We start from the raw sequence: 66,013 nt of genomic DNA, 5'->3' as shown, positions 1-66,013 counted from the left end.
CTCATTGAGCTCACTCCACCCCTCGCTTGGGATTTGGATCACCTCAAAGTGACAAAACAGCCTAATGAAGCAACCTTCTCCACAATGAGGTTCAGGTGGCCCAACCAGTTCCTGGTGTAACAGGGAGGCGCTGGGACAGAGGCCGGTGCTGTAAGGGCAAAGCAAGCCCTTATCTGAGGGTGGGTCTCTTTACCCCAACCTGATGCAATACATATCAGCAGAAGGCCTGGGGTAGAAGGGCTCCATGTCATCATGAACAATTTTCATGAACTCCGGAGACTAGTCACCTGGGTCCCCACAATGCCTCAATAGCCCAGCCCTAGAATCCTCCCCCTCTTTAACCTCAGGAAGCCTCCTCTGTTTGTATGGTGGTATCTCCCCCTTTCCAGAGCCGCCTGAGGAGACAATGGTTGGGGAGTCTCACTAAGTATAGATGACCATGTGGCAGTAGATGTCATGTACAGCTGGTGCTACTGGAGGGGACAAGTAAGAATGATTGAAGTGGGTGGAGTTCCTCTCAAAAAGTTTTCTGGAGGACACAAGTTTTTTATGTATAAGAAACTCTTACTAATAAACAGTGACTGGAGAAGCTCATTAACCACCATTCTGTCAGCAGAGGGTCAACTTCAGGAGTGGACGGAATGAAGAGTCACTCAAAGGAGAACAGATATTATGTAAATCAAGTTCATTTAGACATGCAAATGGAGAATCCAATTTTAGTTCTGGCATGGATACTCCAAAGCACAGATGCTCCAAACACCATCATCTGTTTGGCTCTAGAGTCTGATCTTTTGCAACATATTGACCTCCCGTTGTTTTTCTTTCCACTTAATGGCATTAATAATAATATTAGCCAATTTACCGAAGGCTTGCTATGTGGTAGGCCTTGTGCTAAATGCATGAGCTCATTGAAATATTACAGAGATTCTATGAGCTGGGTACTGTAATTACCCACATTCTGTAGGTGGGAGAACCACAACATTCGAGGTTAAATAACTTATCCAAGGTCACACAGCCAGTGTGTGGCAGGGCCGGCATCAGAACTCAGGGATTCCAGAGTCTGAGCTTGAATTGGTCTTTTGCTATACTGTGGGGAGTGTCCTACAAAGGGTCTATGCATGCCCCAAGAGCAAGGGGGAGACTGCAGTTAAGCCTCATTAGCCCCAGCTGCCAGATGTCCTTTGTGTTGTGCAGCCTGCACAGCCACAGGTGGCTGTTCCAAGCATATGTGCATTAATTCAATGGATTAAACTATACACATTTAGCAAATGAACACAAAGACCTAAGAGATTAATAGCACCCAACAACCATGCACCCATAATGAACCTGCAGCTGCCTCCGTTTCCAGATGCCTCTTCTGGTCTGAGCATCTTGCTCCTCCAAGTATGTGTTTCAAGACAGAGTTCCTGGTCCTCGTGTTTAAAGATAGATACTTTTGACATGATACTGGTAAACACTAGCCAACGATTTCAGGTGCTTAACCAAAGAAATTCTGTTCCTGTGCTGGAAGAAAAAAAAAAAATTAAACTTCTGTGTTGGACTTGTGACTGTTTCCATCTGGCAGTTTCCTGAGAGTTTCAAGCATAATGTCTCTATAAGATGCAAGTGCTGACCTTAGAAACTAGTGTCCCCTTTCCACATTCCATTCCCCCCACCCCACCCCCATCTACATTGCTTCAGTCTGTTTTTTTCCCCCAAGTGCCCAATGTCCAGTGGTTGAGTGAGTCGGGGGAGGTGGGGGAGGGTGTAGAGAGTTCTCAACAGGGGAAGGTCACAGCAGTTAGGGCAATAGGTGGGAAGGGAATTAACCCAGCATTTGGCTTTGCTTTGGATGCATTACCCAGGGTAATGGAGTTGGGCAGAGATACAGATTGGTTCCATAACACATTATCTCCAGGTATGGCTGATTTCCCCGTTTCCTCTGTGGGAATACCAGTAAACTCCTGTTTTCGCACAGGCCTGCCCCCACCCCCACCCCTAATCTGCCAGAACTTGAATGTGGATAGGAGGTGAAGCCCAGCCCTGATTGCTACATCACAGTCACACACGGGGCTGGAGCCAACCTCCGGGGTGTTGGGAGGGGATTTTGAAGGGATGGACTTTGAGTTCTCGGGGGCCTTAGTGAACAAGTGGGTAAAAAGCCTAGAGTCCCTGAAGAGAAGGGGAGCTGGGGCCTGGGTATTGAGAGAGGGTGTGGGGTACTAGGAGGTACAACCAGGGAACCCTGTCCCTTCGCTTCTTTCTTCCTCTGCCAACGTTGTCATCACACCCAAGAAAGAAGCCACATTGCCCAGCAGGTCTGGTTTCTTCCTTTGCCACCCACCGTGTGTGCCATTTGTTTAAACTTCTCTCCGGAAGACTTCCTGGATTGATCCCACATGATTCCAATCTCGCCTCCCATTTATTAATCCACAAATATTTATTGAGTGGCTACTTGAGCTCTTGGTGCTAGGATGGACAATATGGACAAGGTATCTGCCCTGTGCAGCTTATGTTCCAGGGGAGAAGACAGGTCACTATCTAATTTAAAAATAAACAAACAACTTCAGAGAATGACAGGTGCTGTATAGAAAACGGGGTGATATGATGCCTGGGAGGGGAAATTTAAATTGAGACCTGAAAAAAATAAACAAAAAGTAAATTAAAAATAAAATTTCAGGGGGAAAAAAAACAGAATTTAGTTGAAGCACTGCCCTTCAGAATATCTTAGGATCCAGAGGCAGGTAACAACAATGTCCCCTGAGGGCCTTTCCCAGCAAGAACCAGTTGACTTTGGAGAGGGAGGCCAGAGCCAAATGACAGCCGGGGTGAGCAGCTGGGATTTTGTTCTTAGACTAATGGAAAAGTTTATGGCTGTCATGGGAGAATGGATTATGAAGACACAAAAGAAAACTGGGGCTTCAGAAGGTTATCGTAGAGGGCCTGGCAGGAGAAAGGGGAGACTGCCTTTTACTGGAGGGTCCCTTCCTCCAGAGGACTGTAGCCTGCTTCACATGTTACTTGGAATTTGAAAGAACTAATTTCAGCCCCTTGGACCAAGAACATCCCAAGAGTCTGGAACCATCTTGGCCGCCTCTGCTTCTCCCTCAGTGTCTCAGAGACTGGCTTGAAGAGACCTGAGTTCTGACTGTTTCCCAATCCACCCCCAAGAAAGGGTGCTGTTAGGTGAGGATTGAGTCTCCTCTCTGGGACAGGCTGGCGTTCGCCCCCCTGTGGCTGGAAGCCGGTACTGCAAGGCCCTCCCTATCGAATGGAACAGTAAATGACTACCAACCAGTGGCCACAATTTAAATGAAAGGGGCACAAAGCAAAGGAGTAGTTGTGATTTTTCTCCCAGGCAGGTGAATTTGAACAGGTTGCCTTCCCTGAGTCAGTTTGAGTTTCTTTCATTTATTCATCAATTATTTGAGGCCCTGTGCTTAGGTTGGGGCAGCCCAGAGGGAAGACAGGTATTGTGCCCTTAGAGAACTTTCAATCTGGGAGGGATCACTTAGGCTGGCAGCGGGGTTCGTGTCTTCCTTTTACTCTGCTTAATGCAGGGATGTTCAGAGGATGCAGTGGAGGGGACTTCTTAATTGGGGCATGATGTATCAGCTCAATGGGACTCAGATTTTTAACTGCAGACTCTACAGCCCTGTCCCAAGGGCTAATCAGCTTGTGAGAAGCCTGGCCTCAGCCCACACCAGGCACTTCTGCCTCTTTCGTTGGTACAGTAATGGAGTAGAAGTTTTCTACATCCCTCCCTCTCTATCCTGGAAAATCGGTGGCTGTATGATAAGATAATGACTTTGACCCTGTCCCCACTGCATCTCCTTCTGCATTATGAATTCACATGGCCCAGGCATAGTCCCAGGCAGCCCTTGCTCTTATATCCTGCCTTGTGGAACTGTTGTAGGGACAAACGAGGCAGGGCACCGAAGATAGCAGGAAACAGTTTTATTTGGCTGCAACCAGGTTCAGAGGATACAGCCTTTGCTGTAATCAATCAATCCCCTGAACCCCAAGTTCAGGGAGTTTCAGAGTTTTATACCCAGCATGTAAGGGGAGGGGCTCAGAAGTTCACAGTCTGCAGAAGTTCACATAAAAGCAGCTTTTTCTTTCACTGTTCTGGGCATGTTAACTCTTCAAGGACAACACCTGAGAAGGGGAGAGCTTCTTCTCTTCTTTCTATCTTCCCCCTGCCAGCTGTAACCATGGAGCCCATTTGTAACTTATCTTAAAAATGTAGACATCTCTGTGAAGCCTCATCTCAAGGCCAGAGGCCTTTCTTGTTTGCACATTTCTTCAAAGTACTATACTGGATATGTTTGTGAAAACTAGTAAGGGGGTGTCCAGCATCTGGAGTGCTGGTATCTTCTCAGCCAGTGGCCATGTAAACAGGGTGACACGAAAATAGGAAGTTTATCTACATTGAACTCTTTTGCAGAGACTCTTTTGCTGACAGTCCTAAAATCAGCCATGGTGGAGATTTCTAGAGAGGCCCAGTTACGATTTTTCAGTTTAGAAAGGGGGTGCCACTTCAGAACTGGTCCTCTTATTTTGAACAACATCCTACTTCCTATTGAAAGGAAAGTGACCATGACACTCAGAGCGACCAAGAGATTTTTTTTTTTTTAAGTTGTAATTGGACACAATACCTTTATTTTTACATGGTGCCGAGGATCAAACCCAGGGCCTCGCACGTGCTAGGCAAGCACTCTACTGCTGAGCCCCAACCCCAGTCCCCCCAAGAGATCTTTATTGTGGTGGTGTCTGATCGACAGGGAAGGAAGGGAAAAAAGAAAGAGAGCAGGGAGAGAGAAGAAAAAGGTGGAGGGGAGCAAAGCAAGAGAAAGGGAGAAAGCTCGAGAGAGTTCCGGCAGGAGAAGGTCTTATATCCCTTTTGCTGTGCTGCTTAAGTCTAATAGGGTCTCCGGGTCTGCAAGCTGCCTTGTTGGTGTACAGTGATTGGATCACACAGTAGTTGCTAGAGTGTCATCTTCTGCCTTCAGGCAGACTGGGCAGGGGCTAGATGTGGGCTTCCATTGCACCAAACGGGTAGGATTGAGTGTTCTGGCTTGAGTGGGGTTGAGTGTTCAGACTTGAGGCAAACAAGCGATAAGGAACCAGACAGAGAGGGTCGAGTGTTCAGCCCACCCTGCAGCTCACATTTGTTCAGCCTGCTCCACAATTAACACCTGTGACTGCTTCAAATAAAGTAAGCATGGTATTCAGATATAGGTTGGTCAAAGTTTTTTTGTTTTGTTTTGTTTTGATAGATGGGGAAACAGGCGTGATGTAATCAGCTAGCTGCTTTGTATCAAGTCGGGACTAAAACCCAGGTCTTATCTCTCAGCACACCATGTGGGATACTACTCTCAGCAGGAAAGCAGATCATCTGACCCTAAATCATTCCCATCCTCCTAGATTCAGGCCATGATGTTGTGGTAAAGAATACAACTTGAGAAAGTCTCAGGGAAACCAGATTCGTGGTTTATTTTCACAGAGAAACCCAAGAGTAGAAAATTCCCCCTGCAAAATTGTCACGGTGATTTCATGTCACAAATGGAGCAAATGAAGAAAGCATCTGGTTTCTCCCATGAGGCTGGTGGTGACAGAGACACCACGGTGGAGTGGGAAGAAACAAGGAACAGGTGAGCCAGGTCTGGCCCAGAAGACGGGGGTCAGCACCCAGGCCGGGGCGGCTCAGGCTGGGACAGCTGGAGAGCAGCTCAGTCAGACTCCTTGCCGACAGGTGTGTATAGGTCTCAGTTGTGACTCAAAGTGGTTTTCTAGGGGGAAAAAAATATCAAATGATCCAATGTGATCCCCCTGAATCTGTTGAGGCTGATATGCTTTCCTCTGGCTCCGGGCTCAGCGGCTTCATTGCTGCCCTGCCTGTTCCGCCTGCAGCTCCCTCACGTTTAGCTCCTACCTAAAACAAATTTTGTGGCTCCACCAATAACAGCTTCCCCCCTGGAGCCTCACTTCGTCCCACCTGGGAACTTCTACCCACAGTTCCCGGGTCAGTTGTGACCCTGTTCCCTGTCCTTGCTGTGCAGTGCCCGCTCTCTCCAGCCCCTCATTCGGCACTCACAGGTGCTCTCCTGTGTCCTCAGTGAATTTCTTTCCACACCCCACAATGGCGTCTGCATCTCCTGAAGCTCCTTACAGCATCCACCCAGAGGAAACCTGACTTCAGGTAGCTGACTGAGGTTCCAGGAGTTGTCAAGACCCCAGCCTACCCCAGAGGTGACCCTGCCTCAGCTGGGAGGAGGCCACCTTGTGCTCGACACTTACCTACCAAAACTTCACCCACTGCAGCAGGCCAGGGCGCACCCGGGAAGCCTGAAGGATGAGGAGAGCGGCTGAGTGCACACTGCACTGTCCCCTCCACTCTCTCTGGCCTCAGGCCCCTTCTCTCTGGACCCTGATTCTCTCTGTCCCCCTACTCACCGAGGAAGAAATCGTGGCTCCTCCCTGGAAAGAGAAGATCAGAGGAGGTGACATGGGGCTACAGTGGCGTCTACACTGCTTTGTCCTCAGGAATCACCAAGAGCCCAATGGCAGGGGCAGGCACAAGCCAGGATTATCACCAAGGACCTTCAGTCTGACTGGACATTGAGTCTATGGTTTTGTTCCCACAGTGGACTTATCACCCTAGGTCTATACAGAGCCATGATGTCCCGAGGACACTAGGAAAGCACCATTCATATATGGCCCCTGAGGACACCATGACCACAGGAGGGACAAGGGCTTTATTGTTTGGAGATATGGAGAGAAAAATCCCTGACCTATTTTTCTTTGCCAGGCTAATTAGTATCTAGCATATTCTTTTCCTACTGTTGTAAGATTGCTTTCCTTGCAGCTAAGTGAAAAAAAACCTCTTAAGTATTTTTTTTTCTTTTATTTCCTTCAAGGCATGGAGGATTTGGTTTCCCACCAAGAGTTCCTGGGCTAGCTACCCCAAAGTGCCAGTCTGCTCTCCTACCCGCTCATACACACACACACACACACACACACACACACACACACACACACACACTCAAAAAAGAAGTTGACACAGAGCAAGCACTACAAAGAAAGAAAAGCCACCTGTGTGTTTGTCCTGGCGGGACATAATTTGTTAGAGCCACATTCTGTCTCCGAAAGGATCTTCAGATCCTTCCCAGTTTTCTCTGTTGCTCTAACTGCCCCCTTTGAACCTCCTCTGAGACCATAACTGTGAGGAATGCTGACCACTCCCTCTGCCCCCCACTTCCAAACTGCTCTCAGGGCACCTGAGTCTCCCTCATGAAGGGACGTGGAGGCCTGTTTGTCAAAGTGAACAGGTGGGCCCTACAGTGAATGCCCCTGCCTCTCCCCCCTGCAGAGACACCCCCACCATGAGAAATCAGGGCAGTGGCAAGTCTCACCTTAGCAGGGGTCTTGACCTGCCCGTAGTAGGCCGTGGGATATGCCTGCTGGTTGTAATTGTAGTTCTGTGGGAGCAAGAGCGGGCGGGGACAGGAGTGGGGTGTGGGAGGGAAGGAGAAGGATGAAGACTTTTTGCTCTGGAAGAAGCCCCCCAAGGCCCTGCCCCTGCTAGATGTTTCCTGAAGCCTGCTTTCTCCCCTCTGTGACGGGTTTCATAGACAGCTCCAGCCAGCCAGAGCCCAGCCCTCGCCCCACTGCACTCTCTAGCCCAAAGGGCCTGCCTCCTCCCTCCCTGGTACTTCTCCCAACTCCTCATGTGTGACTTGGGATGTGAGGGTCGGAGACCATGGAAGAAGTAGAGTCTAAATCAAGCCATCAGGGGACAGATGTCTTGCCTTGGAAGTTACGGCTGGCACCTCTTGCCTTCCTGAGCCAGGCTGAGGAAACTATTGGGTGGGGGAGTAAAAGAGAATTTCAGATGGGCCAGACTCAGGAATAGGGCTGAGAGGGACCAAGGGCCTTCCAGGGGAGTCTGAGGACAAAGACACCCACCTGATCAGCACCGCCAGCCCTCTTCTGTAATGTATACACGTCTGCATCCTGGGAGGGGGAAAGAAGCCACAGTAGCATCTCCATGGTCCTTCAGCCTTGCTGGGCTTCCAGGGCTCTCTCTTCCTGCTGCCTAAGCCCTGCCCTCCTCTGGGAGACCCATCTCACCCAACCCACCCCTCCATCCTAAGCCAGTGGCCCAGATAGATGTAGGACATAGATATCCACACTCAGGGCTGGGGAGTGATGGTGGAGAGTCAGGTTGGGCAATACCACACCACCCACACACTGGGAGCACTGGCAACTCTGGCCCGAGAATGCACTAGAATGGCAAGAATTGAGTCCACACAGGCTCCTCTGGGGCAGACCCAGATCCCTTAGCCACAGCCTACCAAAAAATTGTCTACACCAACCGCTGCTACTCCCTTATAGGCCCTTTAATCCCCACACCAATGCTCTTCCCTGCAAGGTCCTTGGAAGGACCAGTTATTATTTCTGAAGCTAAACAATTAGGTTAGCTCCTAGTCAAAAAAGGGGGGAACAATACCAGGAAGTCCTGTCTAACCTAATTCTGCCTCATTCACACCTGACCTGAATTCTTAACCCCACTCTTTGCTCTGTGACACTGAGGTCACAAACTGGTTGTCCATAGGCTTTCAGACATTTTTTGCTTGGGCTCATTTAAAAAAAAAAAAAAAGACTAGTTGCAAACAATTAAAAATCATATTTCTAGATTTTCTCAAAAATCAGATGACATAGCAACAGTGGCCCTACCTGCATGCATAACAACATTCAACCGAGGGCCCTAACCCACCTGTGGAGTCTCACATGCCTGGCCCAGGAGGACGACCTTTGCCTTGGGGCCCAAAGGTTCTAATTCCCAAAGGCCAATGGCCATGCAGAACCAAGGTGTGGAGTTCTACAGGCCCCAAAGATCCTGCTCATCCTCCCAAGATTCAGATATTCAGACATCCTGCACCTGCACACACTTGAACCTGATCTGATCCCCATACTCTCATTCTCCCTCCAGTTTTCCCTAGTCTTTCTCCCCCAGTGCCACTTTTTGGCACCGACAGTTGACCCCAGCCCCAGATCCCACCTCATGGTCTCCCTGCACCTGCTCACCCTGAAATACCCACCCAGCTGTGGCTCCCTCTGAGCCAGGCCAAGCCCAGCAGGATCAGCAGCAGGGCAGAGACAGTGGCTAGCTTCATGATTCTGTGCCTCTGGAGGCCTCAGCCTTGGAGCCTGGGCTTTTATCCCTGGGAGGCCCTCCCACCCTGCTCCTTCAGTGACGCAAGGCTTCTCTCCCACCCCACCCCCACTCAAGGTTGCACAAATTCAGGAGGGTGGGGAAGGAAGGAGGCACCCTCCCTCAGCAGGGAGGGGAAGAAACTGGGACAGCCACATCAGCATGCCACCTGCCAAAGGCCCCAAGCTCCTGAGGTCCCCTAGAGCTGAGCTTCCTCACCTTGAAAAGAGAACTTCTGCCCCCCTTACCTCAGTAATTTCTTTCCAGTTGAAGAAAGGAGTTCTCTGTTTGAAATTCTGGAGGGAGAAGGAGCCATGAGAGAGGCTTGGGGTGGGGTGGGGGGCAATACCCAGAGGGTGGGAAGTGGCAGCAAACGGGCAGATTTCCAGGTGGCCTTGGAATGGACTTGAGAGGCTGGGTGCAACTTCGTGAAGATAAGCTTGTAGGAGATTGTGGGTGGTCATTTTGAGATGGCATTGGTGACAAGATTTGGGTGAGATGACCCATCTCAAAAATGAAAAGAAAGGCAATTTGGGGACAAGTGGGCAGGAACTGGGGGTAACTGCCTTGAGGGAGGCATGGGGAAGGGCATGATGACGTGATCCCCAGTTCTTCAGAACGTGGGAATTCTCCTACCTCCCAGAGGCGGCGGAAGTAGAGGAGGGCTCGGGTGCTGGGGGACGGGACTCGGCCCTGTGGATGAAAGGTGGGGAGCAGGTTAGCAGGGTGCCCCACCCTGCTCACCTAAGCCCTGACTCGGGCTCTTGACCCTTCTCAGCCTTCAGAACCTCACTGTGACTAAGATTTGGAGGGGACTCTGGGAGTCTAAGGACACCAGAAACTTTTGGAAACGGAGGGAGAGAGAACTTAGATCTCTGAGCCATGAACCCACCTGCCCTCCCCTAACACAGAGCCTCTAGTCTCTCTCCCCACACCCCTCCCAGGTTTGGGGGTACAACATAATTGTAGATGAACCTCGGGACCAGGACCTGCCCCTACAACCCCTTCTCGCCTGCAGTGCCACCCCCTGGCATCTCACAAAGCTGTGGGTGTGCACCCCCCTCCCCAGCCCCAGACCACAGTGGAGACGGAAGAAAGCACCAGAGACCAGAGTGGGGGGCAGCTATGGTTTATTTCAAGGGTGAGGGTCTAGACTGGGGATGAGGGAGCGGTGTTTAGGAAGGGAGCGGGGGCTCCCATCCAGCTGGTAGCTCCTTGTCTGGAGGTCACGGGATGCGAAAGCTCCTCTGGTCCTGGGCAAAGAAATAGGTTCTAAGAGGGAGCTTGAGGAATACAAATTAGGGGGCATGGAGGGCCAAGGCAGGGTGGCATGGAGCATGTTCCAGAAATCTCTAGGGACCTTTTAGCCTGCCATTGTCAACTAGGCAAATCCAGATGGCCCAGCTTGGCCTGAGAACCCTCACGCCTCACCTGGAGCATTACATGGGGCTCCTCTGTCTTTACTGCTCACTCTGGGGACATCCTCAGCTCCCCTGTCCTCACTGTGAAGGAGGACCACGCTCCACACCTTCTCTGCCCTGTTGTCCCTCTTCCTACAGGACCTGCCTCTCCAGGAGACTGGCCCTTGCCATCCTGCCTAACTGTGATCATGGTCTCACTGCCCCGACAGATGGACAAAAATGCTTGGCAGTCTGTCCTGGTCCTGTGGGAAGTGTGATGTGTCCCCTGGCTCTCATTCAAACCAGAAATTTCCTGGAGCGGAGACCTTTTGCCCTCTCCTCTCTCACACTCTGCCTCATTCCCAAGAAAGAAAGCAGAGTCACCTTTCCCGGGTTTGGGTCATTCTACCTATCGCCACCCCTTTCTCTCAGAAAGACCACAAGTCCTGGGAAGGCAGGGGTCCGAGGCTTCACCCTTTTACACTAGGGCTCGGAACCTCATGCTCCCAGGCCAGTCAGTGGGGCAGCGTCACCCTGAAAATCAAGAGCCCAGGGCAAAAAGTAGCTGCTCCTCAGCCCCCACCTGTCATTTACTACCCAGGGAAAAGGAGACCTCGGGTCACCACATTTTTCAAGAGAGGACAGAAACCCAAATCATTAAATGAAGTCTCAACTTTTAAATGTTGGAAACTAATTTCTTTTTTTTTTTTTCATTTTGAACCAGGGATTGAACCCAGGAGCACTTAACCTCTGAGCCACATCCCCAGCCCTTATTTTATTTTTTAGTGAGACAGGGTCACCCTAAGTTGCTTAGGGTCCCGCTAGATTGCTGAGGCTGGCTTTGAACTTGCAATCCTCCTGCTTCAGGCTCCCAAGACACTGGAATTACACATGTGAGCCACTGAGCCCAGCCATTCTTTTATAATGGAGCTGAGAATCCAACCCAGGGCCTATGCAAGGCAGGCAAGCACTCTTCCACTGAGCCTCATCCCTAGCTCTCTAATTCACATTATTTAACACAATACAAAAGAGTGGCTCAAACAAATCACAGCTTCTGCCTGGGGAGTGTGTCTGGATTGTTCATTGCCCCTGCGTCCCCTCCCTTCCCGTCCAGCACCCCCACACTGCTATTCTGGTGTCAAATCGGCCTGGCCGGGAGGTTCCGCTCCAAGAGGGAGGGGTAGGAAGGAAGGAGAGAGAGGTTCTAGGTGCCAACTATCTTCTAAGGTTACATATGCACAGGACCCAGACTAACGCCTGTCACCCATCAGGCACTGGGCAGCTGTTTATTTCCTTTGCCTTTTTTCCTGTGTGTGTGTCAGTCCCACGTGGCCTTTTAGGGCTACTGGACTCCCATGCAATCTGTGCCTTATGATCAGGCCTACTTCCTTTTCCTTAACCTTCCTTTTCCTTAAACTTCCTTCCAGCTCTAGAGGGGAACCTGAGGTTCAGAACTGGGTCAGGTCTACATGTTGAGGCCTTAAAGAGGCTCATCCCATGCCTTCTTCCCGACTCCTAATAGTGTCCATATTCTCCCTGTCTTTTCATGTCTCTGCTGGCCCTCCCCAAGTTTTGTTGGTGGGTTGGGTTTGGGTTTTCGCCCTGCCTGAATACCTTCTTGGTGGCCATCATTTTTGTTCCCCTGGCTCAACAAGCAAAGGTTTCGCTTCTTCCCTATATTCCCCTCCCATTAAGATCAGGACTGAAAAAAAAAAAAAAGATCAGGACTGCAAGACCCGCCAGAACTTACCTTTTCTATGGCATCCCAGTTAATGAAACCCATTTTGGATTTAAAGTTCTGCAAAGAAAACAAAAGGAATATCCAAATCATGTCAGGATGTACTCGGCTCAGGGCTTCAGACCAGGAGAAGTCAAGGACTTCTGTTGACTGTTGGTACAGAAAGAGGATTTTACACTGTAGGACCAAGGGACGGGGCAGAGTGATCTTACAGAACTCACCTTCCAGAAAGTGTCGAAATTGAAGAGCCCAGGAGACGTCTGAGAGTTCTAAGGAACCAATGAGAAATGGGATGAGATCAAGAAGTCACTTTGTGAACAAGAGGCAGGGGCAGGAGATGAGGTGTCAAGAGGGGAGGCAAAGAGTGCTTGACAGCATGTTCCCAGCCCAAGGCGAAGGAGTGCCTCGGCTCACCACGGTATTGAGACCGCTGACAGCATCACCTCTTCCACTGTCCCCACTGGACCCTTGCCCCTGGGTGGGAGAAAGGGACTGCTCAGTGTAAGGCTCCCACATTCTGTTGGGCATGCATCTTCCCACCTGCGCAGGCCCAGTCTCCACCATTGCTCACAGTTCTCTGCTCCTCTCTGGAAACTGACCTGCTTTTCTTCATTACATGGTACCTAAAAGTCCCACCTCAAAAAGCCCTCCTAGGACGATTCTAGATAGCCCTACCCAGGCCGTGGAATCAGATTCACACTCTTGCCTCCACACTCTCCTATCCCAAAACACATCCAAAACAAGAGCAGCTAAGGTGTGGTTCCAGCATGCACCAATCTCTGTGCCTTATTCAGCCGTAATCCTATGCAGAAGCTGAGTCCATTTTGCAGACGAGGAAACTGAAATTCAAGAGGTGTCCAGCAGCTGGCCTCAGGATCTGTCTCCCTGTCTGGATTCTGTACTACCTTGGTCTGGTTATGATACAGAAAGCTCTATAAAAACTGTGGGAGGTAAGCGAGTCAGACTTCACTATCCCCTTTTCAATCAAAGATACCTCAGCTCAGAGAGGTTAACTGGCTTGCCTGAGGATGCAGAGTTGACACGTGAACCCCCATTTCTAACCCAAAGTTCAGCAACTTTCCACTTCTTCACACTGACCTCTTAAATATCATTTTAAACAATGACTCCTTGGCCATTCTTCTGTTACTTTAGTATGTTTTCTCCTTGCAAAAGTACTAAGGCTCTGATCCCAGTTGGGAGGAAGGGAGGGGATGAGTGAATGAAGGCGGGGGATGGAGATCCCCGACTGCCATTTTGGTCTCCCAGTGGTCAACCGACACAGTTTCAAAGCAGTTTACAAGAAGAAACTGACATTTTTGTTTCTTTCCCCGGGTCCTTGGCATTCTGACCCACGCCCCACCATTCCTTCTGCTAAAGCCAGCTCTGGCTGCCCCCTGGCTCACCTGATGATTGGACCCCCCAAGGAGGTGACTGCTCTCTCTGCTTTCCTAGGGGGACAGAACGTGGAGAAGTCAGTGGGGAGGAGAGGCAGAACAGCAGGGTGCAGGTCACAGATTTCAGGAATCAGGGGACTGAGACACGAGCATGACAGAAGACTTCCCAGGACCCCAAGAACGAGCTCTTTCTCTCCATGGAACTCCATCTTCCCTGGAAGATCCTGTTCAGCCTCCTCCCATGATGGACCAAGTCACTGCTCACTTATGGTGTTTATGGATAACATCACCCTCTCTGTTCATATTCGCTTCTGCAAGCTGCCCAGAATGCAACAGGGAGGGTCTCATTTCTCCCCTGGCTTCAAAGCAGGAACAAGGCAGGTTGTGGGACTGAATTGACTCAAACCGGAGGACCCCGGCTGGGCTAATGTCTGCACTGGGAAGAAAGGGGATGCCAGCTGGCAAGCCAGTGGGAGCCCAGGTGGCCCAGCAGAGCCCTTAGTCTCCTCCCAAATTAGAGGTAGGTTCCTCCATTGTCACTTCCTCGTTCCCAGAGCTAACACATAAACCGTAAACCCGGCTCTGCTCACATTGCTGCAGAGAGCTGACCTTCATTCACCCCGTTTACTAGGGACTCAGCCGCTACATTCAAGGCCGCCACCTCTCTACCCTGACGTTCCTGGAACGGCTGGGCCCTCCCTGTACTCCACTGAAGCCCCACAGGATGAGACAGTGAGATGCAGAGCCCTGTTCCAGATCCTGGGGCCATCTTCAAAAATATATGTGTTGACAATGCGATTCCTCTAAAAGTCCTTGGGAAGTTGTCAAAATAATTTTAAAATTAATTTGGAAGGATAAAGAGTTTAGGAGCAGGTAGAAAAACACTGGAAAAGGTCAGTGGTGGCAGGAGACTGGTGCTGATGGACAGTCACGGGCCATAAGCTACTGTAAGGAAAGCTGAGGGTTTCCCGCGCCAGGACGGACGAATCTATTCAGCACATCAGAACTCCCGGGAGCTCCCCCCAAAGTGAAGGTGTTTATTAATGGCATCTGAAATCAGCAGTGGAAATGATGTGACACTTGAGGCTGGAAATATCAGGTAGCTAGTGGTGGAAACATCAGTCACACTCATCCGTTTCCGCCCTTCTGCTGTGGCTTGCTTGCCCCTCAGGAAGGACCACCCAGCTCCAATCAGCGAACCTGTCTGGCTAGGCTGAGGGTGGGGCTAGAGCACTAGAGGCAAAGTAAAGTTCAGGGGGACTAAAGAGTTACACTGGGAAAAATGAAATCATATAAGTATTGATGATACTGGAAAAGAGTTGGCCTGTAAAGCCGTACACCAAGAGCAGAAACCACAGAGGAAAAGAGGGAGATTTTTGACTCTTGATGTCATTAAGACATTGGGGTATAAAAAACTAGAAAAAAAAAAAGAGTTACAAACTGAGGAAAAAAATTTTAAACATGTGAACCAATGCAAAGTTAGCACCCTGCCAGGCAGATTCGTGCACACCTGTAATCCCAGCGCCTCAGGAGGCTGAGGCAGGAAGGTCACAAGTTCAAGGTCTCCTTAGGGAGACCGTGTGTCAAAAGATAAAAAGGGCTTATCTTTTGTAGCTTTTTGTAGGATGTAGCTCAATGGTAGAGCACCCCTGATCTAATCTCCAGTACCCCAAGAAGGGTGGGGGCTGCTAGCATCCTAATACCTGAGGAGCTCTCAGAGAGCCAGTTTATCTGAGGGCCGCCCACAACCACCCCATCCTCTCCCTCCTGGCCTTGTTCCTCGCTGCCACCAATGCGTGGCCCCACAGGGCAGCATCCCGAGGAGCTGGTGAGAACTGCGGAAGCTCAGCCCCACCCGGACCTGTTGAGTCAGGACCCACCTTTGCACAAGGGCTCTAGGTGTGCGTACCTCACTCTGCTGACCCTAATGTCCAGATTCCCAGAACAACTAGGAGGAAATGTGTTCTCCAGGAAACTTCCCTGCCAGAGTTCACTGCATTCTGCTCCCTGGCCGGGGATGGGACAATGAAATGATTCTGTTTCTCAAACACGGGTTCACATGGCGTGCCCCAGGGCCCATCTGCGGTGTTCAGTGAGGTGTATCACAAAAGAGTCACCATGAACTCTGACCCTGGAGGCTCTTGGTATGATTAAGAATCTGCCTTCAGTGTCTTCCACCTAAACTGTCAGTCCCCCCCACCCCCCGAAGAAGGGAATAGGGCTGAGCCCAGTGGACGCCTGAGAGCTGGCACAGTGACAGGTTTGTCTCTCACCTGACTCCCAGATCCTCCGGCCTGTCGGGCTTCATTCCCTGGGTTGTCACACTGTGGGAGAAAGAGAAGACTTGTTGTCCCCTCCCAACCACCAGCCCCAAAATGGGGCTTTTAACTGGCCCTCCTCAGCCCACAAGGGATGACCCCTCTTGTTTTTCTCCCCACAGTCTGAGGGAGATTTGTGCCCAGGTGACCCCCTAGCCGCTGACCTCGGGCTTGTATCCACCACTGCCACCACTGCTGCTGCCTGAGGAAGGGCCCGAGTCGGATCCCTGCAAGGAAAAGCAGGGGTCACACGCTGGCTGACTGGGCCTGGCAGAGGGACCAGGGCGTTCCAGTCATTTTATGGATTTTTGAGAAACACCCTCCCGGGAGACTTCACCCTTCCTTCGGAACACGTGAGGACGTGTCCAGGGCTGTGGTGCAGAGATGGGCGCCTCCAGTACCCATCTCTCCCCAGTCTTTAGCCAGTTGGTCACTGAGGGAAGTTGTTCTGAGCACGGAGAAGACCAAGTGTGTATTTGGAAGCCGGAGATGATTTGGGGAGTCTGAGCTGTTGCCCTGCGCCCCCCACCAGCCACCAGGAGCCGCCATCCAGCCACCAGGGGGCAGGTGGGCTCCTTCGGCCCCAGCCCTTCCCCTTGGAACCCAGGAAGGAAATGGGACTTGGAGAGTCCTTACCTTGGACACTGAAAAGCTTTGATCCAATTCCCTGGAGTTTTCTGGCTGTCGTTCCTAGCCAGGGGAGAGGGAGAGACATAAGGGGCAGCAAGTTAAAGCAGCTCGCTATTTGGGTTTGTCACAATTTCTGACCTTGTCTGGCCTGACATCCTTCCCAAACCCCCAAGGAGCCTGTGCGGCCCCTCACCTAAGGCAGACCCCTCCTGGCCTCTCCTGCACCATGCGGGAGCCCCACCTGTGGCCACAGTTATTAGTGCCGTCTACACCACAGCCCTGTGCACGTCCTCACGTGTTCTGAGAGCTTCCCAAACAACTATGGTATTTTTCTGTGCCCACCTCTTTTCTTCCCTCCCCCACTGCCAACTCCACTCAGACTTGCCCAGTGGGCAAGGAATAGAGGTTAGACAGGAGGTAGGACTTCCCTGCTGTGGTAGGGTGGGAGGGAAGGAAGTAGAGTAGGTAGGAGTAGACAGGGCAGCTTTTGGGTAAATCGGACGTGCCTGAGTGAGGAGCCTTGTAGTTGGACTGGGAAGGTGGGGGAGCCCCAGGATGATGACTGCCCGTGATGCCACCCACCCCTGAGCTGTGGTGGCTTCTAGGGGACCCAGAGCCCATCTCCTCCGAAGGCACCACCAGGACCTCATCCCATCCCTGCCCTCAGACAAGGGGCAGAACTTACCCGGCTGGACCCAGAGCTGCTGCCACTGCCACTGTTGCCACTGCTGCTGCCACTGTGACTGCTGCCACCACTGCTGCTGCCACCATGGCTGCTGCCACCGCTGCTGCCACCATGGCTGCTGCCACCGCTGCTGCCGCCACCGTGGCTGCTGCCGCCACTGCCTGACTGTGAGCTGCTGCTTCCCTGAGGGGCAGGATGGAGGGTGGGGACAGGGACCATGATTTGTTCCTCCTCCGCTTGCCTCCAGCCAGGACAAGGGGAGCCGAATGTCCCCTCCCTCCACAGCGGCCGGTCCTCTTACCCCAGAGTTGCTAGAGCTTCCACCGGAGCCGGAGGGTGGGGGGTTGGTGCACTGCAGGAGGAAGGGGCCGACCTGGCTAAGTGTCCATCGCTCCTCTCCCAGCAGGCCCCACCCGCTGCCTGGGCTCGGCCTCCTTTCTTCTCCGCCCTCTCATTGCTCTCCCCAGCTCCTCCTGTACCCTCCTCTCCCCAGTCAATCTTCCCGCCACCCCAGCCCTCCCTTCCCCCTCTCCTTCCTTTCTGTCACTCCCCCTCTTTCTGTCACTTGCACCCAGATGCCCCCTCTGTCCCCAGACTCTCCTTCTTACCCCTGAATTTTGGCTGCTGCCTCTCACTGAACCATAGCCAGGCTGGGCCACTGCTCCCTGCAGGGAAGGGGAGACTGTGGGATCCGGAAGAACCAGGGAGGCTGGAAAGTGTGGACTCGGAGGAGGGCGGGGTGGGCGGCAGGGTGGGGTGGTCACTTTACCTGAGTATCGGTCCCAAAGCTTTGGGACCCTCCACTGCCTCCCTGGCCTGAGGACCCTCCCAGAGAGTTGGTTCCGAAGCTGCCTTCTGAGCCTCCAGGGTGTCCCTGGCCCCAGGGAGACCCTGGGCCTCCAAAATTGCCCTGATTATGGCCTAACATGCCATGGCCTCCAGATGTTCCCTGCAAAGACAGAACATCTGCACTCAGTGTGGCCATCTCTGACTCTGATGGGGGGAGGGAGGACCAAACAGCCGTAGATGGACAGGAGCCAGAAAAGGCAGGGACCAGGTTGAGAGGCTGCACAGCCGCAGAGGAAGGGTACATAATGTGCAAAAAACTGCCCAGAAGCCACAGATAAGAAACGCATTTGTCCCTTAGTCGCCCCAGGACCTCAGCCCACTGCCCACTCCCAGCCTCTCACCCAAGCCTCAGAGCCGCGGGCCGCATCCACTCCGTGGTGAATGGCGTTCTCCACCTGTCTGCCGGCCTCGTTCCCAGTGTTCTCCAGGGTCCGGGCGGCTTCCCCAAGCCTGTGGCTGACAGTGTCCCCCAGCTCCCTGGTTCTAGAGGCAACTTCTCCACCCCCTTGGCCAATGGCATCCTGGATTCCAGAGCTGGCTGCCTCCTTAGCTCCTTGGCCAATGGCCTCCCCAACTCCATTGCTAATAGCGTCTCCCAGCCCTTGCCCCGCGCTCTCCCCTCCACCCTGCAGTGGGCCAGCAGCCCCGCTGCCCAGGCACAGGGCCAGCAGGAGGCAGGCCAAGGACCCGTGTAACTTCATCTCTGTCCGGCTCCCTCTCTCTCTCCCCGGAGCGTCTCTGTCCCACCAATCTGTTTCTTGTCACCCCTTCCCTCCTCTGGCCCGAGCCCTCTGCCTTCCTCTTCCACTGCCTTCCTGTTCTCCCTCCCTCCAGGTTCACAGCCTTCTCTCCTTTCCCAGACACCCCTGCCTTCCCAGAGTCCTCCTCCCTGTCACTACTCCTTATACTGTAGGTTGGGAGAAGGTGACAGGGCTGGGCAGCCAGGGTTCCTCCCCCAGTGACTCAGGGGCCAGCCACCGATAGGCTAATGAGCCGTAATTGTGAGTCTGAGAGTCTGTCGAAACAGAGAGGGAGCCCGGGCACAGGGAGGGAGAACTGGAATGGGACGGATACAAGAGTGTTCCAGTTGCCCAACCCAGGAATTTGGGGCGCAGGGTGGGGACAGGGGCATCTAAGGAGATAGTTGTTGGTATCTCCTGGAGGCGTTGGAGGTAGGTGGGGGGCACCTGGGAGACAGTAATCCAGGCAGGACCCCAGCAAGGAGGGGAAGCCCCCTGGGAGGGCCCTGGCCTAGACACATGCAGGCCTAGGAGGAGAGGCAGGTGCCTTTTCTCGGCCCTTCTCAGTGTCAGCTGGCCTTCACTGCTCCCATCTCCCCCACCCCTACTGCCACCTAAAGGTGCCTTACACCTTCCAGCCCATGGAGAGACACCGGAAGCCATGGGGCCAAATTGGAGGTTCTGAGGTTCGAGAAGGAATGGCGGGCTCCTGAGAGTGGTCCTCAAGGATTTCAGTTGGTGTCCACGATGCTCTCAGCTGAGAGAGCTGGGTGTGGAGATGAGGAGCTGGGCGGGACAGTCACCCCCAGGGGAGAGTGGGAGGGAAGGTCCAAGGGAGGGAGCAGCTGACCCAGGCTTCCATCCTGTTTACCCCTGTGCCTGTGTGAGTTCATGGCCACCCAGGAGGGGAGGGACCGCATCAGCTCACCGCACCCACCCCTCATCCTCCCCTAGGAGCTGGTGCTGGTCAGGGAGCAGGGTTAGCACAAGGTCAGGAGCCATCGTGGCCCTTATCCTCAGTCCAGCCTGCATGAGGATCTTGGGAGTCCTCCCCAGGCCTCACCCCTGCTTGGCAAGTATGGCTGCCTCTCTGTTCCCAGGGGCCCCAGGTCCTCCCACTTGGCACGGTCTCGTATCACTGGGATTCATCACCCGGTTAGGAGGGGCCGGTTTCCATCTGCCTTTCTCAATGTCTCTCTGTCAGTCTCTCCCTTCCTCTCTTTCTCCACCCTGACACCCGCACCCGACTTGTAACATCCAACACTTCTTAGCATGTAAACACCTTCCCTGCCTGTCCTCAGCCCCCACCTCCCTGTTGTTCCATCTCTGACTCTGTAATGGTGATAATAGTGGTGATGGTGATAATAACAAAAATAACAATAATTGCAACTCCAGTTTATCAAAGGCTTTCTATGTGCCCAGCACCAGACTAAGCACATTCAGAATCATACAAATAGGTCGTACTATTATCCCATTTAAGGACCTAGACACTAGACTCAGAGAGGACGACACCCTGAGCCAGCCCAGACCTGCCTCACTCCTTGAGCCCCAGCCCCAGAGCCTTTTCTGTCATTTCAGTGTCTTATGCCACCCCCTGCTTGTCAAAACCTCCGGCTGTCCTCTGAATGGAGTTGAATTTATGAGATGCAGGAAGGAATCTGGCCCCCCAGGATTGGTGCTGGAAGCCCCAGCCCCTGGGCTTACTGCTTCCTTCGACCACAGATCAGGATCAAGGGCAGAGGACACTGACTGTCCGGACTCCCTCAGTGGACCCCACCTTCACAGTGCTGTACCCATGTCCCCTTCCTTCTCCATTCTTCATCAGTAATATATTGATACCAGTAATCTTTAGCTTACCTTCCCACTTAAGGATATTTTAAGAGGATGCTTTCATCAGCTATGCAAGTGGAAAGTCAGAATCACTTCTCCCCAGATAGAAATTCCAGAAAAACAGAGATGTAAACAATGGTATTGCACTACAGCAGGAAGTTCAACAGGTAGGAGAGGCACACCAGCGCAGAAATTGAGTCTTCCTCATTAACATAACCTGAAAACTGATTGAGAATAAGTTTCTTACTGTGTGATTCAGAATTATTCAAACTCACACTCACAAACCACCTAAATTCTCCCAAACCATCATATTCTTCCTTCTGAAAAAAAACTGCCCTTAGACATCCTGGACCTGAGGGATTTTGTTTGTTTGTTTGTTTGGTTGGTTGGTTGGTTTTTGGTTTGTTCAACTTAGTCTGAAGGCTTTTTATTCAATTCTGTTTTGAACCAAATGGAATTTTAGGTGTTTTCACACTCATGATGTCATTGAATCCTCACTATAACTTCCACAAATCAATGTCATTCCCATTTTACAAATGGGTTATCTGAGATCCAGAGTGGTTAAACACCACACAGAAGATCGTATGTGAGAAGATGTAGGAGGTCAAACCATGACCCAATCTGACACGCTCATGTCTTGTCTAAGAAACCTCTGGTTTCAGCTTTTCTCTCTCATTCACTACTTCATTGGTTCAACAAAGATTTATGAAGCAGTCACTCTGTGCCGGGCGTACTCTAGGCCCTGGGGGTATAGCTGGAACAAAATCAGCATCATTCTCCTTGAGAAGCTCCAGCTCGTGGTGGGTTAAGCTGGACAATAAGATTATCAGATTGTAATGATCACTGCACAGAAAAATACAGTGGTGGGGAGGGAATAGAGAAGACAGAGGAGTATTTTAAATAAGGTAGTCAGAGAAGGGCTGCTTCATGTAACAAATGAGCTGAGACCTGAACGAAGTGAGAGAACAAACCATGAATATTCAGGAATGAGAGTATTCCAAGCAGTGCAAAGGCCCTGAGACTGGAGTCTGCTTACTCTATTTGAGGACCACTGTGGCTGGAGCACAAGATGAATGGGTGGGGATGAGTTAAAATCAAAAGACACCAAAGGGCTAGATTCTGGGATTTGGGGGACCGCTGTGATCTTTTGTTTTTTTAAAGGTTAATGTGTGCATTACAGGAAACAGAAAACACAAGCAAAGAACAGAGTCATCCACAAGCAACTTAGTTAGATGCGTCCTGTGTGCACACAAGGGTCCCATTTTGTGTGACTGAGATCACAGTGTGTATCGTGCTTTTCCATACTGTTAGCACAAAAGGATCAGACCGGATGCAAACTTCATGGATCTTCAAAAGCCTTTACTCAGGAACAGAGTCACGCCTCTGATGGACCCACTTTCCTGGTGGAAAATGAGCCCCTGGCCAGGGGGAGCTGTGCTTACACAGGTTACACTGAGAGGTGACTTAATTAATGAACATGTCGGTTTGGGCACTCAGGAACTTGGGGTCTGTTTTACTGGGCAAGATGGGGGGGTCTAGGGTCAATGGTCAGTATCTGGAAAAGGATTTATTTGGGGAAGGATCAATGCTTTGGCCTCTTATCGCTTGGAAAGAATGTATTGGGAAAGGATCAAGGAAAGGATCAACTGCCTTCTCCCTCATCCCCTCTCCCCAGGCCACTATTTGGGGGTTTGTCATTTTCCATATCCAACACATACACCATGAATATCACCAAGTCAAAATCCCAGAGTCACATGAGGAGCTTTAATAACCAAGAATATACTATACCAACTCAACCTGTTAGAAAAATTGTGATCCTGCCTTTCTTGGGGGACAAAAACTGAAAACCAAAATGGCAACAAGCCTGTAGAGAGACATATTGGCAGAATTACAACTAAAATAATGATTCCCTTAATTCTCAATTTACAATGAGACAAAGCAACAGAGTACTCCAAACATGTTTCTGAGAGGGTTCATTTTGAGATTTCTACTATCAAAATATTAGCTAAAAAGCACATTCCCAGTGAATGCAAGTGCTCCTACAGTACAGAAGACGCACACACCAGTGGTCACAGCAAAATGTAAAGCCTTGGGCCTTTCCCTACATGCTCCTTCTGCCCCTCTGCTGCAGCCTAATCGACAGTCCTGATATTCACTGCCCAGGGCATCACAATTCCATGTCCAGGATGCATCTTTTCCATCAGGTATAACAAAAAGATGTAAAATTTACAAGTTGGCTAATTCACTGGCTCTACTTTTTATGATACACTGTCACCTCAGGACATCTAGAAAGCTTGGATGTTATGAAATGTAGTATGAACTTTGTGCACAATAAACACAAGTACTTGACCAAAAATGCACATATAGATCTATGGTTGTAATCTAAAACTGTCTTCAGATAAGGACTTTGACTTTTGACACAGGTGCTAAGAGTTCTTTGCGGGGACAGACTTGTAGAATAAGACCAGGAGGAGACGTCAGGAACAGAATGAAGGCTGGACTCAAGTATAGTGTGCAGATGAGGCCTTGGGTCTGGGGGATGCCTTGCTCCCTTCTGTGGGTCGGGGCCTCACACTGGCATCTGCAGCTTAGCTGCCTCCTGGGCGCCCGCCCTGAACCTCACGTTCACATCCAGCTGTATCACTCACTAGCTGTGATCTTTTTGTTTTTGTTTTCTTTTTCTAGAGTTTATTCTTACTTTCTGATCTTTCTTCTTCCTATTAATATGATTATTACACATATTAATGATAGAAATTAATAGGATTCATTGTGACCTTTCCATACATGTATATAATATGCTATTATTGTACCCACCCTTCCTACTTCTCACTCTAACCCACCTTTCCCCTCTCCTGAGTCCCCTTCCTCTTCCCTAATCGGCCCTTCATCTTTCATGTCGTCCTCCACCCTCCCTACATTCCCCAAATGAGAGAAAAGATGTGATACTTATCTTTCTGTCTGGCTTATATCACTTAATATAATGGTCTCTAGTTCCATCCATTTTCCTGCAAATTACATGATTTCATTCTTCTCTATGGCCGAATGAAATTCCATTGTATATACACTCCATCTTTTTAATCCATTCATTCTTTGATGGGCATCTAGGCTGATTCCATGAGTTGGCTATTGTGAATAGCGCCACGATAAACACAGGTATGCAGATCTCTCTTTAGCAGCTATTATGACGGGGGTGAGATAGAACCTCAATGTAGTTTTGATTTATTAGTCATGATCTTTATCCATCTTTATCCCTGGTCTGTCACACTGGGTGAACATGAGGATCAACTGGGTGAACATGAGGATTAACACATGTAACAGATTTTAGAAAAGGGTTTGGCAGACAGAAGAGCTCAATATGTATTCTTGGGATTGTTGGGGTGTTGGTATTACTGGATAATTTCTTGGTGATTGTTTAATTTTGACATTTACATATGCACACGTGTCCTGAACAGGCCAAAGGCAGAAATGGTTTTTATTTAAAAGAGGATTTATTTTGAAATAGCCCCTCTCCCTTGCTGAAGGTCACGGGGAAGCAGGCCACCTCACTAGCATTTACTAGCAGGGAAGCAGTCTTGAATTGGAGCCCTGCCATCACCACTGGCTGAGTGGCCTCAGGCAACTCTGTCCCTTCCCTGAGCCTATCTCCCATCATCCAGGAAGGGGGTGATGGTGGTGCCTGCCCCATGAGGTGGTTGTGGGGAAGGGATGAATCATGTCTGTAAGTGCTTAGCGCAGACCCAGTAAGCACCCAATAAAGACACTACGAGAGTCCCTCCCAAACTCCTCTCCCTGTTCTTCAACATCTGCAGAAACTGGCCCTTTCTGTTACCCCCACCCTTCTTGGCCAAGCAGCCCAGTTCTTGCTCACCCTTATTCCATGGCCTTTGCCAAGTCTGCTCAGGCCCAGTTGCTCAAATGCCAGGTATTTGTGCCGGCCTTGACCTCACCTCCTGAACCTCCTAGTCTAGTGGGGAGTGGATGTTGGACAAGTCATGTTTGTAATCCAATTACAAATTGTCGCAAGTGACTTGAAGGACAAGATCAGGGTACCCGTAGAGACAATGATAAGGGCAGGAGAAGTTTGGGATGGGTGGCCAAGGCAGCGGTGACCTGAGGATGAGGAGGAGCCAACCTGGGAGACCGAGAGGCATGGAGAACATTCCCCACAGAGGGACGGAAGTAAAGGCCTCCAGGCAGGAGAAGACCCTTGACCCTGTGTGTCTCCTTTACCCTTCAGAATCAGCCCAGAGCTCTCGCTTTCCAGGGACCATCATCAGCACATATAGTTTGTTTTGTGTCTCTTTGTCCTTCCAGGAATCCCCTCTAAACAGAGCCCGCTGGAAAGTGAGCATCAAAATCCAGCCAATGGAAGCTTTTACTTGATAAGAGAATGAATGGTACCCTTCAATATTGTCTTTGAAAATACAATCCCTGCCTCCAGGAAGGACTTCCCCAGTGCATAGGAAACAGTGCCGTAAAAGGAGACACTCAATAAATGCCTCATACGAATGAGTGGTTCTATTTATCAAAGTGCAGCCAACAGCTGTCTGCAATTTACTTTGAAATGCATCAAAAATATATTAATAACACAGTTAGATGCATAGATGTGTGGTCAAGCAAACATGATAAAAAGCTAATGGCAGAATTTAAGTGGCGAAAGCAAGTGTCCACTGTAAAATTCTTTCATCTTTTTGGTATGTTTGAAATATTTTCAAATAAAATATTGCAGGCCAGAGAAGAAACAGATGGAATAAAATGATATTTTGCCAACAAGGAAAAGGAGAGTGAATCTCAAGTGTCAGGAATATCACCTTTATTGTGCAAATGCAGGCCCCTCCCCTCCCTCTTGGGTCACTTAGTTAGTGCTCTGTCTTGGGTTTGTTTTCATAGTCTATGCATCTCCAGGAAGGCCAATTTCCCAAAGGCAAAAGCACTGGATCTTATTTTGGGCCGCCCACCACTGAGGGAATCTGGGAGCTGGAAGCAACATGGCGGTCCTTCCCTGCAGACGCCTCACTCCCCTTTATACAGCAGGAAACTGTGGCCTCTAGGGAGGCAGTGAGCTGCCTCCAGACACCTTTTGTGACTGGTAGAGTCCCTCCCTCAGATCATTAATGTGTCTCCTGCCTGAGCCTCTCGTCCCTCCCCTCTCCTTCCCCAAAGAGACCTTCCCACGTGCCTCTCTGTCCTCTTCCCTTACTCACTGGGTCCCCTCCCTACCGAAGCCCAAGAGAACAGCATCTGTGGCTGGGTGGCTGCTCTCCCTCCACTTACTGACCAGGTAACCTTGGCCGTGTTTCCCAACCTGTGCAAGCCTCCACGTGCCTCCTTATAAATTGGGGGCAGTGGCAGTACCTCTTACCTAACTGGGTGCTTGGGAGGATTCAGTGATGTCATTCATGCCAAGCTCTTTATTACACAATTAATACAAGCTATTATTGTTATTCCTTGGGTGCCACACTCCCCTGGGTGAGAACGCTACCCGCTTGGGCTCCACCTAGGCTCCTCCATTCTCTCTCGGGTGCTCCCGTCCCCGCTGTTCACAGGCAGTGGCTTCCCTGCATGGGTGCCCTCCCAGTGCCAAGCACACTAGCAAAGCAGAGTTTGTCCCTGTGAACTGCCCTCTTCAAGTCGACCAGCCTGAGCTCTCCAGTGCAACCCATCCTAAGCAGTGGTCCCCCAATTCCTTCAGCAAAGAACAAGTTGAAGAATTACAAGTCCCCCTCCCATCCCCGCCCATCCCTCTTTAGGGAGCACAGGGGACCATGATGAGAAGAGGACATTGTGTCACTTTTATTCACAAATCTTAGTACAGCCCCCTTAAGGGACTCCGAGAACCTATGCCCACCCCCAGCTCCTCCGGTCATTTCAGCTGGTGTGACAAGAGGAACATTTATCTGCTCAGCAAGGCCAGGGCATCAGTTTAGGGCATGATGTTTGCGACGCTCTAGAAAAGAAGAGAGAGGAAGTGAGTGTAGGATTCTAGCTGAGAGGAGCAGGAGCCCTGCCCTACCCTCCCCGGGCACGGAGAGGAAGACTGGTTACTATGGCCTGGGAATTGCTTATGTTCTGGGAATATCTTAAGGAAGGTGTTATCTCGATTTTTGGAAGACAGGGAGCCTGCCCTCCCAAGTGGCTGGGCGCCTCTGTAGGAATGGAAAAGCCCTGTGCATTTATGTCAGAGGATCCTCTGTCAACCACAGGGCCAGGGGATCCACAAGGGTATGTCTTCCAGCTCCAGGTGCCTAGATGGGGCATCCCAGCTGTGCACCCCAGTCTCAGGCAACTTATGCACTAAATACAAAGAAAAAGCTGGGACTTAGCCCAGAGAGAGGACCAGGACCCCACAGGAGCCTTTACACTCTCAACCAGAGAACAGAGCCCCAAGTTCCCACAACCCAGCACACTGAGGCAAAGCAGCAAGAGCAGGGCAGCAGAGGGGCTCACTGGGGGGCGGGGGCGGGAGGGGAGCCAGCTGGCACCTGGGAGAGAGGGAGGGGAGCACGGTGGCCACATAGAGGCTGGACTCAGCAGCTGCACCCCCACTGCCCCCTGCCTCTGTGCCAGCGTTCTGGAAGTTATTTCTGCCAGCTTCTGTGAGAATGGAAAGCACCCAAAACTGAGCACAGGCATGAGAGCAGGCGACAAAGGGGAAGACCAGAGCTGGGAGAACAGGTCGGGTGGCCTCCGCAGAGGCTGAGTCTGCCCACAGGAAAGCCATACTCGAGCAGGCAATGGGAAAGGGGTGTAGGCTCTCTCTCCAGGTGCAAGGCAGGAGGTAGAAACTACAGACACTCACCCTCCACAGGGCTGGAAAGTTGATGAAGGGCTTGTTGACCGAGGCCTGGAATTCAAGGATGAGAGAGTTAGTCCCCAGCCTCCACCCCATCCTAGGTGGAACCCCAGGACTCCCCGCTCCCCGCACCAAGTCCATGCAGTGCCCAGAAGACTTACTCCAGATGCTAATGTAGTGGTTGCGCCCCCTCCGTGCTGGCCGGTAGCCCCGCTTCCTTGATGACTGCTCTGTGGACAAGCCCAGATGGTCACTACCACCCTCAATCCTTGAAGGTTTCCTAAGTTCCTGTTCCCTAGTGACCTGCCCCCATCTAGGTTGACTCGGGCTGGGGAGGAGGCACAGTCTGACCCCTGGCCTCCTCGCTCACTGTCCAGAGAGAAAACCCAAAGTCCATGTTGCCATAAGGATTTCATGGAGATGGGAATAAGCCCAGGAAGGAGATCTGTCATCTCCCGACTGGTCTTTCCCAGGCTCCCTTTGGCTTTGGGGCTAGAAAAAGGCTCCCAGCCACTGAGAAGGGGCTTCACTGGGAGGAGAACCAGAGCCCACATGCACATACGGGGACCTTCACAGACCTCGTCCCCAAATCAACACGTCTACACCCGATTCAGCCTCGACCCTAACTCGGGCTGATCCCTATCCCTGTCCCCATCCCCAGTCACTCAGCAGTGGTACTTCAGCCACACCCCGCCCCCTAGCAAGGGCCACCTAGAATCCTCCAACAGACCACCGGCTCCTGGCTCTCCTTGGGCAGCCTGACTCCAGACCCTCTCTGCCTCCCTTTCTATCCTGTTTCTCCCCCCTTCTCCCTCCCCTCAACCCCTGGCTTCCTGCCTGACAGGGATGTGACTCTGGGCTTTGAGACCTGGGTCCATCCTCAAGATGGTCTCCCAGCTTGCTGATTCCAAGGACTGTTGATGGAGGTTGGAGAAGGTCCCTCCTTGTCACCTGCTCTGTTGTCAGTGTCACTGTTTACCTGGCCTCCAAAGTATTTCCTCTACATACGTGGGCAGAGGCCTTCCCTGATCAGCAGTGCAGAGGAAGGAGAACCCTGACCTGCCAGCCGCCAAAGCTGTGCACTTGCCACATGCCCTTGGCAAATGCCCTTAGCCTCTCTGGGCCTCCCTGTCCTTATCTGAGCATCGGAGAGTCAGCATCCTCACCCTGACTACCTCAGAGTGTTGTTATGAAGATGAAGCAGAACAGAGCTCATCTCCAAAGCTGTTCCTCACCCTCCCTGTAACACTCTTTGAGTTTTCTCAACACTCATTCTCTTTGCACTTCAGAGATCTGATTTCACAACTGTTTCCTGTTTCCACGAGAAGCCCCGTGACCCTCACTGCAGGCCCCCTTAACTAGGAGAGAAACTCCCTTCAGGTGGGACTAGGCTCCTTCCACATTATCTGAGGTGGGACTTTACAGATAAAATGGCTTAATCCATCTGACCAGCTGACCACCAGCTCCTTAGTAAGGGAGATGCAGAGGAAGAAGGGTTATATGGCTGCCCCAGGCATCTTTCACCAAAGGCTACATACGGGCTCCCCAAATATCCCACGGGTTTAACCTCTCCCTCCCACAACCCCCTTCTCCCCAGGTTCCCCGCCCCTGTTCACCTACATTCAGCAGCTGGTTGGCCTCCTTGCTGGCTTGGTTGACCCCATTATGAACATCCTGCTGCAACCTGTCCACTTCCTTCCCGGCCTGGCCAGCAGCATGGTGGGCACCTTGGCCAAGTTTCTCCGCTTCCTTTCCGGCCTGACCAGCAGCATGGTTGACCCCTTGGCCAAATTTCTCTGCCTCCTTCCCGGCCTGGTTGACCCCATTGTTGACCCCTTGGACCACTTTGTCTGCTTCCTTTCCGGCCTGTTCAACGGCATGGTGAACTCCCTGGCCAAACTTCTCCACCTCCTTCCCAGCCTGGTTGACACCAGGATGGACACTATAGGTTATTTTGCCTCCCTCTTTCCCAACCTGCCCTGCCACAGGATGAGGATCCTGGCCAAACTGCAGCGCCTCCTCTGCTGCATGGCTAAGTCCATGCTGGGATGCTGGGATCACTTTCTCTGCCTCCTTCCCAGCCTGACTAGCAGCATGGTGGGCCCCCTCACCAAACTTCTCTGCCTCCTTCCCAGCCTGACCAGCAGCATGGTGGGCCCCCTCTGTCTCCTTCGAAGGCTGACCAAAAGCATGGTTGCCATCTTGAGCAAACTTCTCTGCCTCCCTCCCAGGCTGACCAAAAGCATTGTGGGCCCCCTGACCTAACTTCTCTGCCTCTTTCCCAGCCTGGCCCGCAGTACTGTGAAGCCCTTGACCAAACTTCTCTCCCTCATTTCCAGCCTGACCAGCGGCGTAGCGGACTCCCTGATTGAACATCTCTGCCTCTTTCCCAGCCTGACCAAAAGCATGGTGACCCTCTTGACCAAACTTCTCCACCTCCTTTCCAGCCTGACCAAAAGCATGGTGGGCCCCCTGACTGAACTTCTCTGCCTCTTTCCCAGCCTGACCAAAAGCATGGTGGGCCCCATGACCGAACTTCTCCACCTCTTTCCCAGCCTGACCAAAAGCATGGTGGGCCTCCTGACCAAACTTCTCCACCTCCTTTCCAGCCTGACCAAAAGCATGGTGACCCCCTTGACCAAACTTCTCTGCCTCTTTTGCACCCTGACCAAAAGCATGGTGGGCCCCCTGACCAAACTTCTCTGCCTCCTTTGAAGGCTGACCAAAAGCATGGTTGCCCTCCTTAGCAAACTTCTCTGCCTCCCTCCCAGGCTGACCAAAAGCATTCTGAGCTCCCTGACCGAACTTCTCTGCCTCCTTCCCAGCCTGACCAGCAGCGTGGTGGGCCCCCTGACCGAACTTCTCCGCCTCTTTCCCAGCCTGACCAAAAGCATGGTGGGCCCCTTGACCGAACTTCTCCGCCTCTTTCCCAGCCTGACCAAAAGCATGGTGGGCTCCCTGACCGAACTTCTCTGCCTCCTTCCCAGCCTGACCAGCAGCGTGGTGGGCCCCTTGACCGAACTTCTCCGCCTCTTTCCCAGCCTGACCAAAAGCATGGTGGGCCCCTTGACCCAACTTCTCCGTCTCTTTCCCAGCCTGACCAAAAGCATGGTGGGCCCCATGACCGAACTTCTCCGCCTCTTTCCCAGCCTGACCAAAAGCATGGTGGGCCCCTTGACCCAACTTCTCCGCCTCTTTCCCAGCCTGACCAAAAGCATGGTGGGCCCCATGACCGAACTTCTCCGCCTCTTTCCCAGCCTGACCAAAAGCATGGTGGGCTCCCTGGCCAAACCTCCCAGCCTCATCCCCAGCCTGCCCCATGGCGTGGTGGGCCCCCTGGCCAAACCTCCCTGCTTCACTTCCCGCCTGATTGACCCCATGATGGACCCCATGATGGATCACTTTGTCTGCCTCCTTCCCAACCTGTCCAGCAGCGTTGTTGACCCCATGGGCAAACTTCTCTGCTTCCTTTCCTGCTTGTCCGGCGCCATTGTTGATCCCATGGGCTACCTTGTCCAAGCCGTGGTTGATCCCCTTGTCCACCTCCTTGCCGGCCTGGCTCCCCATGCTGCTAAGTCCATTAAAAACTTTTTCCACTTCCCTTCCAGCTTGAGTGATTCCATTATTGATGCCTTCCAGGGCCTTGCCCACCTCTCTCTCTGCATTACTCAGCCCTCTGTTGATCCCTTCAATGACCTTCTCGATAGGGTCATCATTGGCTGCCCATCCCGGCAGGGCCCCCAGGAGCAGTAGGAGGCAGCAGGAGCTGAGAAGACTGGCAAGGCGCATGGTGTTGGGGAGGTGGGGGGATGCAGAGAGGAGCCCGGGAAGCAAGGCTGCTATTTATCCTCTGCTCCCGCCCTCTTCTCCACCCCTCATGAGTCAATTGCCCCTGCGAGGCACTGACTTGGTCCAGTCAAGGAGGTATTTCCCAGGGAGATTTGGGATTGAGCAACAAGAGGAGGAGGAAACAAGGTGAGTCACGCATGGAGAAGAACCTGGCATATCTGCTCCTTACCTGGCTCTGGCTCTCCACCCCAAAAGAGGGTGTCTGCCCTGCCAACCACCTCCCTCTTCATTTCTCACCCACTGTCCAGGCCTCCTCTCTCTCAAACCCACCTTCAATCACCCTCCATCCCAGGGCCAGGGTGATCTGCAGCACGGTGGCTCCTCTCAGGGATCTAAGCCCCTGGCTTCCCCAGCAGTGAGAGTCTGGAAAGATGGAGTTTGCAATTGGGGGCAGTGGGGTCGGAGAGAACTCCAGGACAGTTGGAGCTGTCCCCGCTCCTACTCTCAGTTGCTCCTCTGCAGCCACAAGGGCCTTGTCCCAGCTCCTCAAGCACACCACTGTCCTGAGGCCTCTCTTCTTTGCACTTGATCTTTTCTCTGTGTAGAACGCAGAACCCAGAGCCTCGGGTGGCCAACTCCTCCTCATTCTGCACTTGGCTCAAATGTCACCTTCCTGACCATCCCTGCCCACTCCTGAGAGTAACATGAGGTTACAATTACACCCCGTAAAACCACCCTTGTGTTCCTAAAGGACTTCGCACCATCTGAAATCACCTTTATTTTTTGTCAAGTGACTCACCTACCAGATTGTAAACTTCCAGAAAAGAGGGCCCTTGTCTGAGTTGGTCATCGCTATATCCCTGTCTTCTAGGACAGTGTCTGGGGTTCAGTAAATATTCATAGATAGAACACACGGGTGGGTTTGAAAAAGCCCAGGGAAGAGAATCCAAGCCTGAGCCTGAGTCTCACAGGGGGCTGGAAGGATGGGTGCCTGCCTGGGTCCCCAGGACAACTTAGGGGCCCCTGGGGAGGGTTGTGCATTTGAAGCCAGGATGACATTCTCATCATGGAACCCAGGCCTCTCACCTCCCAGCCCTTAGGCCAGGGCAGGGGTCTGATTGCCATGAGCTGAGCTAGGACAGGACGCAGTGTCTCCTGAAAAGCCGGTTGAGGCAGCCATGGGGAGGGGCTGAAGACCTTGGGCAGCAGGAGCTGTCAGCCAGAAAGTGGGCTGGGGGCCAGGAGTTCTTCCTCCTGCCCTCCTCCCCTGGGGCCTCTGAAGCCCTGACCCTAAGCCCTGAGTGTTGACATATGGGCTCAGGTTAGAGAGGGAGAGAGCTGGGAGTTGGGCTGAGGGCTGAAGAGGAACACTGGAAGCCAGATCAGGCGGAGGCTGGTGGGTCTGCGGCAGCCTATCTACCCCGGAGCTAGTTTGAGGGGAGTGCTCTCGAGAGCCAGTGGGTGGGTACAGTTGGGTGCAGGGGCGTAAGATATTTGGGTTTTGATGCCAAGGATGACACTGAAGGGGGGCGCGGGGGTGGGATTGCTGGTGGGAAGGCCAGGCACACAGGAATGTGCAGGGCGTGAGCAGGTGCGGGTGGCAGAGTATGTGTGTGGGTGCCCAGGTGTGGTGAGAATCCACACGTGTTTTCGAGCTTTGTTCAAATCAGGGCACAAGGCCCACTCCCCTCAGAGGACCTAGGGTTCCACCCCAGATCCTGGACCTTGACTCCACCCAGAGCCAGGCATCCCAGGCTAGAGACTCGGAAGTTTCTGCCCTTTTCCAGGCTCTGCCAACAGAGGCGACTAACCCAGCCACCTGTACAAACCTGAGCTTCTGTTTCCTAGTTTCATGCTGCAGGGACAAAGGCAAATCCCCGGAAACCTCAGGTGTGGATTATCACCCTCGTCTAGTCTCTGTGAGGGAACGTCCCAGGCACAGCTAGTGCCCTACCCAGACCCTCTCCACACAGGGGCTGCCACTGGACCGCCCAGCGCTACTCAGGCTCTGCAACAGTTAGTACAGAATGACAAATGTTTGTTCCCTCAGGTTTAGGTAGAACTGCTCAAAAATTTTCTGGATCTTCATCAGAATTTGAGAGGATATATGTTATTGGCCTAGTTGGATTTGCCATCTCCTCTTCCACCAGTTTTGATCCTTTATATTTTCTAAGAAAAATTTCAATTGCACCTACATTTTCAAATCTACTACTAGGATGTTGTACAAAAAAAAAAAAAAATCAGTCCCGTTTCAGCCTTGGTTCTGTTTGTGCTGGGTTGTTCCCCCTCCTGGATGATGCATATTAAAAGTTTGATCTGGGGCTGGGGATGTGGCTCAAGCGGTAGCGCGCTCGCCTGGCATGCGTGTGGCCCGGGTTCGATCCTCAGCACCACATACCAACAAAGATGTTGTGTCCGCCAAGAACTAAAAAATAAATATTAAAAATTCTCTCTCTCTCTCTCTCTCTCTCTCTCTCTCTCTCTCTCTCTCTCTCTCCTCTCTCACTCTCTTTAAAAAAAAATAAATAAATAAAATAAAAGTTTGATCCTCTTTGTTTGATTAGCCAACTGCATTTTGGCCTTCACTCATTCAAACTGCCTCATCTTTTCTCCAATTTATTTTGAGTTCCACTTCTCCTATGCCATCCAAGCAAGAGAGCTTGACCAGTTGCTGACACATGGAGGTCACTCTGGCAACCTGAGTTCCTGTGGACGTTGAGGAAGGAGAAGATTATGTCATTCGGTGACTTTTTTGCTCCCACCCCTTTCTCTAGGATGGTGACTCCTAACTGACACAAACCCTCACACCCCTTAAATCTGATCACAGCTACATGTCAACTGGCCCTGCAGGTGAAGGTGCCTGCCTATGAGTCACTGATGTGCAAGCAAGCCCCCACCCCTGGGGCTTTGGGGAAGAAGCCATTTGTCTACCTGTTCTTCTCCAAAACATTCATTGAAAGCCTGCTTTGTTCCAGGCACTGTTCTAGGTGATGAGGCACAATGGTGAACAAAACAGATCAGAATATATTCCCCACAGGGAGCTTAGAGCCAATGGGGGAGGTATGGAACCAGTACCCTGTGACGAACTACAGGAAAACCTACAAGGAAAAGCCTGGATGCTACGAGAAGATATGACTCAGAAGCTGTTTTAAGACTGGGAATCAGAAGCAACCTGAAGGCCACATTTGTTTATTCATTCAAGTGCAGGCCTACATTGTTTTATTTGTACTTAACTTTATTGTACTTTGGAGATATTACATGTTTACAAATCAAAGGTTTGTGGTGAACCTGCATGGAGCAAGCCTAACAGTGCTACTTTCCAACAAATTAGCTTTTTTTTTTTTTTTTGTATACCAGGAATTGAGCCCAGGAGCACTTAACCTTAGAGCCACATCCTCAGCCTTATTTATTTATTTATTTGACTCAGGGTCTTGTTAAGTTACTAAGGCTGGCTTTGAACTTTCGATCTTCCTGCTTCAGCCTCCGGAACTGTTGGGACTACAGGTGTGTGCCACTGTGCCCGGCAGCATTTTTTAATAATAATATATTTTAAAGTTAAGATATGCAGGGCTGGGAGTATAGATCCATCCTAACAGCATATGCTTGGCATGTGTAAGGACCTGGATTCAATTCCCAGCACCTCAAAAATTAGAATATATACATTGTTTTGTTCAGACATCATACTCTTGCACACTAATTGAAAACAGTAACAGAATTTTTTATTTTTTTTATTTTTAGAGAGACACAATGCCTTTATTTTATTTATTTTTATGTGATGCTGAGGATGGAACCCACACAGGTGAGGCAGGTGCTCTACTGCTGAGCCACAACCCCAGCCCCACAGAAGTTTTATACACACTGGGAAACCAAAAAATCTGTGACTCACTTTATTGCTATATTTGCTTTATTGCAGTGGTCTGGAACTGAACCTACAATATCACCAAGGTAGGCCTAAATTATGCTGAGCAAACACCTTTCAAGTGCCCAACACTCTTGTCAATAGGCTGTAGAAGTGACAAAGATGACAAGGCCCTTGCCCTTCTAGAGTTTATGGTCTAGTGGCAGAGAAAATTGGCATGAAAATAAATGAATAAAAATATGATATTTAGCCATATGCCGTGAGGGAAATAAAATTATAGAAAGCACAGCTCTAAAGTATTTAGGGTTTTTTGTATGCTGCCAGGCTGGTCTGGACTCTGGGCTCCAGCGAGTCTCCCACCTCAGCCTCTGAGTGGTGGGGGGATCAGGCTGCTCCACCAGCACAGCTCCGCGGTAGTTTTGCATATTAGAGCATCCGAGCTGGGATGGGGAGTCACACACAGGGCTTCCTGGAAGATGGGCAGAGACTGAGGCCGGTTGGGTGGGGACTGATAGTCACTGGGAAAAGAGGGCATTTTAGATGGGGAGTCCCAAAGGGCCTGGGGCATGCCAGAAGACCGGCATCTGCGGGAGGCCTTAGAGCAGCCACACGTGGGGCTCTCCAGGCATCTCCAGGCTCAAGGAAACCGCTAGGGAACTCTCCAAAGGTCGGGGAGAGGGGGCCACCAGGTCAAGGGAGAAAAGAGCTATGAGTGCCCGTGTGAAAAGGTGGGTTCCAGTCCAGATCCCACGGGTGCCCTTGGAATGGTGGTGCAGTGAGGTTGTCCCGCAGCTCCACGCGGGTGGGGCGGCGGTAGTCCCAAGTCCTGAGGCCTGCGCACTGCCTCCTCTGTGACGTCACTGGGCACCGTGACATCTTGCTTAGAAGCTCTAGACCCGGTGCCCCGCAACTCAGTAACATCACCGCAGGTCCCGGGGCGGCTAGGCCTAGGACACCATGTCGAAACGCGACATCGTCCTCACCAATGTCACCGTTGTCCAGCTGCTGCGACAGCCGTGCCAGGGTGAGAGAAGCTGCGGGGCGACCCCCGTATGCCCCCGTACGGGTGCTCGCGGCCCATCCTCCTGGGGTCTGCGAGGGGGGAACCGCCACGCACCCGCGTGTCCCCCTCCTCCAGGAGCCGCTTTTCTCTGGGCCTGCGGTGACGGCGGAGGGGAAGGGTTCTACGCCCGCTGAGTTGGCAGAACTTTGCGCCACGAGCAGTGGGTGGGAAGGGCAGGGACAGGGACAAAGGTGATGAAAAGAGGGTGGGTGTATGAGGAGCAGTTGAGGGAAGGGCCGGGCGGGTGGGCTTCTGACAGTACACTGATGCTCCCTTGCATCAACCAGCCAGAAAAGGGCCGTTGCAAGCGCTGGTGGATTTGTTCTCCTTGTCCTGCACAAAGGAACGGCATTTCAACCCTCTGGGGCCACAGGAATCACTTTACAGGCACACCTTCACCAGACCAGTGTGCTCACCGTCCTCATTTCAGAAGGACAACAGAGGTTAAGAGAGGGCAAACCATTTCCCAATCTCTAACCAAGAGTCAGAGATGTTGGTATTGCACCCAGAGCCTGGGGACTCCAGACTCCTGCTACCAGCCACCAGGCAGTCCTGCCTCACCCAGCCAGAGGTGCGCACACATGAGTGCATTCTCACACACACTCTCAAAGACAGATAACCCCATTCCCTCCCCTTCCTCACTTCCCCCAGGTGGAGGCTAAGGGGAGCCAGAGCATGGCCGGGTAGATGGGCTGGGGCAGCCAAGTTTCCCCAGGGCTCCAGGATCCAGGAGCCCCAGTGAGACACAGCACCAGGGGCAGTTTTCTTCTGAGAGTTTGCTGGTTGGGCACAGATGACCACTTTTAACCCAGGACACTTCTCCCCTTTGATGACAGCCGAAGAACCTCCAGGAGTGCAAACATCGCAGTGAGCAGAGGACCCCTGCCCCCCATAAGCAGACTAGTTCCTTATGAACCCGCACTGTTGCTGGAAACACCCAGAGTGCAGCCTCAGGCCACAGGTCTGTGGCAGCAGGGAGAGGTCAGGGGGACAAATAAGCCCACTGGCCCCCAGCTCCAGTCCCACCACTGCCCTGGGGTACTTTTTATTCCAGTTGCCCAAAGCAGCTCCCACCAACACCCTCCACCCCTTTCCGGCCCCCTCTCTTTCCCTTCACAAATCCTCACAGAGTCTGACTTCCTGCCCTCCTCTATTAAAGTCAGTGCTACTTTGGTCTTGATCTCACTGAACTCTCCCAGCAGCCTGCAGAGGGTGGGACGTGTCACCCAGGAAATATTAACTTGCCCAAGACCACACAGCGGTGTGACTGAGCCAGAGCTGGCATCCAGGTCTGATTTCCAGCTTGAAACCCTCTACCATCCAGGTCCCCTGAATGCACCTTAATTCTTCCTCCTTCTTCTTACCTGTAGCTCAGGTGGATGCTCATCTCCAGGCACAGGTGTTTAAGCTCAGTCTAGGAGTGGGAGTGAGGAGGTAGGAGCCAATAAGAGTTTCCACTTGGTTTGTATAATACAATCTATCTCCTACACTTCCACTCCCCGCTGCCACAGACCTGTGGCCTGAGGCTGCACTCTGGGTGTTTCCAGCAACAGTGCAGGTTCATAAGGAACTAGTCAATGCTTATGGGGAGCAGGGGCCCTCTGCTCACTGGGGATGTTTGCACTCCTGGAGGTTCTTCTTTTAATGGGTAATCCCATTAAAAATGGGATTCCTGGGCCTCAGTACAGACCCTCTGAATTAAGATTTTTGTAGGAAGAGCCCTCCCCCAGTAAGTTTTATCATCAGAACAGTCTGGGGACAAGTGGACTAGATCAATTATAAGTTTAGGAAACAATCTTTGAAATACTAACATGTGGAATGTTTTCTAGGCTGTCTCCTCAACACTACACATATTACCTCATTTAATCTTCACAGTGATGGCTGAAAGAAAGTATTATTTTACCTTCATTTCACAGAAATACATCTCCAACCAACTGCTAAAAATACAGAATCTCCAGAGAAGGGGCCCTGCCGTTGATATTTTAAAACCACCACACCTCTTGCTCATTTTCGTGGGTCAAATGGGTCAGGAAACATGGGCTACATAAGTGGCCACCAGGGGCCAGGAGCCAGCAACCAGTTCTGGGTGGCAAAGAGGGTTCATTCTCCTTTACAAGGTGCGAAGCTCATGACCTTCCCCCCCTACTGTCTCCCTTCCCCACAGTGCCCAGACCACCACCACCCGCATGTGAGCCAGAACCAGAGCCTGAACCTGAGCCTAAACCACTGCCTCCAGTGAAGGAAGAGGGAAAGCCACCTCCCCCGCCTCCGCCTCCGCCTCCACCGCCACCACCGCCGCCACCGCCCCCGCCCCCCAAGAACCCTCCACCTAAGGAGTTGAAAGTAGCCATCAATGGGTGAGTCCACCCTGGCACCTGAGCTATTGCAGAAGTCACAGGCCTGGGCATCTCCCCATTTCTCACCACCACGGCTCATTCTGCCAGCCCAGAAAAACAGCAGGGAGTAGAGGAGACAGGGCCTGGGAGAGCCCACACTCTGGGTGAAGACAATAATCAAAGAAACAGGAGAGTTCACTGCTGTGTTCTATCAACATACAGACCTCAGTGGTGTAAGGACAGAGAGGGCAGTCAGGGAAGGTCTCTGGCCTGCGAACACAAGGTGACATGAAAGGGAGGCCTGGTGACAAAAAGCAGCCAGGGGGCTGGGGTTGTGGCTCGGTGGTAGAGAGCTCACCTAGCATGCATGAGGCACTGGGTTCTACCCCTGGCACCACCTAAAAATAAATAAATAAATAAATTATTGTGTCCATTTACAACTAAAAAAAAGGCAGCCAGCTGGGTACCTTGCTGGGGAAAAAGTCTTCCCAGAAGAGGGACAGCAAGGGCTCTGGGATGGAAGAGGCAGGCTCAGTGTGTTTAAGGACAGCCTCACAATGTGGCAGGTTTAAAGCCAGCAAGCGGGAGGGGAAGGGAGAAGGTAAACCAAGCGGGGGTTTTACTGATAGACAGTTGTGGAGGTTCTCAGGCCAAGAGAAAAAATCTAACTTGAATTTCTAAGAGATCCACCCAGCTAAGATTAGAGGGCAGGGTACAGAGAGGGAGAGGACGCAGAATATGCAGGTAAAAAGCTGGTGAGCTCACATGCACAAGAGATGACTGTGGCCTGCAAAGAGGTGACTGCCTTCTTCCCCAAAGTGGGTACTGTCGCCCAGTTCCCTTGAGTGGGCCCCCTCCCCTTAGTTGGTTTTCTGTTGCTATAACTGGGTAATTTATAAAGAAAACTAAATTTATTTTTTCCAGTTCTTAAGGGTGGGAAGTCCAAGGTCAAGGGGTCACATAGAGAAGAACCCTTCTTGCTGGTAGGGAAGAGCTCACATGATGAGACAGAGGAAGCATGCTAGCTTCAACCTTTCTTCCTCATCTTATAAAGCCACTAATGCCATCATGGGGGTCCCACCTTCACAACTTCATCTAACCTTAATTACTTCCCAAAGTCTCACCCCCAAAAGCCACCACCACCTCTTAGTACCTGATAGTGGAATTACATTTCAACTTGAGTTTGGTGGGAATACTGAAACCACAGCATCCCCATGACCTTTTTCTTTCCCACCCCCTCCTCTGCCTGTTCCTGGACAGATTTGGCCGCATTGGTCGCCTGGTGTTGCGAGCTTGCGTGGAAAAGGGAGTTAAGGTGGTGGCAGTGAATGACCCATTTATTAACCCAGAATACATGGTAAGCAGCAGGTACAGGAGAGGGCCAGAAAGGGTGGGACTGGGGTGGGGAGGGGGTTCCAGTATGGAAGGCTCCCTGCTCCAATGTGGAACCTTCACCCAGGTTCACTCCAGGGCTGTTCACTTTGCTCCTCCAAGACTACAATCCATTCTGTCTCCTGCAGGTGTACATGTTTAAGTATGACTCCACTCACGGCCGATACAAGGGGAATGTGGAATGCAAGAATGGAAAGCTGTTTGTGAACAACCAGGAGATCGCTGTCTTCCAGTGGTAAGGGCAACAGGTCTGATACATGTCTGCGGCACAGTAAGGCAGAGGATTCTAGCCTCACATGGGTTCATAATTCCCCAAATTGTGTGTGTATGCTTCTGGTACTAGTCTGGAGAAAGGGTTTCAGAAAGGTCCTTGACCTCAAAAATGGTTCAGAAACACTAATCTTTAAGATGCCCCACTGTGCTCCAGGACTGTATTTAACACACATTTGCACATCTTGCCACAGGCCTATCAACTCACCTTGTCTACAACTCGACTTTAACCCCCAGACCACTCTCTCTGAAGAGCATGGCTGTTTCCTTCCACTAGGGTTCTACTCAGGAGCCTGAGGCCTTTGTAAAACATCCAACCAGACTGGTAAATCTCACAGTAGCTTTTCATCATCCACGAATTAGGTCCCAGCTCCTGATGGGCCTCACACACACTGCGCACCCCACCTGCAGCCTTTTCATCCCCTTGGGCATACTAGCCACCCACCTCTTGGGATCCTGAGCCTGCACCTCTCACACCCAAGCAATGCTAACTTCCGAGTTCCCACTTTACACAGTTCCTGCTCATAGTAAATTTCACTCTTCTTTAAAAGATAGGTTCTATAAGGCAAAAGCAGTAACATTACCTTAGTATGCTTCAAATATAAACATTCTCAAATATCAAAAGAATCAAAATTTATAAAATGGGAAATATTACACCTACTTAACTTTCTAATATAATGAGCCACGGCTGATCCTGTGGTTGCTTCAGCCTCTTACATGTGTACACGTGAGCACACACACAGGCGCCATCAACCTAGCAGCCTCCTGCAAGGCCTTCAGCCTAGTTCTCCACCACACCCCTCTCCAACACCCTGCTGGTCTTCTCCAGCACTTAGCACAAGCTGTTTGCACGTGCATTCTGCCCCTCCCTACCCTTCCCAGTTGGGTGACCTTGGGCAAGGGATCAAACTTGCCCAAGCCTCAGTTCTCTCATTTATCTGATGGGGATAATGATCATGTCCTCCACTGCAGTAGCTGGGAGCTCCAGTGGAGTTAACAGGCATTTGTGAAACACTTGGAAGGGTGTTTTCCCACAAGTCTGCACCTACTTGCAGGGAGAGCCCTATTGGTTTGCGCTTACTGTTGTTGCTTTGGCACTAGCAGGTACAGGTCCTGGCCCATGTGGTCACTTGTTACTTCCTTGAAGAATGAATGGAGGGGCTCATTGGTAGAGCGCCTGCCTTGCATGTGAGGTACTGGGTTCAATCCTTAGCAATCACATAAAAATAAAAATATTGGCTGACTCTGTCCCATGCCAGTTCAGCAATTGCTATAGAAGAAATTGTTTAAGTGCCTCCAACTTGGAAGGTAGAAAATGTGGGACATCAGAGAAGAGCAAGTTGGGCCAGATAATGAAAAGTGTGGACTGAGAGAGTAGATGACTGAGCAGGGAGAGAATAATCATGTGCCATAGCCCAGGGAGAAGAGGAGAGGCTATTTATTCATTCATTCAGGCAGCAAAACTAGGAGTGCTGACCTGCACCCTCCACTGGCTCTTCTACTTACTCCCTTCCTCTCTGACCTGACTCTGGCCCCTGTGGAAAAAAAAAATTACAATAGTACTTACTCCTCGGTCTTAAAAGGTTAAATGACCTTAATGCAGGTAAAAGCTCAGAACACAGGCATCATCTAACCTTAATTACTTCCCAAAGTCTCACCTCCAAAAGCCACCACCACCTCTTAGTACCTGATAGTGGAACTAAGGTACTAAGTTAGTTACCTTAGTTCTAACTAAGAACTAAGTTAGAACTAAGGTAACTTAGTTCTAACTTAGTTCTTAGTTCAAGTAAGTGTGTGCAGAATGGCTAAAACAAAACTACACTACCAACATTGATTGACTGAAGGCCCATGGCAAGAAGCAGGCTCAACAGCAAAGGAAATAGATCCTGCCCTATGCTATGGAATGGTCTAGAAGACAAATTATAGAATGGTCTAGATGCAATTATAGAAGCCAATATCCCTGTTATTTATGTAAAGGATGAGACTAGCATACAGTTGATTCATTTACTGCTTGCTACAGCCAAGAAGAATATTGTAATGGTAGATGTCCAATGTTTAAGATACAAACATTTGTCAAAATGTCATGTTATGTAGATTTATATAACAGGGAACAGAAATCCTCCTTCGCTATTCTACTATAAACCACTTGCCACTGCTAGTCACAGGGCTGTCACGGCCACAATGCTCCAGGGCCACTCTCGGGATGCAGGTGTCTGTCTTCAAGGACTTCTAAGTCTCTGGCAGCAGACTCCTTATTTTAGGAGCTAGGTGGCCAAGACAAAAGGGGCTATGAGGGCTCCTGGTGAGGAGGTCAGGGCTGAGGACCAGAAGCCCTATACACAGTCCAGGCAGCATTATTCTGAGCAGGTCTGAGCCCACGGGGCAAAGCCAGGTATGGTCCCCCTAAGGAAGTCAGGCCTGAGTTGGGGAAGTAGCAGCCTATACCTAGGCACAGCAGGGTTGGTGCAGGCAAGAAAGGAAAAGTGGTCTGCAAGGGGACAGTGATGAAAAGGCCAGCAAGATGGCGTCCATTTGGGGTAGCTAGGTGTGCATGGGACAGGGCAACAGGTGACTGCAGACCAGGCAGGAGGCCTTTCAAATGGTGAAAGCTGTGTACACTCTGAAGGCGAGGCCACACAGGGGACACTGACTCATAGCCCTTCCACCCCTCTGCAGCAAGGAACCCAAAGAAATCCCCTGGAATTCTGTCGGGAGCCCCTACGTGGTGGAGTCCACAGGCGTGTACCTGTCCTTAGATGCAGCTTCAGTAAGTGGGGGACATGTGCCCAGGGCTGGCTGGGGGCCACTGCACATAAAACACCTGACCCCTGGGCTCAATCCCTAGGCACACATCACATCAGGGGCCCAACGTGTCGTCATCACTGCACCCTCACCGGATGCACCAATATTCGTCATGGGTGTGAATGAGAAGAACTATGCCCCTGGCTCCATGAACATTGTCAGGTAACAGGGCCAGCAACATTTTGAAGTGTGACAAGTGCCTGCAGGACATGCCAGCCTGTGAAGAGGAGGGACTCACACTCCCTGCCCCCACTCCCATCTTTGATCCCTGGTGTTTCTTTCACATCAACCTACTCCTGCTTCTTTATTCCTAAGTCTCACCAGCCACAATGTTAATGTCACCCTGAAACTACCTATTAGAAATGCACAACTTCTGGAAAACATGCTTAGGGAGCCTCCCCTAGGCACCAGTGGTGCCTCCTTAATCAGACAGCACCCCCACTGAGCCCTCTTGTCCCCATCCTGACTTTTCACAAAACCAGACCTGAGTGCAAACCCAATAGGGTCAGGATGAAGGGGTGGCTCTGCAAGTCAGCTTACAGTGCCCTTGTACACCTGGGTCATTGCAGCAATGCATCCTGCACCACCAACTGCCTGGCCCCCCTTGCCAAGGTCATCCATGAACGATTTGGAATCTTGGAAGGACTGATGGTGAGTTGGAGCTGAGGGGTGAGTTGGAGCTAAGGCGGGAGGGACGACAAGGAAACCCCCCTTCTTCTTCCCAGACCTTGCTTATAGTATGTATGGAATTAGCAGGGAGAGTGGTTTCAGAAAGAGGCCCAACAATGGAGAAGCCTTTTAACATTGTTAGTCCTCTGGCCTGTACATGCCTCTCCTGTGGTCTGTAGTGGGGGCCTCACTGGCCTCCACCCCAATGCTAAGAGAATGAGGCATGGGAGCTTAGGAGTAGGAAGGCCTCACCTCAGCCCTTTCTTCCCCAAGACCACAGTCCACTCCTACACGGCCACCCAAAAGACAGTGGATGGACCATCAAAGAAGGCCTGGCGAGATGGACGGGGTGCCCACCAGAACATCATCCCAGCTTCCACTGGGGCTGCCAGTGCTGTGGGCAAAGTCATCCCAGAGCTCAAAGGGTATGAGGACAGGATGCTGCAACCAGGGGGTGGGGACACTCCATGGGAGGACTGAACTAGCCCTGAATTCTTGGGGGAAGAACAGGGACTGGCCATGCCTCAAGGCAATGGAGGCAGAAGTGCTTGGGCTCTGACTCCCACCCCCAATGTGGGATTCTCCAGGAAGCTAACAGGAATGGCGTTCAGAGTGCCAACCCCAAACGTATCTGTTGTGGATCTGACTTGCCGCCTGGCCAAGGGTGCCCCCTACTCAGCCATCAAGGAAGCCGTAAAAGCAGCAGCTAATGGGCCCTTGTCTGGCATCCTTGCCTACACGGAGGATCAGGTAGGCAGGGGCTGAGGAGACCTTGGGAGGCACCCTCTGTGGAGGGGTTGTGATTTCCACTTGCTCAAAAGCTGCTTTCATTGTACCAAGGTAGGAAATGCAGGGCTGGGAAAACAGACTTCCCTGCCTCAGGATCTTTGCAGTAGTTGCTCCTTTGATCTGGAACACTTTTCCCCCGTTTGGCTACAGGTCTGCCCTCACTTCCTCCAGGTCTCTACTTCAATCCCCCTCCTCTGCAAGGCTCCCTCTCAGGATGTTTTCTGTGGTTCTTTTCCTCACCAGAAATTTTATTTCATTGTCACTATTGGCACCAATAGCATGTACATTCCAAGAAAACAGAAATTTAGGAACTATCATTTCACTTCTGTAGCTCCAGATTTATCCCTGTGCACAATATACGGTGCACAATACATGTTTAGTGAACCAAGGACAACTATTACTCCCATTTTTCAACACTTCTTTAGAGCCAGGTCATGCCAGATGCCCTTCTTTAGTTGATGTCACATGCCTTTTCTATGCATCAGCCTTGGTGTTGGGCCTTACTTGGTGCTGTGCCTGGTTTAGATCCTGCAGGTTACCCTCACACAAAAACCAGGTTCTCGTTTTAATGGCATCAAAGCACCCCCACTGTTGAAAAACCTTTCTGTGGCCTTCCACCACTATAAGCTCAGGCCTATGCACTTGCAGTTCCTTCCACTTAAGACACTGTTCTGAGGGCCCAAGTCGACGAGATCTTGGTAATCAAGACACAAGCTCATGGTCCCCTCTTAGATGAATGGATGGGCAATGTGTCTAAGAGCCTGAGCTCTGGTTCCTTCTCTATTACCCACCCTTATCTTTGAAATTCTGACGCACAGGTCGTCTCTACCGATTTCATCGGAGACTCCCACTCGTCCATCTTCGACGCCAACGCTGGCATATCCCTCAATGACAACTTCGTGAAGCTCATTGCCTGGTAAGGAGGAAGAGGTCAGAGTACTGGAAGGAGTGGGGGGTAGGGTGACGGGTGGTCGAGGGCAACTCCCTTGACCGCCTCTTCCTTTCCTCTGCAGGTATGACAACGAATATGGCTACAGTCATCGGGTGGTGGACCTGATCCGCTACATGTTCAGCCGAGAGCAATGAAAGGAAGGCCCTTCCTTTGCTGCGCCATGCTCGGAAGTCGGAATCCCCCCAGGAAGGACGGCGCGAGGCTTGAGGGCCTAGCGCTGCTCGGTCAGCGGTGAAATAAAAACCAAAGTGCTCATAGCTGCGCCCCTCTCTCTGCGTGGGTCACGGCGGGTTCTAGGCCGGGTTTCAGGTCCGCCCACGGACGAGGGTTGCCGCTGGGCTCTGAGCCGCATTCCACTTATGAGAAACGGGGAACGGCGCGCAGCGTGGCCGATAAGGTGTTTCAACAGCGTTCCACTCTGGAACCCTGGGAAGCGAGATCCGGACGCGGGCGCTCTGACGTCACGGCGCGCGACGCCTGTGTCCGGACTACCGCTCCCAGAAGGCCGCGCGCGGGCCGCGGCCAGTCCAGTCAGGTGGGCGCCAGGCCCCTACCCCGGCGAGAACGCCGGTGGAGGCGAGAGACCCGCGTCGAAAGAGGTCGCCTGGCGACTCCCGCGCAGGCGGGACCGGGCGGCCGGCGACATGACCTTGTTCCACTTCGGGAATTGCTTCGCCCTCGCCTATTTCCCCTACTTCATCACGTACAAGTGCAGCGGCCTGTGAGTGCGGGGCGGGCGCGGGGCGGAGAGGGCGCGGGGCCCAGGCCGACCCCTCACCGCCCGCTTCTCCAGGTCTGAGTACAACGCCTTCTGGAAATGCGTCCAGGCCGGGGTCACCTACCTCTTTGTGCAGCTATGCAAGGTGAGGGCCGCCCGGACCCCACGTGTCTGGCCCCCACGCTCTCCAGACCCAGGGACAGCTCTGCCGCTGTCCCCCCAACGTGGGATCGCTTTCAGGACTCCGCATAGGTCCCTTGGAGTATGGACCCCAGAAGGGGTGGAACCGGAGATGAGGTCTTGAAGCAACTTTTTCTTAGCACTTTTCGGTAAAAATTGAGAAAACCTCGGTTGTAGGATTGGCACAGAGGTTTTTTGGTATGGTTAAGAGCGATAACTAACCCCGCCGCGTGTCACACGGGGCTGGTAGCACTTCCTGAGTTGCCACCCCAGCACCTCTAGACCTTATACCCCCTGTGAATTCCCAGCCCCCACAGACACAGACATCTACCTTCTATCTCCCGTAGCCCTGTGATCTTGCCACTCTCTCCCAGAAAGACCCCTGGAATCTATAGTGTCCCGCTTTTCACAGGAACATTAACTGTCCACAAAACACATAAGTGTTTTTTTTTTCCCCCTCACCTTGAGGTGACCTTTCTGCTTTCTGTTCTCAGATGCTGTTCTTGGCCACTTTCTTCCCCACCTGGGAAGGTGGCATCTATGACTTCATTGGGGTGAGTAGGGTGAGGGTGGGACAGGAAGTGCACAAGCAGGGCTACTTGGCCCTATGCTTACTAACGCCTCAACCTGACCCACAGGAGTTCATGAAGGCCAGCGTGGATGTGGCAGACCTAATAGGCCTAAACCTTGTCATGTCCCGGAATGCCGGCAAGGGGGAGTACAAGATCATGGTTGCTGCCCTGGGCTGGGCCACCGCAGAGCTCATTATGTCCCGGTGTGTGTAGCAGCCTGGACCCCATACTATCCTAAGAAAGGACACTTGGGTGGACAGGGATGCTGGGGGAGGGGGTGGCCTCAGTCTGGGTATCAAGGATGTCTGGGTACCAGAAAATCCCTCCTTTTGCTTTCTTCAGCTGCATCCCCCTCTGGGTTGGAGCCCGGGGTATTGAGTTTGACTGGAAATACATCCAGATGAGCATTGACTCCAACATCAGTCTGGTATGCAGTCCTGCTCTCCGTACCACATATACCTTTTTTCAGTGGCCATATCTCTCCCCAAGGCCTGGCCCCAACTTCTTGCTTCCCTCCTGTCAGGTCCATTACATCGTTGCCTCTGCCCAAGTCTGGATGATAACACGCTATGACCTGTACCATACCTTCCGGCCAGCTGTCCTCCTGCTGATGTTCCTTAGTGTCTACAAGGCCTTTGTCATGGAGTGAGCTCAGGGGGCTTTGAGGCTGGGTCCAAATGAGGGTGGGTTTTCTGGTCTCCTTTCCTCATTGTGATGTTTCCCCACAGGACCTTCGTCCACCTCTGCTCCCTGGGCAGCTGGACAGCACTGCTGGCCCGAGCAGTGGTAACAGGGCTGCTGGCCCTCAGCACTTTGGCCCTGTATGTCGCCGTTGTCAATGTGCACTCCTAGGACTGGTGACCTTTTCCCTGCCTCTCTCCAGGTTGTTTTAGTGAAGTAAACAGTATTTGGAAAGTTGTTTCTGCCTCTGTTTCTCTCAAGAACTGTCTCCCTATACTATGTCCGCCTAGGTCCTAGAGACCCTTATTCTGGCTTTGGAACCAGGCAGACAAGCTGGGATGCCAGTCAGTCCTCTGACATTTCCTCTGTCCTCACAGTTCCTAGACTCCTGGTTTTCAAGGATAGATGAAGAGCTTAAAATAGATGACCTTTGAATAGCCACAGAGGCCTGGGAACAGTTGATAGAGGGGAGCTAGAATCCAAGAGAGGGCTCTTGAGGGCTCTTCTTCCTCTCCTCAAACCTTCAACTGGTCCCTCTCCCACCTGGACTCTTCCCTGGCTAGTTACCTCTAAGATTCCCAGCCCCAGTCTCATCCTCCAATCCATCCTCTAAGTGACAGCCTATAGCTGGGTTGGTGTTTCAGTCTATACCTGTTTTGCTAGGTCACTCTTCCTTGCTTACAACAATTTGTGGCTTCTCATTATGCCATAAAGAGTGACCTTTGGTTTTGACCTTTGATCTCTCTGGAGTTTCTCCCTGGGTTGATTTCTACAGTCAAATTCTTAACATCATTTAATCCAAGTGGGCGCATGGCACACACTTATAATCCTAGCAACTTGGGAGGCTGAGGCAGTAGTATTGCAAGTTCAAAGCCAGCCTCAGCAACTTAGCAAGACCCTGTCTCTAAATAAAATATAGAAAGGGCTGGGGATGTTGCTCAATGGTTAAGCACCCCTGCATTCAATCCCCAGTATCAAAAAAAAAAAAAGAGGCCCTCCATGGGTGGGCATAAGTGGGTTTGATTCTGATTTCTTGGTGCTTTGACTCAGTCCTATGCCCCTCAGTTCACATCCTAGCCTGAGTCTTCAGGGTGGGAGTATAGGGTTAGCAACAGCAAAATAGCACAGCAGTGGAATTCACCAGCTTGGACATTGTCTTAGATGCCACCCTCCACCACCAACACTCCCTGCCTTGGTCCACTGGACCAGCTCTTTGCCCTACCTCCTCACCCTCCCTGAGGGACATATACCAGAAGTGGACCTTTGAATGTCAAGCTCAAGCTTGATGCAAATCCTGCCCCCTCAGGAAAGTATTCCCCAGCCCTAGTGTTCCCACTGGGATGAGACAGTTGCCTTCACCCTCCACCAAGCCTACAGCACCTACGTTTCACTTGACTTCAGTCCTGGGAAAGGATGGCTCTGTTCAGCCCTGCTATGGCAGTTGGTGTTTTCAGAGTGTGCATTTACCCTCAGATGAGGAAGCCACCCTGTAGCCCCACCCTTCTTCAGGGCCTAAGATAGTTCTCAAGTTTCTTGGGGGCTGGGAGTGATTGATCACCTCAGTTTTAATGAGGAAAGAAAATGGGGTACACCCACAGCCCATCTGGGTAGATTTTTTTGTGGTAGTGTTACTTTTCCCACACCTCCCTCTCATGACCTGTCCAGCCCTTTACACTAACTGAGATAGGTGAAGTTTATAGAAATAACCAGCTGTCTGAAATAATCCCTTCTTATGTAGGATGAAGGAGAGTAGAGTGGTTAGGGCTAAGGTCCGGGGAGCGCAGGCTAGAAAGGTCAGATGTGATGGAGAAGCCTGGGCAGTGGTAGATCGCCATGAGCCTGGCTGCAGTGATGAGAGCTGTGAAGGGAAAACAGGGTTTTTGGAGACCAAGAGGAGTTGTCTGACCCGCCCTGGAGGTAGGCTGGGCTCTGTGGAGAGGATGTGGGTAGGGCAGAGTAGATGTTCTGAGAACCCAAGAACTAGCTGGAACAAGTTCAAGGGGACTTGTGACACTAAAGGTTGGCAGATACCAGATCACTGGAGGCTGACTGGAGAATTGAATGGGGAAATGGGGACCCATGGAGAGCTCTGGGAAGGGGAAGGACAGGGTTAAATTTAGCTTAGAAAGCTGTGCTTGGTTGTTGTATGGAGGGAGATACATGCCACGAGGCCAGAGTTGGACCAGCACAGAATTGGCAAGGGCAGGAGGATTGAGGCTAGAAGCCAGCTAGAGAAATGGCGGTGACCAATGTGCCATGTTTCTGCTTATCAGTAGAGGACACAGTGGGGAAATGAGAGATGAGGAAAGGTGCAGAGGAGTCTGGAATAGCACAAGTTTGGGACTTGTTCCCCCAGAGGTTCCCAGCACTCCCAGGGAGGATTCACACTGATGAGATAGTGGTGCTGTCAGTGAGATTGAACAGTAAATGGAGACAGGCTTGGGAAGCAGGCCCTGGTCATTACCCCATATGTAGGCATCATTTCAGAGACAGAACTGAAGACATCAGGGTCTGTGGTGAAGAGGAAGAAGCCCAGGACCCAGGCAGAGAAACTCATAATAAAAAGGGAAGAGAGAGAAGCAAAGAGCAGTGGCCAACAGGGGAGGTGGAGTTGGGTGCTTCCAGCAGTTGGAGGTGTTAACTTCAGATGAGGAACTGGTTGGGGGACTGGCCTTCGCAGGGGCAAAGAGAGTGAGCAGGAAGAATGAGGGCAGAACCCTGTTAAGGGCAGGGGGCAGTGGTGCTTAATGCAGGGAAAATTTGGATCCTCTCATCAGGAGCTCCCAGGAGGGAGAAGTGGTGCTGAGAACAGAAAGCCCAGACACAGTGTACTGGAGTGGCTAAAGGCCATCTCTAGAGGGCGCCTGCAGCCGCATCTCAACTTACCTATAAATTTTGCAAACTTAGGCAAGGAAATTAGAATTGATTTTCCCAAGGAAGATTTGGGGGATGAGGTGGTTCTTCTGTTTTGGTTTCTGTGTTGCGTTTTTCAGTGCTGGTGATTGAACCCAGGGCCTGGTGCATGATAGGCAAGTGCTCTTCCACTGAGCTACCCCACCTCTGGCCTCCAAGGAAGGTTTATTGAATGCCTACTATCTGCCAGGCTGTGTCCTAGGCCCAGGAGACTGCAACCCTGAATAAATAGTCCCCGCACCGTAGTACTGTGAGAGGTCAGTGGCACTGATGAAAAACACTTAAGACAGCACTTGGCACCAATTAAAAGCACAGCCAATGTGGGGATTGTTTTATTACTATTAAATATGTGTTTTTAACGAAGAGTCCCAGGCAGCCCTCTTGCCCAGCCTGGTGTCCCAAGGACAAGCACATCTCACCAGGAGCAGCCAGTGCCTAGGGACTGCTTCCCCAGGAGGAAGGGAGCTTGGGGTGGGGAAGAGTAGTGAATAGAGCCCCTTCAAGGTTGGGGTGCCATAGCTCAGAAGCAGACATGGGTAGGGCTGGGACTCTTGATTATACAGATGATTTGGTGGTCTTCCAGAAGGTCCTGTGAGTCCCATGCTCACTGGCCTGTGCTAGATGCAGGGATGGCCTGAAGGCAGCCTGCCCTCTAATAGTAAAGCTCCTGGTCCCACCAGCCTGGGGGAGAGAGAGAGAAAGGAGTCTCAGAGCTGGGGGTGCCTGTCAGAGGGAACAATGGCCTCAGAGGTTATGAAATTGCAATTTGATACGGAGGGCTTGGAGGTCAAGTGTCGAAGATCAAAGTCAGGGCAGCACCTCTGAGAATGTTTCAGCCCCCCGCCTCCATCCCCCCAGTTCCACACTCACTCCCCGGGCAACAGCGAACTCCAAGTTTCCGGATCTCATCATAGACGAAGATGAGGAGACCAAAGGGCATGGGGACCAGCCACCACTGAAACCTGAAGCACAGGCAAGATGGCAAGGTGAAGGCCATCCCGAGGTCTGTGTCCCCATCCCTCTGCTTACACCTCACCACCCCTCACCGAATGGGCATGAAGTTGAAGATGTTGGGCATTCCGGGGCAGTAGCACAGGAAGCAGCCAATGCAGACCTGGAACACAATGGCAATCACCAGGATCCTGTTCCTGCAGGTGGGGCAGAATGAAACAGGCTCAGGTTGGCAGACTTGGGATGAAGATAGACCAACAGGACTCGGGGACCAGATGGAAATCAGGGTGCTGGGTCAAGGCAGGTCAACTGTCAGAGGCAACAGGGGATGTTTACACATCTGACATTGGAGCAGCCCAGGCCTCTCCAGTAGTGGGAGCTGGCCCTGTCAGCATCAGCCCTTTAGGAAACACGGAAGGGCCAGCTGAGAGGCACATGGGAGAGCAACTGGTCAACTGATAGAAAGGTTTGGGTATCCAGTGGTACTGGCATTTGCTGGCTTAGTGAGCCTTCATCAAGGTCTGATGGGAGTTGTGACCAGGGATGGGGATGGGATGGGGGCTGGAGTCAGCTAGGGACACCTGAAAAAGCCCTGCTGAAAAGCAGAGAGGCGGCGTGTCTTGCGGATGAGGACATCAGCGATCTGGCACATCTCAATGCTGATGAAGAACACAGTATAGCAGGTGTACTGCTGGTACAGGCGCTGTCCAAATGTCTGGACAAGAAGGAGACAAATTAGCCTGAGCCCAGCACAGAGCCTCCGCAGGGCACCAAGGTCCTGAGCCCTAAATGCACCTTTCCCCTCACATCAGGGACTGGGCTTGGGGGAAGGGAATAATGCAGCATCTTGGAGGTTTGAGAATCTAGCAAAGCTTGGACAACTTGACACAGTAGGCCAGGCTAGATTGCTTCACAGTGAACCGAGAAGACAGATTTCTCAGGCAACCAAAAGAAGAGGAAAAGAAAATTGGAACTTCGAGGCAGGATTTGCAAAGTCCAGCGACTCCAGGGGCAGGCAGATGGCAAAATTAGGGAAGTGGCCAGGAGGGCCTTTAGAGAACACAGGGCATATGCCCCACTTCCAGTACAGCCACCATGCAATCCCTTTCCTCAGCACAGCTAATTTTAATAGCAGCTAATTGTGTAGGGAGCAGCTACTGTGCTCCAGGCAGCTGGTGTTCCTGTGTGTCATTTTCATTCCATCCTCCCAGCAACCCTATGTATTCTGTTATTCTTTAGAGCAAACTAAACACATCTGGTAGTCACGTCTAGCCTCACTGTGCTCCAGACCTTCATTGAAATGGACCACTCACACCAGTACTGAGTGTGAGGGACACTGCAAGGAAAATGACAAGAACTTCCACACCTAAGATGCTGTGCTGCTATTAGGGAAGGGAGAGGCCCTTCTGCAGGTGTGGGCATCAGGAGCGGGGCGTAGAACCACAGATGGTTTGGGAAAGGCCCCTTCCCCCAGAATTGGAAGAGAGTTTGGGTGCCTGGGATGCTGTGGCTGAACTCAGTTCTGTGTGAGCAGTGAGTATGGACCACACAGGTGGATGTCACTGGGAAAGAGGGAGCAATGGAATAGGATGGAAAAGGGGCTCACCCACTCCTGGCCATAGCTGTCCTGCAGATCTTGTAGGTGATGGTCCTCCCACTGTGGCCGCAGCCCCACACACAGCAGAGGGAACCAGCCCTCCTGGGCCATGGCTGTGAAGTAGTCAGCGAAGCCAGCAAATGATTGGATGGCACCTGGAAGACAAGCAAGGAGACACAAGGAGGGACAGGAACAGAGATGGAGACAGGTACACAAAGAAGGTCCAGAACACACAGCCAGTGACGTTGAAACAGTCCATATGGACAAACACAGACATGGCGTCAGAGGCAGGGACACAGGAAGAGCAAAGACCCCAAGAGAGATCATTAGGAACACAGGAGACAGAGGTGCAGAGAGACAGGAACAGAGAAAAGAAAGATATACCAAAAGCACCCACCACAGAGTTGACACGAGAGAAGGGGACCAGGGAGACACAGAAAACAAGCACTGCGAGCCAGAGCAAGTTGGGGAGCCCCGTCCTGGCCCCACGGGCACTCACCAATCTGGAAGTAGGAGTAGGCAGCCAAGGGCTCATTGACCAGTCGGTCTCGCTTTGGGTTCCGTGGTCGCAGATGCATGATGTCACTCTCAGCCTTCTCATATGCCAGGGACACAGATGGGAACTAGCCAGGAGCAGAAGAAACCAGGGCTGAGGATTTGTCTGGGCTCCTGTCCCCCATATTCTAGAGTTGCCCCACTACAGCCCCTTGGAAAGAACAAGACTGAGGCTAGGCAGCAGGACCTGCGGTGACCACATGACCACACCTGCCTGGACATCGAGTGTCCAGCTGCCCCCATGGGAGTTCTGGCATGTCTGGCCACATGTTCCTGGAGTCCATCTCCATAAGAATGTCTGCTTTTGTCCTTTGGTCACATGCATTCTCTCCCCTCCCCTTCTCTCCCTTCCTTGCTCATCTCCTTTTCCTTCTCTGTCATCTAGTTTGTTCTCTGGTTTCTGGGGCTTCCAGTCTGGGCCTCTCTGCTTCCTTGTAGTTCTTTCTTACTTCTTGTCTCTTCATCTTTTTCTTTGTCTCTAGCCTCTTTCTCTATAATTGTCTCCCTACTTTTGTGTGTCCCTGCTCCCATGCTATTTTGTCACTCTGTATCTCTTCAGTTCCTCAGTGTCCCTGTGACCCCTGCCCCCCCCCCCCCCGCTCACTGACGGTCCTGTGACACAGTTGCAGCAGAGTATACTGATCAAGTGCACAGGCCTGGGGCACCTGCCTGCCCAGACTCATATCCTGGATATGCCACTTACTAGTTGTGTGACCTGCGGCAAGCCAAATCTATGCCTCAATGACCTCATCAGCAAAATGGGAACAATAGAATCATCTCACAGAGTGCTTGCTCATAAGGACAACATTAAGTAAATTATCATGGGCAGGGCCAGACTAGAGACTAAACTAATAAGCATGTCAATGTGGCCATGTACCTGGCTGCATTTGGGGCTGTATCTGTGGCTGGTCTATTTGAAGGGGTTTGTCTGTCCATATCTATTTTGGGATGTCTGTCTGTGATCCATGTTTGGCCAGATATCTGTTAACATCTCTGTCCAGATTTCCAAGAGTCCCTTATGTCCATGGTCTCTGCATGCCTCCTGAGTGTCCACCTGTGTGTCTGACCAGGCCTGCCCACCTGCATGTCCACTCCTGGCCACCTGTTGATGTGTGCCTATGTCCTGTCATTCTGTGTCCAAGAGTGTATGTGATGACCATGTCCATGGAGTCCACCTGTGGGTGGCACCATGGGTAGGGTGGGGCGTTGGGACTGTAGACTCACAATGTCGGTGCAGAGCTCTATGAACAGGATGGTGATGCACCCGAGGGGCAGTGGCACACTGACAGTGATGTAAATGAGGTAGGGGGTCAGTTCCGGGATGTTCTTGGTCAGGGTGTAGGCAATGGACTTTTTCAGATTGTCGAAGATCAGTCGGCCTGTGGGGGTACAGCAGGCACCTCAGCTTCCTGGCAGCCCACTGCCACCTGCACCTACACGGCCTTCCCTTCCCTAGCCAGACCAGACCTTGCTCCACACCCGTCACAATGGAGGCAAAGTTGTCATCCAGCAGGATCATGTCGGCTGCATTTTTAGCAGCATCTGAGCCAGCAATGCCCATGGCTACGCCAATGTCTGCCTTCTTCAGGGCGGGGGAGTCGTTCACACCATCCCCTGTTACGGCCACAATTGCTCCCTGCAAGCCATGGGTACAGGTGGGTGGAGAGTCAGAGAGACGCCAGCCCAGGGCCTGCCCCGCCATCTGCCTGGCCTCGTCAGCAGGGTCTCACCAGTCTCTGGCAACTCTCCACAATCACCAGCTTCTGCTGGGGACTGGTGCGAGCAAACACCATCTCAGGGTGTGTGCGCAGGGCCTCGACCAGCTCTGATGGGTCCATGTCCTTCAGCTGCATGCCATTGATCACACAGGCACGGGCATCCCTGGAGAGGGGGTGGGAGGCTCTCAGCTGGAGCCTGTGGGAGAACCATGGCGAGGGCTGAGGAGGACTTACTTCCGATTAACCTGGTCCACAGGCACACGGAGGCGGGCAGCAATGTCCTCCACTGTCTCACTGCCTTCCGAGATGATGCCCACACTAGCTGCGATGGCCTTGGCTGTGATGGGATGGTCACCTGTCACCATGATCACCTGTGGGGGGACCAGCGGTTCCTTGACACCTTTCGATCAACCCAGTCTCCCTGTCCTCCCTGTAGGCATCTGCTGATACACTCCTTTATTCAACCAAGTGTGAGGAAAGTACTCCTGTACTTTGTGGAGCTGACATTCTGGTGGGGTAGACAGTAAACAGGCAAAATAAATAAGTGATATGGCATGTTTAGAAGGAGGGAGGAAAATAAGCTCAGTGAAGGAAGTGGTGGCTCAGGTTAATTGTGCCTAGGGAAGTCCCCACTGAGTAGGTAACATCTGAGCAGAGACCAGAAGGAGGTGAGAAAAATCTTTAAGAAGAGCATTTCTGGCAGAGAGTAAATCCAAGGCCAGGAGGTGAGAATATGCCTGAACTGTTGGAGGAAAAGCAAGAACAGCACAACTGGTGTGAATGGGGGAAAAGGGCTAAGGAATGAGCCCAGAGTGGGAGCAAGGCCCAGAGCTTATAGGGCCTTGGAGACCTGAGGAAAGGCTTGGGCATGATTTGCTCAGCAATGGCTCTTCCACCCTTGATTTGTCATTGAGGAGCCATCTCTGTCCCCCAGACCATTAGTTGAAATGAGGTTTCTAGATTGGGCAGGTATGCTATCCTCCAGCCATGATGACTGGTTCAGGAATGAACATGTGACCCAATCTGGCAGGACAGGTAGGAACTCCCTGTTAAAGTTAAAGCTGTTGGGGGTGAGAAGGCAGGTTGTCATCTTTACCCATCCAAATTGAGCAACTTCTTGGGAATAAAGCCAGCAGAGAGAAAGATATACCTGAGACATGAGCAAATTCCTAATAATATGGAGCACCTGGATTCAGCTGTACCTGAAGATACATTCCTAGGAACCTTTCAGCATCATGAACCAATATATTCTATTCAAGCCAGTTTCAGGAGGGTTCTGCCACTGGGTTTCCACATTCCCAAATACTGCTACCCTCTGTCCTCATCACTGCCTGGTCCTCTCCCCAGTGGCATACCCGGATGCCTGCTGTGCGGCACTTGAGCACAGCATCAGGAACAGTGGCCCGGGGTGGGTCAATCATGGATACGAGTCCCGCAAAACAGAGGCCACTACTTGGAAAGTTCATGGCCTCCACGTCGAAGGCATAGCCAGGTGGGTAGTCCTTCTCATTCAAGTAGAGCTGGCAGAAACCTACAAGAAAATAGGGAAGTGAAAGAGGAGTCCTGGGCAGACCCTACTCTAGCAAGCCCAGGAGATGAGCAAAATAACCAGGCACCTTGCACCTGTGGATGCCAAGCATGTTATCTGACTCCATTCCTACAACCACTCTGTGAGGCATACCCTCATCTTGCAGATAAGGAAACTGAGGGTTGAGGAAAGAAACATTTTTTTTTTTTTGGGCACCATGGATTGAACTGAGCCACATCCCCAGCCTTTTGTTTTTGTTTGTTTATTTTGTTTTTTGTTTTGTTTTGTTTTGTTTTAAAATTTTATTTTGGGACAAGATCCGCTAAATTGCTGAGGCTGACTTTGAACTTGCAATCCTGCCTTAGCCTGCCAAGCTGCTGCCAACACAAGGGAAGATTTCTTGCCAGAGATCACACAGCAAGTAAAGAGAAAGGAAGGAAGGAAGGAAGGAAGGAAGGAAGGAAGGAAGGAAGGAAGGGAGGGAGGGAGGGAGGGAGGGAGGGAGGAAGGAAGAAAAAGAATTGGACCACAAGTCTGTACCTTCCAGGGTCAAGGCAGAGGTTAGGGAAGTATAAGGGGTCAAGACAAAAACTGAAGGAGGCTGAAGGTCGGAACAAGGATTTGGTTTGGGGGAGTCCTGAGTTGAGACAGGGACTGGGGAAGGTCAAAGGGTCAATAGGGGGACCTGGAAAGTGGAAGTCGGGGCAAGGGCTGAAAAAAATCATGGGGTCACGGGTTAGGTAAGGAGGAGGATGGTCAGGTTGAGGACCAGAGTGGAGAGACTGGGTTAGAAATTGAAGCTAGACAGAGGTCAGGACTGAGACAGAGAAAGTCAAAGGTGAATGGTGGACTGGGGCAGATCAGATGAGAAAGGGCAGGCTCAGCGCTGGGCCAGGAAGGCTGGACAGGGTCGGCTGGACAGGGTCTGTGCTAGCTCCTCCTCGCACACCGGGTAACCCACCCAGGGCGAGTCTCACCGAGCACGCGTTCGCCCAGGCCCCCCAGGCTGAGGTAGGCAGTCTGGAAAGCCTCTCGCCATTGCTCGTCCAGGGGCAGCTCCTGGCCCTTGATAAGGATAGAACTGCAGCGCTCCAGCACGCGCTCGGGGGCGCCCTTCATCACCAGCAAGTGCCGCGGGTCGCGCGGGTCCTCCAGTGTGTGGATGGACAGCTGTGGGCAGGGAAGGGGCGGGGCTGTGGGCGGCCACGGAGGATGGGGGCGGAGCTGGGGACACGGGACGCGGCCTGAAGGGTCTTGGGGAGAGAGAAGGTGAAGGCCTTGAGTGCTGGGCCGGTCTTAGGTAGAGGCTGAGGACTAGGCGGGGCCAGGCTCAGAGCAGAGTCCTGAGCACAAGGAATGGGCCGAATTAGGATGTGGAGTTGGGCTGGAAACAGGATTTGATGGCTTACTACTCACGGGTGACCTGATACCAAGATTCTCTCGGAGAGGGGATGTCCCTGCTGCGAGGGACCAGAGAGGAGGCTTAGATGTAGGCGGGACCTAACCATAGGGGGGTCGGGGCTGTGGGCAGGGCGAGGGATGGTTAGGACCCTGCGGAAAAGCCCCACTGACAGCGGCGTAGGCCCGCCCTAACTGTGGGTGGGGCCTGAAGTGGGCGGGCCAGGACCGGGGCGGGGCGGGGCGCTCAGGCTGCACACCTGGAACTTGTTGGTGGAGTTGAAGGGGATCTCACAGACTTTGGGGAAGCGATCGCGGTAGCCCATGGCGTTGCCCAGCGTCAGCTCGGAGAACTTGAGCAGCGCAGTCTCCGACGCGTCTCCAATCACGATGCGCTGGGATTGGGGACCGATCGTCAGGATCGAACCTGGCTTCACCAAGTTCCCAGCATGACCCCGGGTCCCCCAGTATCTCACCTTGGGCACCGGCACGGCGTCCTGGCCGGACTTGAAGGCAGCGCGGTTGCACAGGGTGAGCACGCGGCACAACGCCCGCCACGTCTCCGAGGACTGGTCGAAAGTCTGTCCTGAAGACCAGACACCCGGGCTGGCAGCGCCAGGGAGAGACTCTCCCAGACCAGAACCGAGCCCCTCCCCCTGCGTTCAGGTTGGAGTGCCTCCCCAGGCCTAGTGGGACCCTAGATCAGAGCCCTGTCTCTAGACCCAATATTCAGCCTTCTGTGAACGGGACATAGCGCTCCTTCACAAACCTGGAGCTGAGTCCCACCCCCTTCCCATTAAGGCAAAGCCTTCCCGGGATCCCTTCAGGTCTCCATCATCCACTGGATCCTGTCCCAGTACTCGTCCCCTCCCATCTTCAGACCTGACTGGTCTTCCGTGGTGTCAGCTGTGTGAATGTGGTTGTCAAACCACAGGTGGGACACAGTCATGCGGTTCTGAGTGAGGGTCCCGGTCTTGTCAGAGCAGATCACCGATGTAGAGCCCAGGGTCTCCACTGCTTCCAGGTTTTTGACTACACAGTTCTTACTGGCCAGCCTTTTGGCTGTCAGGGACAGACAGACCTGGGGAGAGGTGAAAAACTCAGACACAGGGACAAATTCCTGCTTGCAGTCCCATTTTCCTCCACTCAGAGCGCTGGGGAGTTCTTCACACCAGCCACAGTGTTTCAAGTGGGAGATTCTTCTGCCAAACACAAAACAAAACAAAAACCAAGCTTTGGTCCAATCTGGGCTTCGTACTTGGGTTGCCTTTCCCAATCACCCAGATACACTCCAAGCTGTCCCAGCTGAGATTCTGCATGTTCTATTATGAGCACAATCAAATGAGAAAATGAACCCCTGAGCCTCCTCTGGGTGACTCTTGGACTACATGTGACTATGTAAGGCCTGGTTACAGGGCAGCTGCCAACAGGGGACTCAGCTTCCTCCGTCTAGGACCCTGTCCATCTCCAAGCCCTCATATGGGGCCCAGGACACGGCCTGAAGCAGGCGAATGCTGAGTGAATGGATGATGGGAAAGTGGAGGGTGGATGGGGAGGTGCGTGGATGGATGGACAGATAGGAAGGTGGAGGTGGAAGCCTGGATGAATAAATAAACAGATAGACAGACTCTCAGCTCCCTGTACCCCCTTGGCCTCCTCACTCACTGTGACAGTAGCCAGCAGTCCCTCAGGCACATAGGCCACCACAATGGCCATGAAGAAGACCATGGCCCGCAGGAAGGTGTAGCCTATGCACATGGCCACCACAAAAAACGTGGCGCCAAAGAGGATGGCGAGGCCTGCGATGATGTCCACAAAATGTTCGATCTCGATAGCAATGGGCGTCTTCTCGTTTTCCACTCCTGAGGCCAGGGATGCAATGCGCCCAATGATGGTGCGGTCACCCGTGTTCACCACCAGGCCCTGCGCTGTGCCTGCAGTGGGCCAAGAGGGGCTCAGGGTGGGGTAGGCAGCAGTGGGGGTGGGCTTCGAAGCGGGCACTGAGGGTGGGGCAGTGTGGAGACAACAGAGGCAGCATGAATGGGGTAGTTATAGCAGGTGATAGAGTCAGTGTGCCCTGGAGAGGTGGCAGTCATGTGGGGTGGGAGGAACATGCCACAGAACACAGCAGAAGAGCCAGCGGGGCCGTAAGGGAAGCATGGAGGCCGTGTGACTACTGAACAGGTGGGAAGGGGCTCCACAGACCCTCAAGACACATGGTAGAGAAGAAGGCGATGTTGCGGGTCTCCAGTGGGCTCTCGTGGGTACACTCCGGTGAGCGGGTCTGTGGCTCAGACTCTCCGGTGAGTGAGGAGTTGTCCACCTTGCAACCTTGGGCTGCCAGGATGCGGATGTCAGCTGGCACACGGTCCCCACCTTTCATCTCCACCAGGTCACCCACCACCAGCTGATCTGCGTTGATCTGGAACTTGTCCCCATCTCGGATCACAGTGGCTTGCTGTGGGGCAGGGGCACCAGAATAGAACAGGCAGGGGTAGGGGTGAAGGTTGCTGAGTGTAAAGGGATGTGGGGAGGTGAACATGGGGACAGTTGAGGCCCTAGTGGAGATATGGAGGTCAGAGTTAAGGGTGGGCCTGATGGAAGAGGATCCTGCCTGAGTGGGTCTGGAGCTTCTGGAATCTGAAGAGGCAGGGCCTGGGGACCCACCTGGGGCACAAGGTTCTTAAAGCTGGCGATGATGTTGGTGCTCTTGAACTCCTGGTAGTAGCCAAAGCAGCCAGTGACCACGACCACAGCAATGAGGGCGATGGCCAGGTAGAGCTGCAGGAGGAGTCAAGGGGCTGGGGTTACATGTTAGGCCTTAGACACTCCTTGCCCAAGGCCACGCCCCATTCCCTGGCCCCTGGAATCCTTGGGGTCACCTCTGTGGTTTCCCACTACTAGGAAACCTCGGTACTGTTCCCTTGGTCCGAGACCCACCAGCAGGTTCTGCACGCCACGCTCACCTATGCTGTATTCCAGTCCCTCCTGCCCTGGCTCCTTGGGCTCCTGAATTCTGGGTCTTCCCATGGTCCTATCTCCTGTGGCTTGTGACCCGTGTCTGTGTTCCTTGGTCATATGTGTTCCCTTTTCCTATGTCTTCCAAGTCTGTTATGGCCATGTTCATGTCCTATATCTCCTCATGTTTCTGTCTCTTCTACAATCCGTATGCCACCTTCTGCATCTCCTACACCCAATAGTCCCTGTGTCCCCATGTCCCCATATCCGTGTGCTTGTGTATCACAGACCTTATGCTAAATTCTCAGTCCCCACGTTTATGTACCTCTTAGTCCCCATTCCATGTCACCTTTCCTGTGACTTTTCAAACCTCTGCCCAATGTCATAAATGTCCCCGAGTCCCCATGACCTTTTTTCTGACCCTGTTGTGTATCAAACATCTCTTTGTCCTGCATCTCCATTTCCTCTGTCTGCTTCTATGTCTGGTGTCTTATATCTCTCCATGTACTTTGTCTTATGGCTCATGTCCCTTATGTCCCTGGTGTCTCATATGAAGTCCTAATGTCCCTGTGTCCTGAGGCCTTAGTTTGTCTTATATCTTCTGTTTCCCAAGTCCCATATTCTTACTTATTGCATTCCTATGTCTTCACGTTCCACCAAGATGGGTTCACCCAAGACTCATCCCAACGTCCCTGTGACCTATGTTCCTGGGTGTGTCTCACATCCCAGTGTCCCCTCAGGGTCCATGACTCAGAACGGCATCTCTATGTCTCTGAATCCCCATCCTACGTTCCCCTTGTCCTGAGTCCCAGGCTCAATGTCTTCTGTCCCACAGGTCCCTGTATCCTGTGTCTGGCCTGCAGGGCCCACCACTCACGTTGTCGTCAGTGGTGAGGTCACCCTCGCTGGCCTGGATGGCAAAGGCGATGAGGCAGATGGCAGCAGCCACCCACATGAGGCATTGCAGGCCTCCTGCCAGCTGCCGGGCAAACTTGACATACTCTGGTGTGCCCCGCGGTGGCCTCAGTGCGTTGGGCCCATCCCGCAGCAGCAGTTCAGCTGCCAGGCTCGCAGACAGGCCCTGGGGACAGAGGGGTGGACTGTGGTGGAGGTCACAGGGCCGTCCTGTCACCATGCACCCTCTGCCTCCATCTCCTCCCCCTTCCCCTCTCCCCCATCTCTGTCTTGTCCCTCTTCCTCTTCCTCTCCCCACCCCCGCTCCTTCCTCCCTCCCCCTTCCTCCCTCCCTCCTGTCTCTCATCTTTCTGTCTCTCTTCCTGTTCTCTCTCTCCCCGCTCCTCTCTCCCTGTCTCTGCCCCTCCCTGTCTCTGTCTCTCGCTGAGATTAACCCCTAACGCTCTCCTGTCCCCTCTCCCCCTCTTGCCCTTTCGGTGCCTTCTCCTCCGCAGCCCCGGCTCACCTTGGTGGCACTGGTCTTGTACTTCTGTTCCAGCTCTGCCACTGACAGCTGATGATCGTTCTGGGAGGTGGGCGACAGGGCACTGCTGTCTGGCTCTTGCCAGCGCCCACCCCTGCCCACTGCCTAGTTCCCAGCCCCGTCCCCAGCCCCGAAGGCGCCTGGCCCGATGCTCACAATCTCCATCTCCTTCTTCATATTCTCCAGTTTCTCTTTCCTCTTGCCTCCCCCACCACCGGCCTTCTTCTTGCTCATCTTGGCGGCCATGTCCCCACCAGGGCCAGGCCCCAGCTCCACTGAGTAGAGCTCATAATTCTCCTGGGAGATGAGGTGGGACAAGGGAGGCATTAGATGTCATTGGGACCCTGCTCCCACCCCAAGCCCCCAGCCCAGGACCCCACTCACTGCCTTTCCCATGGTGCCTAGAGCTTGGCCTCCCTTGGCCTCCACAGAGTCTGGGGCCAGACCAGCTCTGATATACCCAGGGAGGGTGGGGGTGGGGCAGAACTGGCTGATTACAGCTGATTACAGGGCTCCTTGGGGTGACCTCCAGGCCTGGACAGTACAGGCATTTCCCAGTGGACTGCTCCAACCTGCCCAAATCCCAATGCAGCCTCACACAGATCAGGAATCACCGGGAAAACCACAGCAATGACAATAAAGAGAACAAACATGCAGTGACGTGTGACAGGCACTGTGTGAGGACTTATTTAACCTTCCAACAACTCTAAGGGGGGACACCCTGAAGCACAGAAGGGTCAAGCCACTTGCCCACAGTCCCCAAGAGAAGGCATAATAAAGTCAAGACTCAGAACCAGATAGGTCAGGTGCAGAGTGTCCTCTTGCAGGCCTGGTCACCTGCAGGAAGGATGCCCATAATAGTCTCTGTAAAGGCTGTCATTTACTGAGGACTTATTATGGGCTAGCCTTGCCCTGTGTGGTTTACTCAAATGATCTCCTTAGCTTCTCACAACAACCCTGCAAAATTCTGTTCTCTCATGAGCTCATTGTACAGATGAGGAAACCGAGGCCTAGACAGGTAGGATTTTGTATAAGGTTGATGTGCCTAAGGATTCCAGCCCACTTCTGACCCAGAGCCTCTTACGTGGTACCACCAACAAGACACCAAACATCACACAGGTAGCCCCAAGAATGTGCTAGGTTCTGCACACATGTGACCTCACAGGTTCTTGCAACAAACCCCTGCGAAGGGACTCTATTATTCCCATTGTGCAGAGAGGGAAACTGAGTCTTGAGGAGGTTCAAAGAGGGTCTCCGAGGCACTCTGCACCACCAGCTATAGCAATCGGGGATCTTAACCATTCCCCTGTCTCCACGCCACCCTGCCAGAAGGAGGAACCAAGGTGAAAAATGGGGAGAGGATGTGTCCAAGCATCCTGGCTTAAACTCGGTGTTTGGTGCCCAGTTCCAGGTACCAAAAAGTCCAAATCCCCCAGGTAGGGACCTCTGGGGGCAGCAGTGAGGGGCTGGGCTGGTAGAATGCTGGGGTCTCTGTATGGTCATGTTTGGCCCAGGGAGTAGGCAGGTCCCTGGGGCAGGTGAGAGTGGAGCTGATTAGATAATTGCCTTGGCGACGTCCTTCTCATCTGGAGCAGGTCACCTGGGAAAGTCGAAGCTGTTGGGCAGCCTGAGCTCCTCCCCACACCCACCCCACTGCTCATGCCCAGCCTGATATAGAAAACCCCAAGAGAGGAGTAGCATGGGGTGCAGTCCCCAACTGCCACTGCGGTGAGACCATGGGTGCCCTGAGCTTCATCTCTGAGCCATGTGTGTCAAATAGCTGGTGTCGCTCCTCTGCTTACAACCCTCAACGGCGTCCCTTCTTGCTCAGAGTCAAATCCACAATCATTCCTGTAAGATTTAACTTTTATATAACTTTATATTATTTCCTTGTTTGTTTGTTTGTTGTTGTATGGTGCCAGGATCAAACCCAGGGCCTCACACATGCTAAGCAGGTGCTCTACCACTGAGCCACACCCTCAGCCTAATTCCCACAAGATCTGACCCCACATCAGTTCTCGGCCTCAGTCTCCACGACAGTCACATAGGCAGGAGCCTCTTTGCTGTGCCTTGTACAGACAGACCAAGGACGTTCCTGCTTCGGGACTTTGGCACTCGCAGCTCCATCTGCTGGGTACCTTCTTCCTGAGATTTCTGCAAGGCTCTTTCCCACCTCCTTCAGGCCTCCGTGCAAGTGTCACCTGGACCAAGGGTCCACCTGTAACACCTTCACCCCTTCACCTTCCATCCCTTACCCTGACCTTATCCACACCTCCTGTTCTATTGTATTTTATTTTTACTTGCTTGGCATTCGCCTGGCCCACCAGAAAGAAGATGATGACTTGGTTGTATTGCTGTGTACCCAGTCCCAGAACGTTTCCCCCTCAGATATACAGTAGGTGCTCAATAAACATTGTTCAGAGCTGAAGAGGATCAAGCTCATTGATACCTAGGAATATCCACTAGCCAATCTGCAGTGCTGGGAAGGTCTTCAGGAATTCTCAGTCTTTGGGAACTCCTCAGGTGCTCCATACTGTCTCTGGTCCTTCTATCGTTGGCCTACCAGCCGCTGTCCCCAAAATTCCCAGGACCTGGTGCAGCTGCACAGATCCTATCTGCATAAATCGGGGAATCTCACAAAGTTCTAATTGGAGAGACTGAGGAGCCATCACTAGGCACAGACAGCTTCTGCCAAACCCAGGCTGTCCCTCGGGATCTTTGCTTCATCTGTTTTCTCTCCTTTCTCACAGGAGTTTTTTTTTTCTCACAAAATTTTTATTTTGTTACTGTAAATTTCAATTTTTTACTTTATTTAAATCCACAAGTTACAAAGATAGTAAATAAACACATTCTGACCCTTCACCCAAATTTAATGAATTGCTATATTTGTGCCAGATAGATGGATGAATGGATAGGTGGATAGATGGATAGATTTAAAGGTGTTTTTTTGGGGGGAGGGCTGAATAATTTGTGAGACAGAGACAGGATGTTTTCTCCATACATGTGTATGTGTCTCCTGTGAATAAGGACATTCTCTTACATAATCACACTCTAATGAACAAATTCAGGAAACTAACATTGATAAGACACTATTAACTAGATGAGAGAATTTGAGTTTTCCCATTAATGTTCTTTTCCTAGCCCAGGATACAAGCCAGGATCACTGCTTGTATTTAATGATCATGTTCCCTTGGTCTCCTCTGCTCTGTGATATTTCCTCAGGCTCCTTGCTTTCGTGACCTTGGCATTTTGGAACCCTATTAGTTCTTTTGTAGATTTTTCCTTCGGTTTGAGTTTGCTGATGGATTTTCC

At 52.0% G+C, this 66,013-nt stretch overlaps 6 protein-coding genes and 1 long non-coding RNA gene across 24 annotated transcripts; 2 read left to right on the top strand and 5 right to left on the bottom strand.

Moving 5' to 3' along the window:
* Positions 1-5,451: 5,451 nt before the first annotated feature.
* LOC144371027 (dermokine-like) lies at positions 5,452-9,241 on the bottom strand. Of its 4 annotated transcripts, XM_078033235.1 has the most exons (7): positions 9,084-9,241; positions 7,948-7,995; positions 7,791-7,841; positions 7,395-7,460; positions 6,436-6,459; positions 6,280-6,327; positions 5,452-5,771 (listed from the first exon to the last, which is right to left on the bottom strand). In XM_078033235.1, the coding sequence occupies exons 1-6, from the start codon at positions 9,156-9,158 to the stop codon at positions 6,280-6,282; spliced, it is 312 nt and encodes a 103-aa protein (XP_077889361.1). In that variant the 5' UTR covers positions 9,159-9,241; the 3' UTR covers positions 5,452-5,771. The 4 variants fall into 4 exon arrangements, with proteins under 4 accessions (XP_077889361.1, XP_077889362.1, XP_077889363.1 ...); XM_078033236.1 differs by lacking the exon at positions 6,280-6,327; XM_078033237.1 differs by lacking the exon at positions 7,791-7,841.
* Positions 9,242-9,283: 42 nt separating this feature from the next.
* LOC101970661 (dermokine) lies at positions 9,284-20,946 on the bottom strand. 11 transcript variants are annotated; one of them, XM_078033173.1, is made up of 14 exons: positions 20,808-20,946; positions 18,131-18,310; positions 17,970-18,026; positions 17,663-17,713; positions 17,362-17,544; positions 16,683-16,736; positions 16,211-16,273; positions 16,002-16,052; positions 13,738-13,782; positions 12,749-12,808; positions 12,556-12,603; positions 12,347-12,394; positions 9,833-9,889; positions 9,284-9,492 (listed from the first exon to the last, which is right to left on the bottom strand). In XM_078033173.1, the coding sequence occupies exons 2-14, from the start codon at positions 18,287-18,289 to the stop codon at positions 9,412-9,414; spliced, it is 957 nt and encodes a 318-aa protein (XP_077889299.1). In that variant the 5' UTR covers positions 18,290-18,310; positions 20,808-20,946; the 3' UTR covers positions 9,284-9,411. The 11 variants fall into 11 exon arrangements, with proteins under 11 accessions (XP_077889299.1, XP_040135415.2, XP_077889296.1 ...); XM_040279481.2 differs by lacking the exon at positions 20,808-20,946 and adding an exon at positions 18,552-20,745; XM_078033170.1 differs by lacking the exons at positions 16,211-16,273; positions 20,808-20,946 and adding an exon at positions 18,552-20,748.
* A 152-nt stretch (positions 20,947-21,098) lies between these two features.
* Sbsn (suprabasin) lies at positions 21,099-35,602 on the bottom strand. 2 transcript variants are annotated; one of them, XM_078033097.1, is made up of 4 exons: positions 29,194-35,602; positions 27,735-27,803; positions 27,580-27,624; positions 21,099-23,956 (listed from the first exon to the last, which is right to left on the bottom strand). In XM_078033097.1, exons 1-4 carry the CDS (start codon positions 31,360-31,362, stop codon positions 23,882-23,884), a joined length of 2,358 nt encoding a protein of 785 aa, XP_077889223.1. In that variant the 5' UTR covers positions 31,363-35,602; the 3' UTR covers positions 21,099-23,881. The 2 variants fall into 2 exon arrangements, with proteins under 2 accessions (XP_077889223.1, XP_077889224.1); XM_078033098.1 differs by lacking the exon at positions 21,099-23,956 and adding an exon at positions 26,550-26,727.
* A 533-nt stretch (positions 35,603-36,135) lies between these two features.
* Positions 36,136-45,751, top strand: Gapdhs (glyceraldehyde-3-phosphate dehydrogenase, spermatogenic). The gene is made up of 11 exons (XM_005330598.5): positions 36,136-36,245; positions 38,449-38,641; positions 39,881-39,977; positions 40,141-40,247; positions 42,959-43,049; positions 43,128-43,246; positions 43,654-43,735; positions 44,027-44,178; positions 44,341-44,503; positions 45,361-45,458; positions 45,556-45,751. The coding sequence occupies exons 1-11, from the start codon at positions 36,179-36,181 to the stop codon at positions 45,626-45,628; spliced, it is 1,242 nt and encodes a 413-aa protein (XP_005330655.2). The 5' UTR covers positions 36,136-36,178; the 3' UTR covers positions 45,629-45,751.
* Positions 41,705-45,470, bottom strand: LOC144371035 (uncharacterized). Its single transcript, XR_013431197.1, has 2 exons — positions 45,334-45,470; positions 41,705-41,817 (listed from the first exon to the last, which is right to left on the bottom strand). It is a non-coding gene; the product is annotated as an uncharacterized LOC144371035 (long non-coding RNA).
* A 232-nt stretch (positions 45,752-45,983) lies between the features above and the next one.
* Tmem147 (transmembrane protein 147) lies at positions 45,984-47,882 on the top strand. 2 transcript variants are annotated; one of them, XM_005330595.5, is made up of 7 exons: positions 45,984-46,215; positions 46,288-46,357; positions 46,887-46,946; positions 47,031-47,167; positions 47,307-47,391; positions 47,488-47,609; positions 47,693-47,882. In XM_005330595.5, exons 1-7 carry the CDS (start codon positions 46,139-46,141, stop codon positions 47,814-47,816), a joined length of 675 nt encoding a protein of 224 aa, XP_005330652.1. In that variant the 5' UTR covers positions 45,984-46,138; the 3' UTR covers positions 47,817-47,882. The 2 variants fall into 2 exon arrangements, with proteins under 2 accessions (XP_005330652.1, XP_005330653.1); XM_005330596.5 differs by lacking the exon at positions 46,288-46,357 and having other exon boundaries at positions 46,082-46,215.
* Positions 47,883-50,874: 2,992 nt separating this feature from the next.
* On the bottom strand, positions 50,875-63,160 carry Atp4a (ATPase H+/K+ transporting subunit alpha). 3 transcript variants are annotated; one of them, XM_078033091.1, is made up of 22 exons: positions 63,086-63,160; positions 62,858-62,998; positions 62,684-62,743; positions 62,141-62,344; positions 60,973-61,086; positions 60,511-60,763; positions 59,971-60,239; positions 59,188-59,386; positions 58,782-58,891; positions 58,566-58,700; positions 57,885-58,077; positions 56,735-56,910; positions 55,614-55,750; positions 55,392-55,542; positions 55,129-55,297; positions 54,886-55,040; positions 53,606-53,729; positions 53,116-53,261; positions 52,091-52,224; positions 51,605-51,706; positions 51,429-51,520; positions 50,875-51,239 (listed from the first exon to the last, which is right to left on the bottom strand). In XM_078033091.1, exons 1-22 carry the CDS (start codon positions 63,095-63,097, stop codon positions 51,211-51,213), a joined length of 3,105 nt encoding a protein of 1,034 aa, XP_077889217.1. In that variant the 5' UTR covers positions 63,098-63,160; the 3' UTR covers positions 50,875-51,210. The 3 variants fall into 3 exon arrangements, with proteins under 3 accessions (XP_077889217.1, XP_077889216.1, XP_077889218.1); XM_078033090.1 differs by having other exon boundaries at positions 58,566-58,891; XM_078033092.1 differs by lacking the exon at positions 52,091-52,224 and having other exon boundaries at positions 58,566-58,891.
* Positions 63,161-66,013: the final 2,853 nt, after the last annotated feature.

Source organism: Ictidomys tridecemlineatus, chromosome 15, assembly GCF_052094955.1.
Source record: "Ictidomys tridecemlineatus isolate mIctTri1 chromosome 15, mIctTri1.hap1, whole genome shotgun sequence".
Taxonomy (NCBI): domain Eukaryota; kingdom Metazoa; phylum Chordata; class Mammalia; order Rodentia; family Sciuridae; genus Ictidomys; species Ictidomys tridecemlineatus.
Note: the sequence above shows the minus strand (reverse complement) of the source record. Positions and strands in the feature narration are given on the sequence as shown.

Excerpts from the sequence above, each read along its gene's own strand:
- Gapdhs (XM_005330598.5), top strand. The coding sequence starts at position 36,179 with ATGTCGAAACGCGACATCGTCCTCACCAATGTCACCGTTGTCCAGCTG. Across the intron at positions 43,736-44,026 it reads GAATCTTGGAAGGACTGATG|ACCACAGTCCACTCCTACAC; the intron begins GTGAGTTGGAGC and ends TTCTTCCCCAAG. Across the intron at positions 45,459-45,555 it reads TTCGTGAAGCTCATTGCCTG|GTATGACAACGAATATGGCT; the intron begins GTAAGGAGGAAG and ends TTTCCTCTGCAG.
- Tmem147 (XM_005330595.5), top strand. The coding sequence starts at position 46,139 with ATGACCTTGTTCCACTTCGGGAATTGCTTCGCCCTCGCCTATTTCCCC. Across the intron at positions 46,947-47,030 it reads GCATCTATGACTTCATTGGG|GAGTTCATGAAGGCCAGCGT; the intron begins GTGAGTAGGGTG and ends CCTGACCCACAG. Across the intron at positions 47,168-47,306 it reads GCAGAGCTCATTATGTCCCG|CTGCATCCCCCTCTGGGTTG; the intron begins GTGTGTGTAGCA and ends TGCTTTCTTCAG.
- Atp4a (XM_078033090.1), bottom strand. Across the intron at positions 51,521-51,604 it reads TTCAACTTCATGCCCATTCG|GTTTCAGTGGTGGCTGGTCC; the intron begins GTGAGGGGTGGT and ends CCTGTGCTTCAG. Across the intron at positions 51,240-51,428 it reads AGTTCGCTGTTGCCCGGGGA|GCTGGTGGGACCAGGAGCTT; the intron begins GTGAGTGTGGAA and ends TCTCTCCCCCAG.
- LOC144371027 (XM_078033235.1), bottom strand. The coding sequence starts at position 9,158 with ATGAAGCTAGCCACTGTCTCTGCCCTGCTGCTGATCCTGCTGGGCTTG. Across the intron at positions 7,996-9,083 it reads TCAGAGGGAGCCACAGCTGG|GATGCAGACGTGTATACATT; the intron begins GTGGGTATTTCA and ends TCCCCCTCCCAG. Across the intron at positions 6,460-7,394 it reads AGGTCAAGACCCCTGCTAAG|GGAGGAGCCACGATTTCTTC; the intron begins GTGAGACTTGCC and ends TTCTCTTTCCAG.
- LOC101970661 (XM_040279481.2), bottom strand. The coding sequence starts at position 18,911 with ATGAAGTTACACGGGTCCTTGGCCTGCCTCCTGCTGGCCCTGTGCCTG. Across the intron at positions 12,809-13,737 it reads TTGGGGGGTCCAATCATCAG|GGGCAAGGGTCCAGTGGGGA; the intron begins GTGAGCCAGGGG and ends TCTCCCACCCAG. Across the intron at positions 12,604-12,748 it reads TCAGCGGTCTCAATACCGTG|AACTCTCAGACGTCTCCTGG; the intron begins GTGAGCCGAGGC and ends TTGGTTCCTTAG.
- Sbsn (XM_078033097.1), bottom strand. The coding sequence starts at position 31,362 with ATGCGCCTTGCCAGTCTTCTCAGCTCCTGCTGCCTCCTACTGCTCCTG. Across the intron at positions 27,625-27,734 it reads CCACTACATTAGCATCTGGA|GCCTCGGTCAACAAGCCCTT; the intron begins GTAAGTCTTCTG and ends CTTGAATTCCAG. Across the intron at positions 23,957-27,579 it reads ACTTTCCAGCCCTGTGGAGG|CTGCTAAAGAGAGATCTGCA; the intron begins GTGAGTGTCTGT and ends CCGTCATAATAG.